The sequence below is a fragment of the Canis aureus genome, chromosome 27 (assembly GCF_053574225.1).
Source record: "Canis aureus isolate CA01 chromosome 27, VMU_Caureus_v.1.0, whole genome shotgun sequence".
Taxonomy (NCBI): Eukaryota; Metazoa; Chordata; class Mammalia; order Carnivora; family Canidae; genus Canis; species Canis aureus.
Window position 1 is genome coordinate 31,554,213 of NC_135637.1, and position 72,089 is coordinate 31,626,301.

Consider the following 72,089-nt stretch of genomic DNA (forward strand, 5'->3'; position numbering starts at 1 on the left):
CATACCACACACACACAAATGAATGCATGTAAAATATGGTGAAAAGCAGACAAGGTCTGTAGTCTAGTTAACAGTAAATACTATACCAATATCAAGTTCCTGATTTTGATGTTTCATGTATATCAAATGTCACCAGTGTGGGAAGCTGAATAAAAGGTACTTGGACTCCATGCACTGTTTTTGCAACTTGCTACGATTATATGATTATTTTTAAATAATTTTTTAAAATTAGTTTTTCAAGAAAATATAATCCAAAATTTGAAATACAACCAAAATGTAATTGTATAATCCTAGAATGTCACACTAGAGATTTTTTTTTAAATGGTCTCATCTGACCTTAAAAAAAATGTTTAATTTTATTTGTCTAAGAATTGATTAGGGACCAGATATTTTATAACTGGTTAAGTTTACATTAGCATATAGAAAACAGATTAGAAATAGGAAAGACAATCCCAAGGGTTATAGTCTTAGAATTTTTAACCAGCTTTGTATTTAATTTAGAACATTGACTTTAGCTATCTTATTTCAACACTTTCCCCACTGACTATATAAATCCTACTTCTGTATGTCCTAATTGAATCAACTTTGCCATTCTGTTTGCTCCTTCATTCATATTTAAATCAGGCATGTGCTCACTGTTTATATGATATGTTTTCAGTAATATGAAAAGTATGCTTTCACAGTACTTGAAGTTACCACTGAAATGTGTTTACCTCATGAAAAATCACTGGGATAGGGCCTATATCAAGAAACAAGACAAGCATGCTTTCAAGATCCTTTATGTTTCCCTGAACTTCGCAATTCATGAAGTTTTAAATGATACATAGAAAATAATATGCATTTTCAGAGCTTGTACATGCCAAAGCCTGATGCACTAACATGTCAACTGTACATACAGACATATACACACCCTCTCCCAGAAAGTGGAGCTTCTGCTGTTATATTTAAATGGCTTATTATTACATAAAAAGTAAAATATGTGTTACTGGAAACTTCTTTTTTTTTTAAGATTTTATTTATTTATTCATGAGAAGACACAGAAAGAGAGAGACAGAGACACGGGCAGAGGGAGAAGCAGGCTCCATGCAAGAAGCCCAATGTGAGACTCAATCCCAGGTCTCCAGGATCACACCCTGAGCCAAAGGCAGATGCTCAACTGCTGAGCCACCCAGACATACCTAGAAACTTCCTTTTTAAAAATCCATTAAAATGTTACCAATGAAAGTCTGTGAGACATTTTTATGGAAAGGGCCAATTTCTCCTAATGTTCCTCATCGAGGTGAATCTTGAATTAAGTCAGAGATTTAATTTTGTTTCCAAAAGAAAAAAGGGGGGGAGGACCTAAAAATTGGAAAGGAAGAAGTAAAAACTGTCTCAATATTTTAAAGATAATAAATATCTCCAAGTTGGAATAGACATTCAAACCAATTCCAAAATTCCAGTGGGTTGGCAGAAATTATTAAATGATTTTTTTTAAATGATTTTAAAGTAACATAGAAATCTAAAGGATCTAGGATAGCCCTAGTAATCTTGAAACTTTCTATAAAGGTATAATAATGAAAACTGTGTGATATGAGTGTTTCAAAAATAAACCAACACTTTATACTGTATTGTATACTTTAAATTTGCTAAGATATATCTTAAGTGTCCTCACCACATACACACAAAAAGATAATTATGTGAGATGATAGATGAACTAATGAACTTAATTGTGGACATCTTTTCACAATGTATACCTATATCAAATCATCATACCATACACCTTAAATATATACAATTTTATTTGTCAGTTATACATTAATAAAGTTGGAAAAATAAATAAACACACACATTTACAAGTGTTACAAGTGTGGTTACTTGATTTTTCAACAAAGCTACCCATGAAAATCAAGCAAAAGTGCTTTTAATAAATGATACTAGGGCACCCTGGGTGGCTCTGGTTTAGCGCCTGCCTTCGGCCTGGGGTGTGGTCCTGGAGAATAGGGATTGAGTATCGCATCGGGTTCCCAATAAATAAATCAAATTTTTAAATAAATAAATAAATAAAACTAGAACAACTAGATATTTGTATTAGAAAAGGAAAATGGAAAAGGAAAAAAGGAACTTTGACTCCCTACCTCACACCACACGCAAAATTAACTCAATATGGATCTTTTAAAAAAGATTTTATTTATTTATTAATGAGAGACACAGAAAGAGAGACAGAGACAATGGCAGAGGGAGAAGCAGGCTCCATGCAGGAAGCCCGATGTGGGATCAATCCTGGGACTCCAGGATCACACCCTGAGCCAAAGGCAGATGCTGAGCCACCCAGGGATCCCAATTCAGTATGGATTATGGACCCAAATGTGAAAACCAAAACAATAAAGACTTTAGAGGAAAAAAAGAGAGAATATTTTTATAAGTTTGTCATAGAAAAGGCACACAGATACCAAGGATACAAAAAAAGATTATAAAATGATAAATGATAAAAAGCTTGTGGGGCACCTGGCTGGCTTACTCAGTAGAACATGTAACTCTTGATCTCAGGGTCATGATTTGAGCCCCACACTGGGCATAAAGCTTACTTTAAAAATGCAGTAAAAGCTTCTGCTCCTCCAAAGATACCAGGAAGAAAGTGAACGGCAAGCTACAAGTTTTAAGAAGAAAAAAAAATCAAAGAAATTAAAACAATATTTGTTAGTTGAATAAATGAACAGATGACCTTTCATTCTCCCTATTTTCCATCACCTCACTGTTCACATTCTCCTGATGAAGCCCTCACATGACACTATATATTCCCCCAGAAGTAAGCACAGTCTGAAATAAACTCAGAGCTCCAAATTGAAAGGGTTCTGGACTCAATGGCCCACATAAAATGTTGCTTCATTAGGTAAATTTGTCTCTTGCAAGGGAGCTGCTTTTTGAGCTGAGGACAGTTGAGGAACTAGTAAAGGAAACAGATTGGCACCATGCACCACACATATCCTTCACCTAGGGCATTCAGGAAGGAATAAAAGACCCAACAGAGAGCTCAGCATCAGCTAAGAAGCCAGCAGATCCTTGGGATGTCTGCACCATGGCCTGGGCCCCTCTACTTGCCCTCCCTCTACTCATTCACTGTCCAAGTTCATGGTGATTTTAGAGACTGGTCTTTGGAGCCGATCCCTCTGCTCTTGTTCCTCATTCCTATTCCGTGTCTGTTTCCAGTTTGAGAGACTAGTTCTCAGGCTGTGGTGACTCCAGAGCCCTTCTGACCATCCCCAGGAGTGACAGTCACTTTTACCTGTGACTCCAGCACTGGAGAGTCATTAATAGTGACTATCCACGTTAGTTCCAGCAGAAGCCTAGACAAACTCGCACCACACACACAACAAACACTCACGGACTCCCACCCAGTTCTCAGGCTCCCTCCAGGGTCAAAACTGCCCTCACCTTTTTGGGGTCCCAGCCTGAGAAAGAAGGTGAGTACTACCATATGCTGGTCTATCTTGGTGCTTGGAACAATGAAAGACCCAGATGAAGAATGGTGGCATGAACCTGCCACTTGGCTGAGCCTGGATCTACATATTATCAACCTGACTTGACTATCAAATTGATAGACATTTAAGCTCTCCAGGAAACCTAAATGTTGGCCATTTATAGGAGAAAAAAGTCAAGGGAAGGGGGCCAAAATGATTCAATGTTTTGGGACATGGTAGGTCTAGGAAAACCAGAGCCCAATTATTTTGACAACCTATAGGGCACAATAGAAGCTATATTAGTTGAAGAATTTATGATCAAGTCCCACCCCACACCCTGCCTCCAAAAAAGCATGTAAGATACACTTCCAACTGCTAGTAGGAGCAAAGAAAATAAGTTCCTCGTTTTATATAAGTAAAATTCTCAAAACAATGCAAGTTCACTTCATAAAATCTGGAAATATTAAGGAGTGCTTTTTCCTACCCTGTAAAGACCAAATAGTTCAGAAGATGGATTACTATGAAAGTTACTCTTTTAGTCTTTTTCCCTTTATGTATTTTCTCCATAGTTCAAATCACAATGTATACACAATTTTGTATCTTCTAGGTTTACTTCATACTACTGCAATCTCTTTAATAAATATGTGTATATATGGGTCCCTGGGTGGCTCAGTGGTTTAGCAACTGTCTTCGGCCCACGGTGTGATCCTGGAGACCCGGGATCATGTCCTCTGTCGGGCTCCCTGCATAGACCCCGCTTCTCCTTCTGCCTGTGTCTCTGCCTCTCTCTCGCTCTGTGTCTCGAAAAGATAAATAAAAACTTTTTAAAAAATATGTGTATATGTGTGTATACACAGCTATAACAGAAATACCAAAGCATCCCATTTTTGAGCAATTATTCTACCTCCTATAAGTATAAACTAAAATCTTGAAGCCTCTGCTACACTACATTTTTTATATATAAACATTATTCTGTGAATTTTTACTGAATTTGTAAAAGCTATCTATGAAAGAATATGACATTATTGCTTTCTATTCACATTTTAAAATAACTTCCAGAATGGTTTATGCCAATTGACACTCTTTTCATCATATTCTCATTGGCAATAGAAATTATAATTTCTAGAATATTTGTCAATAAGATACCATTGTTTAATTTCCATTTCTATGTTTACTATTGAGTATTTTGCATTTATTTATTAACTAGCTATATTTTTTCTTTGTGAAATAGCCATGTTTTCTTCTTTATAGTAATTTCGTATTAATGCACTAGAGATTTCTCTTAATAATCTTTAGAAACACTTTTTAAAAAGGGGCACGGTGGCTCAGCTGGTTGAGTGGCTGATTCTTGATTTCTGCTCAGGTCATGATGGCAGGGTTATGAGATCAAGCCCCACATGGAGCCCCACATGAAGCCCCGCACTGAGCCCTGCTTCAGGCTCTGCACTCAGTGCAGAGTCTGCTTGTCCCTCTGTCTCTGCTCCACCCCTACTCAGGCTCTCTGTCTTTCTAATAAATAAAATCTTTTAAAAAAAGAAATACTTTAGAAAAAAGTTTTTAATTAGTTCTTTCATAATTTTAGGCATGATTTTGCCAATTTATATGCCATAAGACATTGTAAAAATGTTACATTTTCAAAAACAAAAAAGCAAGGTGAGGAAAAATATACAATATAAATCACTTATCTTTAAAAAGGAGAAAAAATAGGAAATTATCTAGAAGACTAAAAAAGAATCTGAGAAGAATTGTTATACTTTTTGATGTTTGAACAATATGAATGTATTATATATTCAAAGTTTTTAAACTAATGTACTTACTCCTACAAGAATCTCCTCTCAGGCTGACCAGTGTCAGCCATGACAGCAAACTGGAGAGTGGGAAGGTAACACCAGGGCCATTAACTTGGTTTTATCTACATTCCCTGTGGAATGTCACAAAAAAGTCTAACGTTTCCTTTTCCCTGAGGTAATTCCAAGACTACCCCCAAGGATTCCCTGTGCCCTGGTATTCTTGCCCATATGTGGTCAACTTCCATATTATATCAAGATTGGTCTGTGTGATGAATAGTATACAAGACTCCAGCTAGGCTGCAGCTTCTTCCTTGTTTTCTTGGATCACTTCTCCTGCCAGAAGCCAACTGACATGACAGGAGGAGCATGTAACAAGGAACTGAGGCCTCCTGCTAACAGCCATGTAAGGTTTAGAGGTTGACTGTCTTAGTCTATTGAATGAAACAAAATACACAGACTGGGTAGCTTATAAACAAGAGAAATTTGTGGAGGGGGTTGGGGGATGGGGTAACTGGGTGATGAATGTTAATCACTGGGTCAGTGATGAATCACTGACCTCTATCTCTGAAACCAATAATACATTAAATGAATTAATTAATTGAATTTATTCAATTAATTGAACTTAAATAAAAATTAAAAATAAAATAAAATTTATTTTTATTTATTTATTAAAGATTTTATTTATTTATTCATGAGCGACACAGAGAGAGAGGCAAAGACATAGGCAGAGGGAGAAGTGGGCTCCCTGCGGGGAGCCCGATGTGGGACTTGATCTCAGGACTCGGGGATCACGCCCTGAGCCAAAGGCAGATGCTCAACCACTGAGCCACTCAGGCGTCCCAGATGAAATTTTTTTAAAAAGAGAAATTTACTGCTCACAGTTCTGGAGGCTGGAAGTTCAAGAACAGAGTGTCAACACAGAAAGGCGAGGGACCTCTTCCAGGTCACAGATTCTTGTATCTTCACATGGTGGAAAGGGCTAGGGAGCTTTGTGGGATCTTTTTTATAAAAACACTAATCTCACTCAAAAAGGTTGTACCCTCATGACCTAATTACTTCCCAAAGGCCCCATCTACTAATACCAACACTTTGGGGGCTTAGGATTTCAACAGGAATTTGGAGGGACCAAAATATTCAGACCTAGCTCCAGTTAAGCCTTCAGATGCTGGAGCTCCAGCCAACATCTTAACTGCAACGTAAGAAAAGAAGCTGAGCCAGAGCCACTCTGCTAAGCAGATTTCAAATTCTTGACTCTTGAAAAAATATTTTAAACTGGTAAGTTTGCACTGATATTTTATGTAATATAACCATAGATAATTAATGGAGATTTTGGCACCTGGAAGGGGAATGCTGCCATAACAAATATATGAAATATGGCTTTGAAACTGGGCAGTGCGCAGAAGCTGGAAGGACTTTGAGGAGAGTATTAGTACAAGACTTAGTGTAAAAAACAAAACAAAACTGAACCTTGAGAACACTCTAGCATGGTTTAAAAGTGAAGAACATGCTATTAAAAAATTGAGAAAGAGGTTGTGTAGTGGCAGAAAGTTGGTAACACCATCACTGTCACTTATATGAAATGTGGAAAATGTACCTAACTGTGTCACCTAGCTAAGGACATTTCCAGCCAGAGAGCTTAATGTACGGCTTGGTGCCTTCTTGTTGTATATAGTACAATATGAAGGGAAATTAAAAAGTTAAGGGAAGGGCTACTAAAACAGGAGCCAGAATTTGCAGGTTTTGTCAATTTTCAGTCTCTTAGATGGCAAAAGATACTGAAATTAATGGCTACCAAGCAAGTAGCATACCCAGGGCACTGAATAAATGAGGTCTAAAGATGAGAGTATGACTGTAAAATTCTCTAAGGCCCAGAAAGCTAAAAGGTGATGCATCCGGTGAGGCCAGGGCATCTAAAGATCATGTCAATCACACAATAAGGCTTCTATTAACCTTAAGGGTGTTGTCCCTCAGCTATCTCAGCATGAAACCAACCAAGATGGAGTAGGTCTTACCTTGAACACTGTGTGGTTGTAGCTTCAGAGTGGACTCCTTTGGCTTGAACACCAATAAGATGAACAGGAGACACACGAAGTTTTTAAGAGAATATATTTGAAGAAATGTCTCTAGCTTGCACTGGAAGGGCCAGAGAGTGAAAAGAGAACTTTGGACTTCTACCTGCTATGAGCAGGAAGGGGGCTGAGCAAACGATTCAGTTAAACCAAGTACTGCCTTTCATATAAAGAGAAGTATGTCACTGTGGGGAATCAAGAGTACTGAGATCAAAGCCGAGACCAAGGCCTTGAGTCCTAATCAATGAACTGCCAACATGTACCTAGTGGGATTTCAGAATTGCTACTGGCAAGTGATTCCCCTCTCCCCTTCCCCTTTTTGAACATGGCTGTGTCTATGAAGGTTGTCCTATGCCTGTCCCACCGGTGTTGGGTGGGGATGTAGGTGGGCAAATAACACATCTCTTTTGTTCACAGGTCTTAAGATCTAGAAGAACTGTACTTGAGATACTGCACATAAGGAATACCATTCTAGGACCCAATCCACATCTAGACCTGATTTAGATGATGAGATTCAGGAGGTGAATGTATTTTGCATATAGGAGGTATGTAATAAATAATGTGGCCCAAGTTTAAAACCTGGTAATTTAAATTTATGCCCATAAATTTTTCCCTTCAAAGGTGGAACCTAATTACCCACCCCTTGGTATTTGGGTTGGAGTTGTGGCTCACTTCTAATGAATAGAATATTGTAGAAAAAATGAGTAAAGTAAAGCATCTGAGGTTAGGTCATAAATGACAGTGCAGCCTCCTTGCTTACTCCCTGGAATACTTGTTGCCTAGAAGCCCGCTAGGCATGTCCTGAGAACACTTAGGTAACCAAGTAGAGAAGCTCATATGGAGGAACTGAGGCTTTCTCCCAACAGAGAGCAAGGAACCAGAGTTTCCTGTCAATAGCCATGTGAGTGAGCCTTCCTGGAAGCAAATCCTCCAGCCTGTCAGGCTTTCAGATGACTGTACCACATGGAACTCAGACACAACAGTGCAACACAACTGGATTCCCAATTGTGGAATTGTGATAATTCCAGGAGAGAATTATCCCCAATGGGAGATAATATTTTTTTTAAGCTGTTAAATTTTGCAGTAATTTGTTATACAGCAAAAGATAACATACTCCCACCTTGGGCTCTGCCTTTAGTACAGTGGCTCTGCCTATTTAGTCCAGTTTCAACAAGAATCCTGCTGGGTCAGTTTAGAGAAAACTCCCCACCCTTGATATCTAACCACCCTTGATATCTGATCAAATTCCTTATTCTCTACCTTTGATGTCATGAATAATTTTTAACATTTTGTTGTTATTAGGAATTTCTTTCAAATGAGTATTCTCATACTTTTACCTTTTATACTGTTCCCATGTTGGGGGGTCATATTTCTAGAATTAAAAGTTTATATTTTTTATCAGAGAATTTTCTAATAACCCATGCAGTAATTTGAAAAGGACGTGTGTATATAAAGACACCATTTGGATATACCCACACACAGTGTATACCCTCAAGGCTCCAAGGAAAATTTAATCACAATAAAGTCAGACTAAAACATTCAGCCTGCAAATTTTCCTTCCTTTGGGATTAACTTACCAAAAAAGTATGTAGAATGAAAACTTCAATGAAAATGAAAATATGCATCAAAACATTTTGGATTCAAAGCTGTAAACAAGGGTAGGCAACGTTTAAATCCTTTATCAAGAAAAAAAGTAAAGCCTTTAAAATAAAAGGTCTTTATGAAAAAAAACAATCCTAAAGAAAGTAGAGGCATAAAATGAATCAAGGCAAAAATAGAGAAAACAAAATTAGTTGGGACAATAAATCAAAGGTTGCTCCCTGAAAAAAGGAAATCAGGAAAATTGATAAACCTGGCAAATCCAATGAAAGGAAAAAGAAATACATTTCAAAATTAGAAATGAGAAAAGGAATGAGATTCTGAGTAGAGGATAATATTCAACCCCAACTGGAAATATTATTTCAGGAAAGGAAGGTTTCTAATAGAAAAGTTATGAATCAGGCTGAGCATAACCTTAGAAACCTAAAGAAAATATAAATGATTGTCTCAACAGATGTTGTAAATTATCCAATAAAACTAAGCAATTTTTTTTAAAAAAATCCTAAAGGCAGAAATCATTAAGCAATATGAGCATTACCTTTAACGGTAAAGCATTTCCCACTAAAACCAAGAACAGCAAAACTCATTTACATCTCACTGTTTTGAAGTTCTGGCCAATGCAATATGATTAAAAATAAACACAACTGGCAGGAAGGCAAGGAGTCTGCACAGTGGTACCAAATAAAAATTAACTTAAACTTTACTGGTTAAAAGATAATAAAATGAAAACATTTTTTTCCAAAAAACATTTTATTACTACAATTGCTATTTTACTTACACTTTTTGGCAACATTAACAAAATAATAAATTTTATCTGAAAACAAGCAAAATAGACATGGAAATTCACAAAGGGCAATAACAAAATAGTAATCTTGACAGATATTCAATATATTTGTAAACAAAACAAAGTGACATTGCCTTAAAAAAATATAGAGGTATCAATAGAAAAACAGAGAAAGCTCCTGAAAGAACTCAACTCACTATACTGTTTCTTTTGGTTACAGGCACAGAAATTGACTCAAGCTAGCCCAATTCTAAGAGAAGCAAAGCTTTTAATGATTATCTCTTCCTAGCTTTTTGTGAAAACCTAGGAAATTTAACCGGATTGGAGAGGAAAAAAGGAGTGGGGAGGCTTAAAGTGCCTTTAAAAGGGGGAGGAGTAAAAAAGTGGGGGAGATTCATTGTCAGTATCTTTTAAGAACATTGGTGAAGCTCAATAAACCAAAGGAAGTGTCAAACAATTAAGCGAGGTAGCAAGCCATGCAGGCCTAGGAGAAAAGCATTCTAAGAGAAGAGCAGTTACAGAGTCTTTGGAACAGGAAATGTGATTTGCTTAAAGAAAAGCAAGGCCAATGTGTCAAAAATAGTGCACCAGTTGGGAAAATGGTAGAGTAGCATGGCAGAGAATGGAAAAGCGAGAGGAGGTAGATAGGGACCTTATCACCAGAATCTGTAGTTGGCAATAAATAATTTGTATTCCTTAGGGTCATACTATAGTTAAATAGCAAATAACAGTTAACAGTGTTGATAATAGCAAGCAACCACAAAAAGAACTAAAATACTTCATATTTTTACTGTTTTGTAAAACAGAATTTTTGTTATAGGAACAAAGTAAGGGAGATAAGTATGCAAAAGTCTGCACATCTATCTATACACAAATTTCCACCTGAGACTAAAACAAGTGTGCACATACACATACACACACACAAACACACACACTGATTCACACAAATGCACACACACACTCTCTCTCCACCTAAAGAAATAGGTTCAGGCTAAAATATTAAAATATTAACAAAGTGCCTTGGCCCAAGCAAATTAAATAAAAAAGCCTAGTAAAATGTTCAAAGTGCAAATCAGTCAAGCATTGAGCAAATAAATACAACAGAATCTACACTCAAGAAATTCTTTAAAGTATGAACAATACACTCACAACTACTTTGTTATCTGTCCTTCCCAATTCTAGAAGGGATGCTAAGCTGCTGATGACTATCACTTCCCAGTTTTCTGTGAAAGCTCAGGGAATTTAACAAAATTGAAGACGGAAGAAAGAAGTGGGGAGACAGAAGACGCCTTTAAAGAGGAGGAGAAAGCGAGGGAAAATAGTAGACATCTCTCCTTGCTCAGGTCTATAGGTAGCATCCCAGGTTCCTTATGTACAGAGGCTTCTAGATACTTGAATCAAGGTGGAGAAAGAAGGGATGGCACTAGAAAATACCCAGGGAGACTCAATCCTGGGAATCCACAGAGGCAGCCAAGGGTGATGTTCAGGAACCAATACTCAGAGGGCACTCTAGTAATGTGAGTCCTTGGAAATAGCAAGGGGAAAAGATGCCCCCACGTATAGCTAAGAATTAGACAGCTGGATAAATTAGATAACTCTAAGACCTAATACCTAATGAAATAAATGGGGCGTTTCTTTCACATCAGAGTGTGTCAAGGAAAACCTAAACTCAACTAGTTTGATGAGGGAAACTATACACACAACAGAGAGTTAACATAACTGTTAACTGTAATACTTTCATGTCCAAAGCAAGATATGAAATTGAAAATTTCACATGTTCAACTGCGCTAACTGTACACGGAAAAATATAAGGAAAAGCCCTATAATGGGCTTAATTTTACTCAGTCACCATGGGCTGCTTTTATACACTGTACCTACTATTTTTGGACAACCCCCATTCCAGCTTAGCAATAAGAGAGCTAAATTTAGCCCAGTCCTTGAACTGGATAGATACCATTTGTTTGGCCCTTTTCAGTTTAAACTATGGGTCTAGTGCAGTTCAAAGTATGGATGTCAAAGCTTCTTTCTCTTGAGAAATTTTACTTGCCTTACTACTGTGGCTGAGAGGTATATGGCTAGTTCATTCTGACCAAAAGCCAGCCAGAAGGGAGAGGGAAGTGAACAAGCTGAATTCCTCTTTGGATCACTCAACAGGAGGTCCACTGGCACTAAGCCCCATTCTAGTCATTACCCCTGCCTTTCCAGCTGAAGCCAATGATACAGTGATTGTTTCATGTCTGCAAGGGTCCCTTGCCAAATACAGGCATTTTATTTTAATGGTTTTGCTTCTTTGGATGTTCTTGTGCTAGGAAAAGACACTTTGAGACACTGTTCCCTCTGCCTTGGCTCCGAGACTAGAGTGAACGTGTGTATGTGTGTGTATTTGTGCGTGTGCACCTTAAACCAAGATAAGAAGCCACTGCTCTCTACTGATTAACCTCCCAGTTTCTGGTGCCCATTCATGCCACACTTTGTCCCTCAACTTCTCCACACTCAGGCTCTCAGAGTCAGATTACTTTAGACCATCACAAGACACTTCTGAGTTCAGCAGCTCAGCTCAAATGGGATGGTGATGTAACAAAGCCATTCCAGTCTGACTGTAGTTAATATTGAAATCTTCAAGGCATGGACAAAGTTGAAGAGCATATTAAGTACTTAAAAAACTCTACAGATTCTATATACAGAACTTAAGAGCTTTCAAACATACAAGAAACATGAACTATCAAAATAAATAGGTTTCCACTTTTTTCTCTCTTACATACATATATACACAAAACACCTTTGATGTATTAAGCCAGATACAATTACATGAAAAACAGGTAACAAATTTTTAAATAACATCAAAATTCAGATCAGACAATACTGTATTTCATAAATTTAAAAAGAAACTCATAAATGACTCATTGGTTTCACTATTTTTGATGATACTGAATAATGTATGGGTTGTATTTTTTTGTTTCCTATGGAGTTTTTGACTTTTGACCTGCTTTAGAATTACTGAAACTAGAATTAACGAGGTTTTTTTGGAATTCTACTTTTAGACCTGGGGGGTGATGGTTCAGAATCAGACGTGCTCACAGTAACAGATGCTAATTCCACTGATCCTGGTTGAAGAGGTCCCAGTGACACTTGAATAACAACCTTTGTTTCGGGGGGCAATCCCTCTAGTTGCTTAGGTTTCTTAAACATTTGATGACACTGGGTCTTATGCTCCATTTTCTCCTTGAAAGTTAAAAACTGTAGCCGGCATTTGGAACACTGGTGAACACTCTTTTCCCAGTGTCCCCTATAATGACACATGTATGGTGTTGCAGTTTTGAAAATCTTAAGACAGAATGGACAGAGCAAATTCTTAGTGTTTTCATGACATGTTCTAAAATGCATTTCCACATCAGCAAAGGCTGACGATCTGTAATTGCAAACCTGGCACACATAGGGCATTTCACCAGGCTTATGATTGTCCTTCATGTGCTGTAAGAGAACCTGGTCTGTTTTGAATGACAATTCACAAATTTTACAGACAGCAGAGGGCTCCTGGGTAGTGTGTACACTTTCAATGTGACATTGAAGCTGGAAGGGAGTGGGAAACTGTCGGTGGCAGTGCTGGCAGGTGGTGTGGTTTTCCCAGCTGTCAGCCCTCTGCTTCTCAAGTTCCAAATGGTGCTTCATGTGATTCATAAACTTGACGTTTTTTAGAACTTTCAAGCAGCTGAGGCATTTAAAGGTTGTGTGAGTCTTCTGTTCTGGCTGACTGTCTCCTTTATACTGCCCATAATAAAAGTCATGAAGTAATATGACCAGACTTCCTTTCTTGGAATCAACAATTTGGTTTTGACTTGCTAGACTCAAAAGGTCTGTTTCTGTCAGTTTGTTTTCCTTAACGGGGCTTATAGGCTTGAAATGGACACTGTCCTTTGGAAAAGCTGTTGGAAAAGGTGCTCCATTCTGAACATGGCTTAATGAGGTATGAACATTGTTTGAGAGTGTGCTTTGCTGTGTAGTCATTGTATGAAAGTTACCTGAAGGGGACAAAGCTGAAGCATGTCCCCCTATGATTCCATCACTGAGCTTAGGCCTTTTGGGATTTATATCATTTACTTCAGCAGTGGAAAGTCGCTTTGATATGCAAGTACTTTGATTCATACCTCCTACAGAAAGTGCTGCTCCTCCTGGATGCTGTAATGAACTTGTGAATGTAATCAAAGGAGAACATAACTCTGAAGAGCTATCAGGCACGACTTGTGGTGAATTATTTTTATAATCAGGTTTAGACAAAGGCTCAATAATAATAGGACTATCTGTTGATCTTGATTCAGATTCAGAAACTGGCAAGTCGGTCACTGCTTCTGATACAGGGGTCACATAACTTACTGGCTGCAATTTGTGAGTAGTACCTTTTCTGAGGTGACCATACTTTTTTCTCCTTGAACATGAACCTGGGGTAACTCTGTTCAAAATGTTTGAAACAACTGGTTTTGAATTTGAAGTCACTCCAACAAAGATCAGCTCAGCATCGTCATTTACATGTTCCACTCCAACAAAGATCAGCTCAGCATCTTCATCTACTTGTTTGGTATCTTCTACATTCTGCTGTGGTTCTGGCACCTGTTCTTCCTCACATAACATACATGGTTGTTCCATTTTCTAATTTTTTTTTTTATTCTTGAAGGTGTGGCCACAGTCCCAGTGCTTTCTTTATGTAAACTGCCACCTAAGTACAAACACAATACACATCAGTAAGTACAGAAAAATGCATTGTCTTATTTCTCTTCAAAACTAATATCCTTATTTTATAAGATAAGGACAATAAAACTCACAGGATAAATGATAGTTTAAAGCCTACTATTATTATAAGTCTGTGCAACTCTGGCATCATAGCTTTGCCCTATGCTGATCGTGGTTTCTTCTATTAAAAAAAAAAAAAAAGGAAAAAACCTAGTAACTAATCACTAGGTGAAATCATACGTAAAGAGTATGCTATTTTACAAAGGCACCATTGTGCATGGTTTAGAAATATGGGCTTTGGAGTCAGAGAAGATTAAGCTGGAATTCTAAGTCAGCCACACACCAGCTGCATTTCCCTTGGCAAGTTCAAAACTTTTAAATGTGGTTCTGTATCTTAAAGGCAAAAGTTCTTATTTCTTAGACTTAAGGTAACAGCTCTTTTTAAAAAGCACCAACAATTCAAGGGTACCTTATTTTGTAGTAGAATTGAAGAAAATTTTACAGTAAATATACATATCTCAATTGATTCAAACATACTAATTTCATAAATATTAACATAAAAAAAGAAGTTTCAAATTCAAAGAACAGAGTAACAATACCTACCCACAGTCAACAGCATAATTCAATGTCAAGTGCTTAGCACATGCCCAGCAGATTGAAACTCTTGATAATCTCATCCCAATTCAAGGCCTTAATTATAGTCCATTCACTGATGTCTCCTAAATTTCTCCCTCCAATCCTGACTTTCCCACTGAACTTCAATCCCAGAACTTCCTCCCTCCACCCACTTCAGTCTCTTCTCCACATGGCAGAAAAAGCGATTGTCACATCACATTATATTACTGCTCAGCTCAAAACCCTCCAATAGCTTTTTGCTTCACTCAGTAAAAAGTCAAGTGCTTCCAATATTTCCAATGCCTGTAAGACCATGCTTCCAAGCCTACATACTACCCCACAGTTATGTCCTACTCTTCTTCCCTATCCAACTCACTGTAACCACAGTACCCGCCTTGCTATTTCTTGAACACATTAAACACTTTACCTTGCTTAGGGCCCTGTATTTTCTGTCCTTCTAATATGAATGCTCATCATCCAGTTACCTGTATGGCTGACTCCTTACCATCTTCAGACCTCTGTTCCAAGTCTCCTCAAAGAGGTTCTCAAATACTCCAACCAACTGCTAATTCACATTCCCAATCTCTTCCCTTCCCCTCATCTTCAAGTCCTTATCACCACCTAACACATTATAAACTTTATGTATCTTAATTCTTTTTCTACTGTCTATCCCGTAAAATGTAAACTCCAAAGCACACAGATTACTTTTTTGTTGACTGTTTTATATCCAGAGCAAAGAACAGTGCTTGGCACAACATGGGAGCTCAACAAATACAGAATTTGTTAAATGCATTAATAGTAACTTTCATTAATAAGAACATCTATTTGTAGAATAGACTGTTTTCTTTTTTTAAGATTTTATTTATTCATGAGGCAGAGAGAGACAGAGAGAGAGAGGCAGAGACACAGGCAGAAGGGGAAGCAGGCTCCATGCGGGGAACCCATGCAGGACAATCCCAGATCCCGGGAGATGCTCAACCACTGAGCTACCCAGGCATCTGTAATGCCACATTTTCTATGATTTACTCTTAGAATCTTGTCCATCCAGATATTCTGTAGGCCTATGAAGGATTGAAAGCTTCTAGTTTTTTACAAACATTTTTTATCACAACCTATAGTAAAACAAACAAAAAAACAATGTATATGGAGTCTCACTACCCAAACACATAAATAACAATTGCTTTACTACATCGGATGCTTATTCTAATATTTTCTATTTCATTTTTCTTAAATTGACCATGATGTAGGTACTTTAAACTATGGTTCATAACTCACCAGTTTTTGCAAACCTAATGTCACAGTTCATTGTAGCCCAATTAGACAGACCCTTCAAATCCCATCTATAAAAATTAAACTGGCATCTAATATGTGCTATGTACCTCCCATTAATTTAATTAGCACATCAGCATATAATTTTGGAACCCATATTTAACCCTGAGATTTGTGTACCAATTTCAAAGTAAGTTAAAAAAATAAATAGAATATTAAGCAGAAAACTTACTCTTTTCGTCACTTGTTCCACAACTGTATCTTGCTTGCCCAACACTGGTTTGACACTACCAAATACTAAGTAGAAAGTGGTGAGCATGAAGCTTATAATCTAGTGTTATGAATAGCGATTTACAGCCTTCTTAAAATTAAGATTAAGTACATAATTAGGTGATATGTAATGCAAGAAAACATTTAAGGCACATCTGAAAACACTGCACCAACAATTGGTTTTGTCTGTCTATATACAATTTCAATCATCTAATTCCATGCTAATGCCACCTAGTCTACTGTTTCCCAACATAAGCACCGTAACACTTCTGAGCCAGAAAATTCTGTTGTGGGGGTTGTTGGGTACATTTAGGATGTTTAGCAATATCCCTGACCTCTACTTACTAGATGCTAGCAGCAATCCCCTACATATGCAATCAAAAATGTTCTATGGGAGAACTTATGCCCTCATCTAACCTTCTCCTGAGAATCACTTCCACACTTCTAGTAACTGTCTGCTAGGTAATTCTACAAGATACTCTAATATCCTCTGTCAAGAAATAATTCTAAATTGAAATTATTATTCTCCTCGATATCATAAAAATCAGAATAAAATTTACACTTAAAAATAAAAATTTTAAATAAAAAATAGAATAAAAATCTAATTTGACAATTAAAATAACCATCAGAATTATCTGAGGATAGACTTTTTTAAGATTTTATTTATTTATTCATGAGAGACACAGAGAGAGAGAGAGAGAGGGAGAGAGAGAGAGAGAGAGGCAGAGACACAGGTAGAGGGAGAAGCAGGCTCCAAGCAGGGAGCCCAACATGGGACTGGATTCCAGGTCTCCAGGATCATGTCCTGGACTGAAGGCGGCACTAAACCACTGAGCCACCGGGGATGCCCTGAGTATATACTTTTAAAACCCAGAAAAAGTTATGATTCACCTAAAGTTACATATAAAGTCTGCAGAGAGCTAGCACTAAAATTCATGATTCCTCAATTCTAGTTCCTCATTCTTCCCACTAGAACTCTAACTTAATGCATGTCTAAATTTCTGGTGATGATGCTGTTAATTGCTTAGTTTCTAAGGATCAAAGAGTCTCACTGGATTCATTTTCACTCTCCCTATATTTTATAAAAACTGTTCAAACCTTCCCCAACTTCCATCAAATTACTCACAGAAACTTGTAAGTGTAGTTCTAAATAACTTTTTGAAGCATTAGTCACTCTAAATGCCTTTCATTTCCATTCCTATTAAAGCTCCTCCCCTCAAAATCTAGCTTTAAGTCCACTGGTTACTTCATGTTTGTACATCTATACTAGGCTCCAAATTCTCTTGTCTCTCTGTCCTTCCAATTATCACCAACTGCATACCACCACTAGATGAATCTTAAAACACTTCTGTAATTATATCACTCCACTATTCCTCCATTTAAACGACTCCTGCAATTTTAGAGAATAGACTTTCAGTTATGCTATGGACTGAAATATGTACCTCCAAAACTCATATGTTGAAGCCCTAACTCCCAGGGTGATGGTATTTGGAGATGGGAACTTTGGGTTCCCATCTAATTAGGTGTAGATAAGGTCATGGGGTGAGGCCTCCTGATGGGAATAGTGCCAACAAGAGATATCAGAAAGCTTGCTTCTTTCTTTGTCTTCCATCTATGATGTGAAGACACAGTGACAAGGTAGCTGTCTACAAGCCAGAAGAAAGGAAGCAAATCAGCTAGCACCTTGATCTAGAATTTTCCAGCCTCCAAATCTATGAGAAATCAAATTCTGTTGTTTAAAAAAAATAAATAAACATAAACTGCGTTCCAGGGACATTGCTGGACTTTTCACTCAATTGATCTTGGTAGGATTTTTAGCTGTTGACCATACTGATTAACTTTCCATCCAACCAATCATTCAAGATGAAAAGAGTAGGGAAAAAAATCAAACCTAAAGTGAGTAAGTTAGTGAATGAGTTCATTTAGAACAAGAATAACCTTAGACTATGGGAATTTCCTTGTCACTTCTCCTCTGGTATCTTTATTTTCTACAATTTACCAGAATCTTAAGATACCGGGAGTCAGGAGGTTGGACATGCCAAAGATCTACTAGATCTAAGGAACTAATCCTCAAAATCACTTTATATCCCCTATCAACAAAGCTGCCAAGGGCTGTGGAAGGAGTTAATGAGAAGATTTCACGCCAAAGATACCTGAGAGAACAGTAGTAAAACTCATCTCCCAGGTTATTCCTGTGTATTTAAACAATGGCCCTCTTCATGGGTCTTTGTTATAGCCACACAACAGTTTTTTTTCAGGCATTAGTCCTTCTTGAATAGCTTCCTAAGATTAGGCTAATAGGACTCCTCTGATACCTATCCTCACCAACCTCCCTTGTCCCTCTTTTCACCCCATTACCGCTCCACCAGATCCCTATCCCTACCCTTTCACTCTTTTCCCATCCATAGCACTCATGTCTCTTCCCCACTACTCTTCTTCACTTTTCTTCCATTAACCCCAACCATCTGCTGCCTTAGAATGTAATGCCCATTAAACATATCCTTGGTGGAAAGGAGAGCCTCACAGGATCCTTAAAACTATAGTAAACATTTATATTCCACTTTAGGGCAACTAAGGAAAACAAAAATAATGTTTTCATAAGTATTTTTATTTTTATTTATTTTATTTTTATTTTATTTTTTATTTATGATAGTCACACAGAGAGAGAGAGGCAGAGACACAGGCAGAGGGAGAAGCAGGCTCCATGCACCGGGAGCCTGACGTGGGATTTGATATTGGGTCTCCAGGATCGTGCCCTGGGCCAAAGGCAGGCGCCAAACCGATGCGCCACCCAGGGATCCTCTTCATAAGTATTTTTAAATAAATATTGGTTTATAAATAAGCTTAGGGCAGTAGCTATGAAAAAAAATGGGGTCTACTCTGACCTGGGAGTCTAAAAAGGGAAACTATTAAACCAAGTTGTTCTTTGTCAAAAAGACATGATTATTTCTGTAGATTGGACTAAAAAGAAATCAACAATTCATAGACCCTCACTACCAATTTTCACTCTTGCTACCTCTCTGACCTCTTTTTCCATTATTCTAACACTCATTCACTACAGTCCAATCACAGTGGCTTCCCTGCTACTCCCTTTAGTATCCGCCTGAAACTCCTGTATCCCAAAAATCCCATGGCTAATATTTCCAGTCCCTATCCAAACTCACCTTTACTGTAAGACTTGCTCTGATCACCCAATCTAATATTACAACACTCCTACCTACCCAACATTTGATCCTATGACCCTGCTCTATTATTTTCTTCCTAATTTTATAACCTCACCTTTTGTAACACCAAGAATGTATTGTTGCATTATATATATATATATATATATATATATATATATATTTATTTATTTATTTATTTATTTATTTCTTCACTAGACTATCAGTTCTCCACTGGAGAAGTTCTGTTTCTTTAGCTTGTTTTGTTTTTGTCTGTTTTGCTCATTGATTTCTCCCAAATTCCTAGAGCAGTCCCGGCACATAAGTCTTCAATATTTGTTAAAGAAAAACGATTACCTGGGAGTTAGAAATAAATTCAAAAAAGGAAGGTGGATTGAGGGAACAAGTAGGAAATTAAACCTAAAGAATAACCAATTTTCTTCAAGTCTGGGAGCCACTGAAGTGTACTGTTACAACAAATGTGAGAACCTGTAATCCTCAGACTCAGGAGGATGACTATGGTCAGCCACTCTTAGCCATTTTTCCCTTTTCTTTCCTTTCCTCCCAAGAGCAGCATCTTAGAAGAATCTACAAAGTAAAAATGAGCAGTTCAACCTAAAAGTGGCCTATTAGTTCAGAAGCAAGTTCTTTTTCTAAGACTGCATGTTTAGAAAGGTTTGGAAGTATCAGATGAATGGTAAATGATTTAAAAGAGAGGTTGAAAAGAACCACAAAAAAAGATGACTAAAAAAAAAAAAAAAATGACCATGTTAATTTGTTAAATGCGAGCAACAAGGTAAAGGTCATAAGGAATGGTGAAATAAGAAAAAAACAAATATTCCCTCCTTCATAAAAGCAAAGAGAACAGTCAAAATGGTCAAAATCAAGTTTTTTGCCAGACACTTGCACCCCGATGTTTATAACAGCAATGTCCACAATAGCCAAACTGTGGAAGGAGCCTCGGTGTCCATCGAAAGATGAAAGGATAAAGAAGATGTGGTCTATGTATACAATGGAATATTACTCAGCCATTAGAAACGACAAATACCTACCATTTGCTTCAAAATGGATGGAACTGGGGGGTATTATGCTGAGTGAAATAAGTTAATCGGAGAAGGACAAACATTATATGGTCTCATTCATTTGGGGAATATAAAAAATATGAAAGGGAATAAAGTGAAAGGGAATAAAGGGGAAAGGAGAAAAAATGAGTGGGGAAATATCAGAAAGGAAGACAGAACATGAGAGACTCCTAACTCTGGGAAACGAACAAGGTGGTAGAAAGGGAGGTGGGCAGGGGGTAGGTGTGACTGGGTGACGGGCACTGAGGAGGGCACTTGATGGGATGAACACTGGGTGTTATTCTATATGTTGATAAATTGAACACCAATAAAAAATAAATTTATAAAAATAATCAAGATTTTTGATCCCGGAAATTAACCAAAGGTTTGCAAAAAACAGGATTTCTGTGGGAAATAGTTTGGCAGTTCCTCAAAAAGTTAAACACTGAAGTTATCATATGACCCCACAAGTTCACTTCTAGGTATATGCCCAAGAATTGAAAACCAGTACTCAAATTACATGTAAAGTACATCATGATTATAGTAGCCTAATTCACTATAGTAGCCTAAGAACTTAATGGTGAAAATACTACAAATATCCATCAATGGATGAATGGACAAATTGTGGTATATAAAACACTGAAATATTATTCAACCATAAAGAGAATAAAGGCACTTTCATGTTCATTGCTGTATAATTTACAACAGCCAAGATATAGAAATAACTGAAGTATCAACTGATAGATAAAGAAAATGTGGTATATACAAATAATGAAATAATATTCAGCCATAAAAAAAATGAAATATTGCCATTTGTGATACAATGGACCTGAAGGCATTATGCTAAGTGAAATAAGGCAAATAAAGACAATTACTGTATGATCTCACTAATATGTGGAATCTTTTTTTTTTTTTTTTTTTTTTTTTAAGATTTTATCTATCCATTTGTGAGAGACACAGAGAGAGAGGCAGAGACATAGGCAGAGGGAAAAGCAGGCTCCCTGCAGGGAGCCCAATGTGGGACTCAATCCCAGGACCCCAGGATCACGACCTGAGCTGAAGGCAGAGCTCAACCACTGAGCCACTCAGGCATCCCAATATGTGGAATCTTTAAGAATAATAAACTCATAGAAACAGAGAATAGACTGGTGACTGCCAGAGGCAAGGGAGGGGGATAAAGGGGATCAAAAGGTACAAACTTCCAATTATAAGTAAGTCATGGAGATGTAATTAATGTACAACATAGTTCCTATACTTAATAATATTGTATTGCATATTTGAAAGTTGCTAGGAGAGTAGATCTTAAATGTTCTCATCACAAGATAAAAAAAAATTACATATGGTGACAAATGTTAAGTACTTATTGTGGGCATCATATCACAATTTATACAAATACCAAATCATGCTATACACCTGAAATTAATATAATGTTATATGTTAATTATACCAATAAAAATAATTAATTTTTAAAAAATGGAATGAAGTATTGATACTACAACCTGAATAAAACCTAAAAACATGCAAAGTGAAAGAAGTCAGACAGAAAAGTTCATATATTATATGATTTTATCTATAGGAAATATCCAGAATAGATAAAGCCATAGAATCTAAACAATGGTAGTTGCCAGGGGATGGGAGAGGAGAAATGGAGAGAAACTGCTTAATGGTAAAGTTTTACTTTGGAATGTTTGAGATGTTATGGAACTAGATAAGGGCAGCAGATGTACAACACTGTGAGTGCTCTAAATACCACGGAATCTTTCACTTTAAAATGACTGATTTTATGTTATGTGAATTTCACCCTCAATATATTATTTTTTAAATAAAGAGGGGATATTACTACCAACCATACGGAAATTTAAAAAAAAATTTTTTCAAGATTTTACTTCTTTATCTGAGAGAGAGAGAGAGAGAGAGAGAGTAAGCACAAACGGGGGGAGCAGGAGGTGTAAGGGAGAGACAGGGGGAGGGGCAGAAGGAGAAGCCAGCTCCCAGCTGAGCAGGAAGCCCAATGGGGCTTGATCCCAGGACCCCAAGATCATGATCTGAGCCAACTGAGGTCATGACCTGAGCCAATTGAGCCAACTAGGCTCCCCTGAAATTTAAAAAATATATTAAGGGGACGCTATAAACAATTTTACTCCAAGGAATAAGATAACCTTGATGAAACGGATAAATTCTAGAAAGACACAAACTACCAAACTGACTCCAAAAACAAACCTAGAAAATAAAAATATATCCAAAATAAGAGATTAAGTTAGTAATAAAAAAAAATTACCCAAAGAAAAATCAAAGATCAAATGACTATCCTTATAAATTCTACTAAAACAATTCAAGAAGAATTAGCACTAATCCTCCATCAACTCGTCCAAAAATTAGGAGAGAAAACTTTCCAGCTCATTCTGAGGCCAGTACTATTTATACCAAAATTAAAGACCTCACACATCAAAAACAAAAACAAAAAAAGCCTCCTAAATACTAATATCTCTTATGAATGGAGGTAAAAAATCCTTAACAAAATACTAACAAATTTAATAACATATAAAAGGACTATACACCATGACCAAGTGAGATTTACGTAAGAAATGCAAAGTTGGTTCATTATATAAAAATCAATCAATATTATACAATTTCAATAGAATAAAAGACCAAAAACCCACATCTGCCAGCAAATAAAAGCATTAAACAAAATTTAGCACCCTTTTGTGAGTTGAAAAAAAAACCCCACTCAACAATTGGGAGAAGGGAACTTTTTCAATCAGACAAAGGGCATTTGTAAAAGACCCACAGCTAGCATTATACTTCATGGTAAAAAGACTGAAAGCTTCTCTTCTAAGATCAGGAACAAGACAAAGATGTCCACTTCTAACATTCTGATTCAACATTATACTGGAGGTTGTTTAACCAGGATAATCAGGCAAGGAAAAAAAAGTAAAAAAGTATTCAGACTGGAAAAAAAGAAGTAAAACTACATGCAGAAGACATGATTTCTGTACATAGAAAATTTTGAGAACTTAGTATTAGACCTAGTAAACAATGTAAGATCAATATAAAACATCAATTATATTTCTATACATTAGCAATAAACACTGAAAATGAAGTAAGCAGTTCTGTGTACACAAGCATTACAAAAAATAAAATAGTTAAGAACAAATTTACCCCCCAAAAAAATGTAAGAAATTCATACTGAAAACACTCAATTATACTGAATACACTGCTGAGGCAATTAAAAAGAACGAAGTAAATGCATACATCTCATATTAATGGATAAAATCTAATATTGTTCAGACAACAAGACTCCAGATACTGATTTATCAAAATCCCAGCTTGCTTTTTCACAGAAATTAAAATTCATGTGGAAATGCAAAAGACTTAGAACAGCCAAAATAATCTTAAAAAAGAAATGAAAATTTCACATTGATTTCAAAACTTATTACAAAGTTACAGTAATGAAAAGTGTGGTAGCATAAAGATAGAAACATAGATCAATAGGATACAATTCAGAGTCCAGAAATAAACCCATACACTAATGGCCAATTGATTTTCAGCAAGAATACCAAAATAATTAAGTGGGGAACAGATTAAGATTTTTCAACAAATGTTCGAACAACTGAACCTCCATCCACATCAAAAGAATGAGGTTGGACCCCTGCTAACACCATATACTAAAACAACAAAACAAAACCCCTCAAAATAGACTGTAGAACTAAATATAAGAGCTAACTGTAAGTTTTTTTAAAAAAAATAGAGGTAAATGGTTTTTTTTCAACAAGATAACAAAAGAATAATAACAAAAGAAAAATAAACAGGATTTCATCAAGGGGAACCTTCTCATACTGTTGTGGGAATGCAAGCTGGTACAGTCACTCTGAAAACAGAGTCCTCAAGAAGCTAAAAATAGAGCTACCCTACAACTCAGCAATTGCACTCCTAAGTATTTACCCCAAAGATACAAAAGTAGTAATGATCTGAAGGGGCACCCGTACCACAATGTTTATAGCAGCAATGTCCACAACAGCCAAACTATAAAAAGAACCCAGATGTCCATCCACAGATGAATGGATAAAAAAGATGCAGTAATATATGTACACAATGGAATATTAATCAGTCATCAAAAAAATGAAATCTTGCCATTTGTAATTACATGGATGGAATTGGAGGATATTATGCTAAGTGAAATAAGTCAGATAAAGAAAATTACCGTGATTTCACTCATATGTGGAATTTAAATAACAAAACAGAGGATCATAGGCAAAGAGAGCAAAAAATAAAATAAGACAAAATCAGAGGGAGAAAAACCATAAGAGACTCTTAACCACAGAAAACAAACTGAGGGTTACTGGAGGGGAGGATGTGGGGGGATGGAGTAGCTGGTTAGTTCATTATGGAGGGCTATAATGAGAGACATAATGAGCACTGGGTGTTATATAAGACTGATGAATCACTGAACTCTACATCTGAAACTAATAGTACACTATTTGCTAATTAATTTAATTTAAATAAATTTTAAAAAACAGCATTTCATAAAATTATTATTTTTTATTATTTTTATTTACTTATTCATGGGAAACACCGAGAGAGAGGCAGAGACATAGGCAGAGGGAGAAGCAGCCTCCCTGAGGGGAGACTGATGTGGAACTCAATTCCAGGACCCCAGGATGAGCCAAAGGCAGATGCTCAGACGCTGAGGCATCCGGGTGCTCTGGATTTCATCAAATTAAAAACTTTTGTCCTTTAAAGGATACCATGATGAAAGTAAAAAAGACAACCCAAAGAATGGGAGAAAATATCTATAAATCATATATGTGATAAGGGATTTATATCCACAATATATAAAGACCTCTTACATCAGAAGACAACTCAATTTAAAAATGGGCAAGGGTGGTGCCTGACTGGCTCAGTCTGAAGAAAATGACTTTTGATCTCAGGGTCATGAGTTCGAGCCATATGTTGGCTGGAGAGATTACTTAAATAAAAACTTTTAAAAAAGGAGGCAATGAAATAGAAATTTCTCCAAAAATGATATACAAATGGCCAAGTATAAAGATGTTCAACATGCTAATCAGAGGAATGTGAATCAAAATCACAATGATATATTACCTTATACCCCTTAGGATAGCTACTATCAAAAAATATAAAAATAAATAAACACACTAGAAAATAACAACTGTTGCAAGGGATGTGAAGAAATTAGAATCCTCATATGCTGTGGTTGGAAAGTAAAATGGTGCAATTGCTATGGAAAGCAAAAGAGGTTCCTCAAAACATTAAAAATTGAACTACCATATGATCCAGCAATCCCACTTCTGGATATACATACATCCAAAAGAAATGAAAGCAGGATTTCAAAGAGATATTTGCACACTTATATTCATGATAACAGCAGCACTGTTCATGATAATTAAGAGGTGGAAGCAGCCCAAATGTTCATTAACTGATGAATGAATTCTTAAAATGTGGTATATACATACAATCAGGTATTATCCAGCCATAAGAAGGAAGTCCCGCCACATACAGCAACACCTATGAACCTTGAGGACACTTATGCCAAATTTAAAAGCCAATCACAAAGAAACAAATACTATGTTAATTCCACTTATATGAAGTATCTAAAGTAGTCAAAGCAACAGAAAAGAAACAAAAAGTAGAAAGGTGGATACCTCACTCTAGGGAGAGAGAGAAAAAGGGAGTCTGTTGTTTAATGGGATGGATACAAAGTTTCAATTTTGCAAGATGAAAAGTTCTAGAGATGTGTTTTAAAACAACTTGAATAGGGGCACCTGGGTGACTCAGTGGTTGAGCATCTGCCATTGGCTCACTTGTGATCCCGGGGTCCTGGGATTGAGTCCCACATCAAGCTCCCTGCAGGCAGCCTGCTTCTCCCTCTCCTATGTCTCTGCCTCTCTGTGTCGCTCACAAATAAAAATCTTAAAAACAACAACAATGTGAATATATTTAACAATTAAATGGTTAAGATGGTAAAATTTATGTTATGTTTTTACCAAAATAAAAAATGAGCAAAAAATTTGAATAAACATTTTCCCAAGGAAGTACACAAATAATACAATACAATAAGCACAAAAAATGCTCCTCAATACAATTAGTTATTAAGGGAAATGTGAATCAAAATCGCAATTAGATACCACTTTATATCCACTGGATTGACTATAATCAAAAAATAAGAACAGTAAAAATGTTACAAAGAATGTGGAAAAATCAGAATCCTTATATTGCTAGTACAATTGCCACTTCGGAAAGCAATTTGGTAGCATCTCAAAAATTAAATATAGAGGTATATGATCCAGCAATTTCCCTCCCAGGTATATATCCCAAAGAGTTGAAAATATAAGTCCACACAAAAATTTGCTCAACAATGTTCAGAGCAGCATTATTCACAATAGCTGCAAAGTGCAAACAACCCAAATGTCCATTAACTGATGAATGGATACATTGTGGCATAGCTATACAATGGAATGTTATTCAGCCAGGAAAACAGAGTACTACTATACATGTATAACATGGATGAACCTTGGAAACATGCTAAGTAAATAAAGCCAGACACAAAAAGGCCAAATATTGTATGATTCCTCTAATATAAAATGCCTATATTAGGCAAATCCATGACACAGAAATAGACTAGTGGTTGCCATGGGCTGGGGTAGGGGGAAGAATAAGGAATATAGTAGTTTTAATAATGGCCTTGAAAAATACTAGATCCTAATCCCTGAAAAGTATTATCTGATTTGAGAAAAGGGTCTATGCAGATGTAATTAAGAATCTTGAGATGGGAAAATTATGCTGAATTATACATACAAATGGACCCAAAATATCACCACAAGTATCCTCCGTAAGAGAGACAGAAGATTTCACACATACAATAGGAGAAAGCATTGTAACAATATTGGAGTAATACGGACACAGCCAAAGAATGCCGGCTGGAAGAGGCAAGGAATGGATTCTCCCCTAGAGTATCCAGGGTAGCATGGCCCTGCCAACACACTTAGGTCCAGGGATAGTGATTTCTAATTTACCTCGAGAACACAGAGATAATAAACTTTTGTTGTTTTAATCCACCAAGAGTGTGGTAATTTGTTATAGTAGCCACAGGAAACTAATACAGGGTTTTAGGATTGATGAAATGTTTGGGAATTAAGATAGTAGCAAAGACTGCACAATTTGTGAATATACTAAAAATCATTCAATTTTGCATTCTACAGAGTGAATGTATAATATGTGAATTATATCTCAATTAAAGAAAACAATGCCTAGCAATAGGCTGGTGTGACCCCCACATCCCAACAACTGATACTAAATTTTCAAAGTCCCTAAACAGACTCCATTCATGTAACAAAAATTAAGTAATTAGGATTATGGTAACAATGCAAACTAATCCAGCCAACAGAGAGTTAAACTTATATCATATGGTCAATCTACAAATTTGTAGTGGGAGGCATACATCCCCAGGGATAGATAGACATCATCTGGTAGAGTGGACACTACTCTGATACCAAGGACTTGAAACACCAACTTAATTAACATTAGGATTGCTAAATATCTTGATTTGACCAGGACAATCCAGTTTGACCTGCTGTCCCTATGTATTTTTTAATAGTGCCATTTTTCAGTCTTAAAAATATCTTGATTTCAGGCTGCCTGAGTGGCTCAATCATTTAAGTATCTGACTGTGGATTTCAGCTTAGGTCATGATCTCAGGGTCATGAGATCAAGACCTGTGTTGGGCTCTGTGCTTGGTGGGGAGTCTGCTTATTTTCTCTCTCTTCTTCACCTTCCTCCAAAAAACAAAACAAAACAAAACAAAAAACAAAACAAAAAAACTGATTTCGGTGATAAATTAGTCTACCTAATTATAAGGAATCTGGAAGTTAGGAAAGTGGTGAGAGCATATTCTATACAGGCCATATGGGCCCTGTCATGCATCTCTATATAACATATATCTCCTTGCTACTGGAAAGCTCCCAAGGAAAAAATTCCTGATAGGACTCCCACAGAGCATCCATATTTTGTTTTAAAATGTATACAATACTAATGATTAAGCAGAACTCTCGGAACTCTATTATTTGGTGTTACTCAAATGACTAATTTATACATTTAAAGGAAAGTATAAGTAATACTTGTAGTTGACAAGTATAAGAAACTTACAAAGGATGGCTTAAAATAACCTGTATCCAAATTTTTCTAACTGTTATGAAACCAAAAGATGAAAGTCACTATTATTTTTTTCATATCAAATTGACCCTAACATAATAATGCTATGTTAGAATTCCTGGGTGCAAAAAAAGGAGGAGGGGGGAATTTTTTTCTTTCTTTCTTTCTTTCTCATTTTTTAAAAGAAATTATTACTCCATGGAAAGATCATAAGTTCTATGGGTGGTCATACATATAAGGTAGGTAATGTTCTGATGTTCACTATTTTGGATGAAGTACAACTATAAAACAAATTAAACCAGTAGAATTAGAACATATCCCTATGCACAAAAGGCTGAGAAACAAAGAAATGACACAGGAGCAGAATGATAAAGAACTGCATGGGATCCCTGGGTGGCGCAGCGGTTTGGCGCCTGCCTTTGGCCCAGGGCACGATCCTGGAGACCCAGGATCGAATCCCACATCGGGCTCCCGGTGCATGGAGCCTGCTTCTCCCTCTGCCTGTGTCTCTGCCTCTCTCTCTCTGTGTGTGTGTGTGACTATCATAAATAAAAAAAAAAAAAAAAAAAAAAAAAAGGAACTGCTTAGTTCTGACAGTCTCCTACTCCTAACCCTAACTCCTAACAGAGAAAAGAGGAGGGAAGAGGATCAAGATGGTGTTTGTGAGGAATCTGAGTATCAGGAAGTATCTAGTGAGCCTACCAAGTGCCAGGTACTTGTCTAGGTACTGGTGATACAGTAGTGATTGAAACAAAGACTCTTTCTTCAGGGACTTGACACTGCAATAGAGATAACTAGAAAATACATTTTAAAAAATAGACACATATGAAGTTGCTGTATGCAATGTTATAATAGCACAGGATACATATTTCAATTCCTAATGTAATGTAAAACATACAAAATATATTATTATATATGTGTATACATATAAATAAAATTTCAAATGGTTATAAATGCTACAGAGGAAATAAAGGAGGAAATGAGCCAGGTAGCATGGAGGCAGGTTGATATTTGTATGGCATGGTTATGGGGATCTGGGGAAGAATTCGCCAGCAGAAGGAAGGGTAAACACAAAGGCTCTGCGAGGAGCCTGCTTACCAAATTTAAGGACTGCTCAAGAGGCTAACATAGGCAAGCCAATGGAAAGGGAGAGAAACTGGAGATGAGATCAAAGAATGAGTTCATTGTAGTATGTTAATGTAGGCCATTCTAAGTTCTTTGGTTTTTACTCTGAGTGTAATGGGTCACTGGGAGGTTTTGAGTGAGGAGTGATTCGATCTTTCATTTCAAAAGGATCACTCTGGCTTGCTATATGAAGAAATTAGACTTTAGAGGGTAATACTTGGGAGCAGGAAGGCAAGTTAAGAGAACACTGAAATAATACAGACAGGAGATGATAGTAGTACAAGACAGGGATACTGAGAAAGGGTCAAATTCCTGATCAAACCTTTAAGGTTAAATGTTCACAAGATTTGTTGATAGATTGGATCTGGGATATGAAGAGGATGACACCTACAAGAGGTAATACTGAGCAGGTAAATATGAGACCAGAGCTCAGAGAAAGACCTAGGCTAAGTACACAAATTTTGGAGTCTTTGGCATGTAATGTTACATAAAACACAAGACTAGATGAGGTCATCTAGGGAAAGAGGGTTGATATCCAAGCCCTGGGGCATTCCATCAGTTAGAGGTCAGGGACATAAGAAGAAACCAGGAAAGGATATGAAAAGGGAACACTTACTTAGAGCCAACTGGGGTGGAGGTAGGGGTGGGGGGTGGGGGTGGGGGCAGTAAAAGGAAATTGAGAAAAAGAAACATGTTGTAATCCAAATGAAAAATTATTTTCAGGGAAGAGGAAATGAATGACTCTGATAAATGCTGCCAATAGATCACATAATTAATAACTAACAATTGATTACTGGATTAAGCACTGTAGAATTCATTGATGATCTTGACAAGAGTGGACTTAAAGGAGCATGGGAGAACTGGAGGAAGCAAATAAGCACAACTCTGGAGTTTTCCTATAATGAAAAGCAAATATGAAATAAAATAAGCAGAAGGTGGATATGCAATTAAAAGATGGATTTTTTTAATGAGAGGTGACATTACAGTCTGTTTGCTGATGATAATCATCCAGAGAAACCAAAAACTTAATCCAGGACAAAGAAGAGACTTGCTGGAAGAGTATTCCTAAATAAACAAAAACTGCTTGGATTTAGTACATAAGGGGAGGTTTTTCCCCTTAGCCTGGAGCCAAATAATTCATTCATAATAACAGAACAATCTGGAGAAGAGTTGGAATGGTGTGTAACGGGTGTGGTAGCCAGCCTCCAAGATGGCCCCAAATAAATCTTACCTCCTGGTATTCACACTCTTGTGTTAGTCCTCTCCCACACTATCACAGGGTTAGCCTATGTGACTAAGCAAATACAGATGGGATGGTATCGAACTTCTGAAAAAGACTGCACTTCATCTTGGGGGCAAACTCGCTCTTGAATCTCCTGAATCACTCTATCTAAGGGAAGCCAGTTGCCATGACAGGCGCAGCCCCATGGAGAGGCCCACAGAGTGAAGAACTGACAGTCAAGTGAGCAAGCTTGGACACTGGTCATCCAACAAAAAAGTCCTCCGAGACTGCCAACCCAGTCAAGACCTTCAGTATGACCTCCTAAGACACCCTGAGCCAGAATCACCAGCTAAGCCAGTCCTAGATCCTAGAGCATGACAAATGTTGAGACAAACATTCCTTAGGTCATTAAGTTTGAGACGTGTCCCACAGCAATAGATAACTATATAATGGGTCTCACTGAGCTATATACACAAGTTACTGGGCATACAACTTACTTATTGTTTGCCAACTGGCATGAAATGATTTCATGTGGCCTCGTCCACCCATATTCAATCACTTCACCAAGTAAAGCCCTTAAGGAAAGGGTTATACAAATGTGCAAACTAACCTCGTGTAATCACTCTTAATCAACACACATTTACCCTGATTTAACCACTTTAACACATGAGCTGAAACCTCTGGTATGTGTATCAGCCCATCTTGGCCTCACACCATTGTACAAGAAGTCAGTTTCATGCAGCTTAAAACGTATGACCCTCTTACTTTCTTTTTCCTTTCGAGAGAACAGGTGAAAGAATGCTGCCCTCCTTGTTTTTAAGGGAGCAATAAACAGAGCTCCAGAATTGGCTTGCATTTACCAGACATACTCAGGTCAGACACACTCAGGAAACACTGTCTAAACAGTAGTCTTTTTTTTTTTTTAAAGATTTTATTTATTTATTCATGAGAGACACACACAGAGAGCAAGAAAGGCAGAGACACAGGCAGAGGGAGAAGCAGGCTCCACGCAGGAAGCTCAGTGTGGGACTCGATCCCAAGACTCCAGGATCACGCCCTGGGCCAAAGGCAGGCACTAAACTGCTGAGCCACCCAGGCTGCCCAGTAGTCTTTTAACACAGGAGAAAATAAGGGAAAAAAAGATACAATCTTCGTCCTTATAAAGATCTCTCCCGGGCACCTGGGTGGCCCAGTGGTTGAGTGTCTGCCTTCAGCTCAGGTAGAGATCCTGGAGACCTGGGATCCAGTCCCACGTCAGGCTCCCTGCGTGGACCCTGCTTGTGCCTCTCTCGCGCGCTCTGTGTGTCTCTCATGAATAAATAAAATCTTCCAAAAAAAACAAAAAAAAGATAAATAAATAAAGATCTCTCATCTTACCTCAGGTGTGCACTGAAACTTCTAAGAGTTTGAGCTGCTCCAGGCAGGAGAAGATCACATCCTTGAGGCAAGCAGAGAGGAGGATGTGGGTCACTTGCACGTTGCAGGCATGTTTTCTATTCCACTGCCCACCTGAGATCGCCTTCTGGATGTTGATCAAGCACCTCGCGCGAGGAACCAGGGAAGAGAACCGGATCCTCTCCCGGGCACCTGTTCCTCCCCCACTCCCCTCCCCCACATCTTAGCAAAGAAAACACTACGCCTGCCAACGGCCCCCAATCCAAAGCCTTGGAAACCACCCTGGTGTCCTGGCCGTCGGGGGGCGGGGGGGGGGGTTGCGGGGGACCTCCTTAGGGCGGGAGGGTCTCAAACAGTGTCCCGGCAGAAATACAGCGAACAAGGAAGAGGTGCGGGGCGCTTCGGGAGGCAGGAGAGGGAGCAATAATGAATTTACAGATACTTGAACGTCCTTAAAGGGTCTGGGCCCGCCGGCGTCGGGAGCGCGTCCAGAACGGCCAGGATGAAACGACGTGAATCCCACCGGAGACCCCGCAGGCCGGGGGCGGGCAGAGCGGGAGGGGCCCGGGCAGGCCTCTCCTGCGGGAGGCGCCGGCCGGGCCCGGGCCTGGGGGAGGGGGCGGCCCGCCGCCGGTGGGGGAGGGGAGGCTGCCCGAAAGGCCCCCGCCGAGGCGGACGCAGGGGTGAGCGTGGAGGGGCCCTTCGGAGGCCGCGGCAACAGGCACAGGCCGCTCCCGCGCGGCCAGACCCGGAGCGCGGCGGCCGGCTGGGCTGCGGCCGCGGCCGCCCTCCCCCTCCCCCCTCCCCCTCCCCGCCGGGATCCCCGGGGCCGCGCCACGCCCCCCCTTACCAGCCCGGGTCCGCCGCGTCCCCGAAGCGGTCCCGGAGCTGCCGGCGGCGCACCGCCCCGACGCGCTCCCCAGGCGAAGCCTGAGGGGACGACGCCTCCTCAGGCCCCAGGCACCGCTGACGCCGCCGCCTCCGCACGCGCGCCCGCTGCGACCGGTGATTGGCTGCCAGGTGCGGGCCGAGGCCGGCGCGGCTCAGGGCGCCGCGATCTGATTGGCGGAGAGGCCGGGCGGCGCCTGCGCGCGCTCTGGCGCCCCTGGTGGCGATCGCTGGGGGCGGGGTCAGGCTGAGGGCGTGAGGGCAGGGGCAGCACCAAGTCCCGGGGAAGGAGAGTCTTGGGAGGTCAAGGTCGCAGAGCTGACCGGGCTCCAAGGACAAGGGAGGGCCCCCAATCCATCCGTCGTGGGGTGCTTCTGCCCACCTAGCGTTTAGCTCTCATAATCCTCAGGTGTCATCCGTTTGTCATAAAAGCGCTCCTCGTGTTTGAGGTAACTTGACCATGCAACTGGGTCTTGACGCCCATGCTCTTGACGTTGCATCTGGTCAAGCTATACAAAAATAGCCTGGCACCTATTTTTGTATGGCTTGCAGCGACCTAAGAAGGAACTTTATATCTGTTCCTGTCTGGGAAAACAAAACACAAGGGGAATATGATTTTGCAACACCTGAAAAATAGATAAAATTCAAATTTCAGTGTCCATAAAGTTTTATTGGAACACAGATATACCCATTCCTTTAGATATTTATCTATGGTTGCTTTCCCGTTAAAACAGCAGTTGATTCGTTGTCAGAAATCATATTCAAAAGCCTAAAATATTTACTATCTGGCCTTTTACAGATTTTTTTTAAATTGCCATTTCTGATAGAAGTCTGTCTAGTTTAGTAATGTGTTGAAATTAAAAAGAAAGAAAGAAAGAAAGAAAAGACTTGGGATCCCTAGGATGCTTAGCAGTTAAGCGTCTGCCTTTGGCCCAGAGCGTGATCCTGGAGACCCGAGATCAAGTCCCACATTGGGCTCCCTGTATGGAGCCTGCTTCTCCCTCTGCCTGTGTCTCTGCCTCACTCTCTGTGCCTCTCATGAAAAAATAAATTAAGTTTAAAAAAAAAACAAAGGCAGATTTTGGGTTTTTTAATATATAACACTATTTTCGTCACTAGATCTACTTTCTTGTTATCTCTGTAGGTTCTATTGTTCCTCTTTACAATATTTTTAAGTCTTTTTAAATTGTAATGTAGTTGGGATACAAGGTTATATTAGTTCAGTTGTACATTGTAGCAATTTGACATTCTATACATAGCTATCACCATAAGTCTACTTACCATCTGTCACCATACAAAGATATCCTCTTTACAATTTTTTGAGACAAATGCCTAGGTATTCTGTTTGTAAGCTCTGTTATTTCATTTGTATGTAATGCTATAAAGTTACCTTCATTTACTTAAGTACCAGTTTGCTTCATTAATATGTTCATTGTCATTTAATTCCAAGTATGTCTTTTTTTATCCTTTTAAAAAATGTTTTTATCTGTTTATTTGAGAGAGAGAGAAAGCATGAGTAAGGGAGAGGGTCAGAGGGAGAGGGGGACTGTCTCCCTCTGAGGACTCCCTGCTGCAGGGTGCCTGATGCAGGGATTGATTCCAGGACCCCGAGATCACAACCTGAGCAGAAGGCAGACGCCTAACTAACTGAGCCACTGAGATGCCCCTCCAAGGATGTCTTAAATTCCCTAGTGATTCTCTTTTTAATACAAGAGTTATGTGGTATTTATTTACAAATCTATAGGATCTTAAAAAGCTGTTCCTTTATGAATTTCTTGTCTTGTTGCATTATGGTCAGATCACACAGTCTAAATAGTATTGATCCTTTGCATTTGAGGATTTCTGTTCAGTCAAGTATACCATAGTCAAAATTAAGAGGATGTTGATACAGAGAAAGTATTTTCAATGTCTAAAATGTGTATTTGGGAAATCCTCTCCTTTAGGCCTCAAAATTACTCCATCATCCTTCATTAAGTTACTATTAACTATGCTCCAAACTTTATTCAAATTTCACTAGTTTTTCTACTAATGTCCTTTTTCTATTCCAGATTCACATGCAGGATACTGCATGGACCTTAGTCATAGTGTCTCCTTAGTCTACTCATCATGACCTTGACAATTTTAAGGAGTCCTTAAGGGTCAGATATTTTGCAGAATATTTCTCAATATGGGTTGGATGTTTTCCTCATGGTTACACTGGGGATGTAGGGTTTTAAATTATACCACAGAGGTGATATGTCCTCATCACTTCCAGCGGGGGATACATGTTATCACTATGATTTACCACTAACCTCTCTACTGTAAAGTTACTTTTCTCTCCTTTCCATAGTCTACTCTTTGGAAGCAAGTCACTAAATCCAGCCTACCCTCAGGAAAACACATCTAGTCTCATTGAGAGGAGAATGCCTATGAAATACACAAATTATTGAGAGAACTGAAATTATCTGGACTTCATTTGTAAGGAAGATTTGTTTATCTTACCTTTAAATTTAATTTTAAATTAATCAAAATTAAATAAAATTAAAAATTCAGCACCTAAGTCATACTAGCTACATTTCAATGGCTCAGTAGTCACATGTAGCATATTGTACACAACAGATATAGAACATTTCAATCACTGCAGAAACTTCTATCAACAGCACTGATTTAGATCATTATTTTTCCAACCTTTTTTCTTTTCCCTCCTCTTCTTCGTTGAGGTACAATTGACATACAACATTATATTAGTTTCAGGAGTACAACATAGTGATCCAATATTTGTTTATATTGTGAAATGATCACAATAAGCCTAGTGAAAATCTATCCATCACCAAACATGGATACAAATTCCTTTTCTTGTGATGAGAACTTTTAAGATTTACTCTCTGAGCAACATTTTTTTAATAAATTTATTTTTTATTGGTGTTCAATTTGCCAACATATAGAATAACACCCAGTGTTCATCCCATCAAGTGCCCCCCTCAGTGCCCATCACCCAGTCACCTCCACCCCCCACCCACCTCCCCTTCCACCACCCCCAGTTCATTTCCCAGAGTTAGGAGTCTCTCATGTTCTGTCTCCCTCTGAGCAACATTTCGAACAATATGGAATTATTAACTATAGTCACCACGCTGTACATTACCTCCTTATGACTTATTTTATAACTAGAAGTTTGAACCTCTGGATCCCCTTCACCCACTGCCCACCCTACCCCTTCTTCTTTTCAAATATATGCAGTTTAAATATTAATTTCTTCTAACAACTGCTTTACCTCCATCTTATAAATTTTGCTGTTTCAATATAATTCAGTTGCAATTATTTTCCTTTTCCACATCATCTTCTTACAGGAACTCTGAGTTGTTTTTTTTTTTATTTTTTATTTTTTACTCTGAGTTATTTAGAAGCAGAACCAGAACTAGGGTGAGCATAGAGCACACATTCAAGAGGTTTGTAGAAGTGCAGGAATGGCACTTTGTACTTTAGGCTCCTGGCTTCCTCTGCTCTGGTCCTAGCCCTGTTTAAATATATTGCTTAATTTCTGAGCTTTGGGGTTTTTTTTCTCAATTATCTTTCTGGTTTTGATTTCTAGCTCAATTCCCCCAAAGTCAGTGGGCAGTTACAAAAAACCCTAGAGCTAACACCATAATTAATGATGAGCTATTGCATGAGTCTGAGAACAAGACAAGGATGTCCATTATAACCACTTCAATTCAACAAAGCACTTGAACAGCCAAGACAGCTTTGAACAACAACACTGGAGAACTTAAACTCCCAGATATCTGTATTAGTCATCATTCTCCAGAAAGACAGAACCAGTAGGATAAAGACAGAAAGAAAAGGGGTTTATGCAATTATGGAGACCCAGAAGTCTGATCATTATGCTGTCTGCAAGCTAGAGAATCAGGAATGCTAGTGGTATAATTCAGTCTGAGTCTGAAGGCCTTAGAACCAGGAGTTAAGATGTCCAAAGGCAGGAGAGATGGGATGTCTCATATCCCCTTTTTCCCCAAAAAGGGGAAAATTTCTCTCCCTTCACTTTTGTTCTCTTAGGGCTCTTAATGGATTGAATTAGATAATGCTCACCCACGTTGCTGAGGGTTTATCTTGCTTACTCAGTCTGTTGATTTAAATACTAATCTCTTCCAAAAACACCCTCACAGACACCCCCAGAAATAATGTTTTACTAGCTACCTGGGCATCCCTTATCTCAGTAAAGTTGACACATAAAATTAATCATCACATAAGCTTAGGCAGAAGTACAATGTTTAAGACAGTGTGGTGTTATCATAAGGATAGAGAATTGAAAAAATGGAACGGAATGGAGTCCAGAAATACATTACAGTCTCCTGCTAGACTTACACAAAGGTTCCTCTGAAATACAGTGGGAAAAGAGTGGTCTTTTTAGTAAATGGTGCTGGTTGATTTGAATATGCATATGAAAAAACAAACCTGGATACTCGGACTTGTCACACAATAAACAACAAAAAATAAATAGATTTGAGATGGATCTTGGACCTAAATGCAACAAAACTAAACAATAAAGCTTCTAGAAGAAAACAAAGGAGGAATATATTTATGTCCTTGGTAGATAATAATTTCTTAAATATGATGCACTGTGAAGTACCAACCCTAATTCATATATATACACCTAGGAAACCACCATCCAGATAAAGCCATGGGATATTTCCAGAACCCTAGCAGTTCCCTCATACCTTCCTAATTGACAGTCTAGTTTAAATATATATTTGGGACACTGGGGTGGCACAGCTGGTTGGGCATCTGACTCTTGGTTTTGGTTCAGGTCATGATCTCAGGGTCCTGGGATCGAGCCCTGAGTCAGGCTCCATGCTCATTGCTGTCTGCTTGAGATTCTCTCTCCTTCTCTCTCCTGCTCTCTCTCCCTCTCTCTAAAATAATAAATAAATAAATAAATAAATAAATAAATAAATAAATAAAGCTGCAAGACTTGAATAGGCACTTAATAAAACAAGATGGTAAAATAAAAAAAAAGAAGAAGATGGTATTCAAGTGACCAAAAAACATATTAAAAAATTCTCCAGATCATTAATCATCAGGGAAATGAAGATGAAAACAATGTGGTACCACCTCAACTTCAGGGGAACAGCACTAATAGAAAGGACTGACAGTACCAAGCATTGTATCTGTAGCATTGGAATTCTCAGTGTTGTTGGTGCCAGTGTAAAGTATTTCAATCACTGTGATAAAGTGTTTAGGAGAATCTGCACTAAAACGTTAAATCAGTGTAGCTCCGGAACTTCTCATAAGTACACATATATCCTAGGGAAATGACTACATATGTCTTACCAAAAGACATGCACAGACTTGTGTCAGCTTTATTCCAAATAGCAAAAGAATCAGCCTCAAGGTCTATTGGGAGCAAAATGGGCATATAAAACTCTACCATACTCATTCAGTGGGATTCTACTCAGCAATGAAAAAGAACACATTCTTTCTCATTGCATCCCACTTCTTTAAAGAAAAACAAAGACAAAATCTATTGTGTGATCTCAGTTACTTAAAGCTTAAAAACTGAAAAAAAAAAAAAAACCCAAAAAAAACAAAACCTGAATCTCTCGTAGTAGAGGTCAGAATAGTGGTTACTTTGGGGAGAGAGTTTGGGAAGAAGCATAAAGAAGGCTTCTATGCTACCTCTTGATAGTACGGACCTGAAGAATTGTCACCATAAAATCTATCAGTGACTATTATCCACAGCCATGATGTATAGATGGCCTAGCCTCAATTCTATCTGAAAGAGTTCCTGGAGGTGAGTAGAACATAATTTTCACTATAATGCTAGCTGTGGTAACATCTGGAATAACTAGAGCTCATGGCAATCCTCTTTTTAGATATTACTAGTGAGAACTACAGGTGGACGTTGCTGAGAATAATGGATGCTGCACTTCTTGATCCTGGTTGAACTGAAGTTTGAATCACAACCTCTGTTTCAAGAGGAAACCCTTCCAATTGCTCTGGCTTTTCCAAAAGTTTGATGCTTCTTAGTTTGATGCTCTGTTTTCTCCTTTGAAGTCAAAAACTGTAGCTGGCATTTGGAACCCTAAAAGACTCTTGTTCCAGTGCCTCCAACAATGATTCACATAGAATATGACAGCTCTGAAAATATTGAAACAGGATGGACAGAGCAAATTCTTAGTGTTTTCATGGCATGTTCTGAAATGCATTTCCACATCAGCAAAGGCTGACGATCTGTAATTGCAAACCTGGCACACATAGGGCATTTCACCAGGCTTATGATTGTCCTTCATGTGCTGTAAGAGAACCTGGTCTGTTTTGAATGACAATTCGCAAATTTTAAAGACAGCGGAGGGCTCCTGGGTAGTGTGTACACTTTCAATGTGACATTGAAGCTGGAAGGGAGTGGGAAACTGTCGATGGCAGTGCTGGCAGGTGGTGTGGTTTTCCCAGCTGTCACCCCTCTGCTTCTCAAGTTCCAAATGGCTCCTCACATGGCTCAGAAACTTGACATTCTTCAGAACTTTCAAGCAGCTGAGGCATTTAAAGGTTGTATGAGTCTTCTGTTTTGGCTGACTGTCTCCTTCATGTTGCCCATAGTAAAAGTCACGAAGTAACATGATCAGATTTTCTTTCTTGGGATCCAGCCTGGTTTTGACTTGCCAGACTCGAAAAGTCTGGTTTTTCCAGGATTTCCAAGCTATTTTGTGTCTAGATCCATAAGATTGAAATGTGTCCTGTCAGTTGCATAAGCCCAAGAAAATAATGCTCCATTCTGAACATGGTTTAATGAAGATGGGACACCTTTTGAGGTTGTGCTCATGCTCACTGTAGAAGAAAAATCTGAAAGGGCCACAGTGAGGAATGTCCTCCTGGGATTCCATCACTGAATTTAGGTCTTTTGGGATTTCCACTGTTTATACTGGAAACGGTATAATTGCTTTGAATTGTGAGGACTTCCACCCTTGCCTCCTACAAAAGTAGAACTCCAAGTAGACACAAAGATATGGAGAGAGCAAATCTGAGGGATTGTGAGGCGTGATTTGTGGTGAGCTCGTTTTATAATCAGGATGAAACAAAAGCTCAAAAATCATAGGACTATTAACTCTCCATTCAGATTGAGGTGGCCACTGTGAGTGCCACATGGATTACATGGTTTGCACGCTGCAATGAACAAGCGGGATCTTGACTCAAGTAGCCTTTCTTTCTCCTGGAAGATCATTCCAGGGTCACTCTTCAAAATGTCCAAAATGACTGGTTTTGAATTTGAAATCACTCCGATAAAGAGAATTTTTGCATCTTCATTTACATGTTTCACTCTTACTAAGATGAGCTCAGCATCTTCATTATCCTTATTCCCATGTTTCGATTCTCCTCTGTCCTTCTTTGGTGGTTCTGGCACTTATTTTTTCTCACATGACAAAAAAAGACCTACCATTTTACAACTGCTTTTTGCTTGAAGAGGTCCCTTCAACTTCTTCTTCCCTTCTTTCTTTTCGTAAATTACCGTATAAGTAAAACCACGTTTTTAGTATTTATTTCAAAAACCAAAATCATTGCCTTACTTAATCCTCCTCTGAAATGCTGAGATAACTATGAGCATTCTTATCTTATACCTGAGGAAGCAGGCTCCAACTATGTAGGTGACAAGATAGTCCTAGAGTTACCTCTCCAGCCTCCCAGGTCTCTAGCAATTGCAAGCTCAGCATGCCCTCTTGCAGGGCCATGACTAGGGTAAGGCAAGTGAGGGATTAGGGCACAAGATTTAAGGGCAAGAGTTACAGAGGCAAAGGTTCAGCATCTCAGAGCACCTGCCTCCCGCATTTTAGCACCCTAGGCATCTCACTAGCCTCCTCTTACTCTCAGGTTTACCCACTAGGATATCTAAGATTTCTAGCCAATCTTACCAAAACTGAGCTTTTTTCAGTCCCCTAAAAACAAATAAACAAACAAACAAAAACAAAAAACCTTTGCTCCTCCTTCAGTGTTGCTTTTCTGAGTAAGCACTCCTAGTCACTCAGTTCACAAACTTTGGGGACATCTTTTGCCAGTCTTTCCCCCATACCTCACAGCCAATCAATTAGCAAACCCTGCCTGCTGTTTTCTAAAAATATCCAGAACCTGACCACTCTCTTCTACCTCTGCTGCCCTCTCCCTGATCCAAGACACCATGTTCTCTCCTTGGATCACCACAGAAGTTTCCAACCTCATACCTCTTTTGTCATATCTCTGATCCATGTTGTGCCCAGTGCTCCTGTTAAAATATGTAAAAGAGCTCGCAGGCAGTACTTTGCTTATGGAACTCGAAAGGCTTCCCAACTCACTCAGAAAAAAAGGCCAATGAACATAAAATATTTAAAAAACTCCAGGCCTTTGGCGCATACTCAACAGTCCTTATCTTTTTTTGCCTCTCCTTCCCTCCACTGCAGCTATACCGTGAGTCTGGAAGGCACCAGACCTTGCACTTCCTCAGGACTTTTGTTGCTCCCCCTGCCTTGAATGCTTTTCTTCAGATTATCTCCATCTTGGCTCCTGGCCTGCTTCAGGCCCACAGCTTCTCAGCAAGGCTTCACTAACCATGCTATCAAAAATCACCACCTCCCCCAACTTACATGCCCTACTCACCCCCAATACTATTTTCAACTTAGTATTTATCACCTGCCTAATAACCGATATGGTTGACCCTGAACAACATGGGTTTGAACTGCTGAGGTCTACTTCGATGAGAATTTTTTTCAGTAAATATGGTACAGCGCTATAAATGTATTTTCTTTCACAATTTTCTTTCTTTCTTTTTTTTTTTAAATTATTTTTAAGTAATCTACACACCCAAAATGTGGCTTGAACTCACAACCCCGAGATCAAGAGTCGCATGCTCTATGGACTCAAGTTAGCCAGGTGCCCCTCCTTATGATTTTCTTAATAATGTTTTCTTTTTTCTAGCTTATGGTATTATAAGAGTACTATATACAATACATGAAACATACAAAATATGTGTGAGTTGACAGTTTATATTATCAGAAAGGCATCCAGTCAACAGTAGGCTAATAGTAGTTAGGTTTTGGGGGAGTCAAAAGATTATACAGATTTTCTACCTCACAGGGGGTCAGTGCTCCTAACCCCTGTTATGCTTGAGGGTTAACTCTGTATAAACATATCTTGCTTTTTTCTATCTCCACCCACGAGATTGTAAAATGAGGGAGGAAAAGGACTTGTGTTTCCTTTACTGCTGTATCCTAGGTTCCTAGAGCAATGTCTAGCATATTGTCAATGTTAAATCTTTGCTACACAAATAGTGGCTATTGATCATCAGTGTGATCATTTATGTGAATGGCAGACCCAAACCCAGGAATTCCAGGATCTCCAAGCATTTAATGAAATCCAAATGATTTAACATTATCATACAAGGGAGACATTCCAGTCAGTGTGTAGGGGTGAGTATGTGTAATTGAAACAAAAGTTTCCTGAAAGAACACCCTCCCTACAATGAATAGGCAATCTTCTATCCTGTTAACAAATTTTATCTATGCTAAGTAACAGTATTAAAAGCAAAGAAAAGGTTAGTGTTTACATGTTTCCATTTCTGAAATAAGACTGCATCACATCAGTAACATTTCATTGTTTGGCAGCATATATTCTTTGTGTTGTATTGTGATAGCAAAAATAATATGTCTTATAGTCGATGGTATCTTAGATTCAATGAAAAAATTCTTGGTTTTTTCCCATAAGCTGATTGCAGCCCATTAAATTTATTTTGTGATTCACTAATGGGATGCTAGCTGCATTTTCTCAAATGGTTTAAGACAGGGATTGGCCCGCTCCTATTTTTGCACAGCTAGTGAGTTAAAATGCTTGTTACATTTTTAAGTTTTGTTTTCACATAAAAAATTTTTTTACACTTATTATGTATATATTATATTTTTTAAAAAAAAAATGGGCTGGGAAGAGCCAAAAGAATATTTTGAGACATGTGAAAATTATGACTTTCAAATTTCAGCGTCCACAAATAAAGTTTTATTGGGATACAACAATGATCACTGGTTTAAGGCTACAGTCAGTGGCTGCTTTGACCCTACTATGGCAGAGTCGAGCCCTGAAACAGAGGCTGCATGTCTCCTAAAGCCTAAAATATTTACTATTTTACAGAAAATGTTTGTTCACCCACGGTTTAAGAGAAGCAAAAATGGAAGATACCAAATTTATTAGCTTACCAGTTTCTGGAGTGTTCCAGATGATTCAGTGGGTCTCAATATTTCCCATTCTGGCTGTAAGGAAGGGCAAGGCTGGAGCATCCTTGTTTCTGCTTTCCACAGAAATGTCTCTCATGTTCAGCTGTGGCATGTCCTGCTCCGATGGAGTGCATACCTTACTCTCCAAATGCCTTTCTGAGTGAGGTCTCATCATGGGATCCCATCCCTTTTATAAGACCATTATAACCTGATCTATTATACCCAAATGGAACTCTGGTTGGGTTTCCCCAAGAGTTTATCCTGACTGGATTTTGGGCTGTTGACCAGAGTGAAGGTCCGAAACCTGCCATGCAAATCACCCCCACCAAGAAAAGAATGTGGGTGGGGCTTCAGGCCCTGGCTCTGGGGTGGCCTGCCAGGTTGGGACCAATGCTGGGAGTGCCCCTTCCTCTTTCTGTCCTCCAGAGCCCCACCACCCTATCTCCAATTCTTTTTTTTTTTTTGTATTTTTTTTTTTTATTGGAGTTTGATTTGCCAACATAGTATAACACACAGTATCTCCAATTCTGCTGCATCTTGAGCTGTCAGAGATCAGCAGGGGTAAGAGAAGGAGGTCCACACAGATGTTCCAACAGAGCTCAAGCTAAAGTAAGGGACCTAAAAGGGCACAGATCTTCTTTCAGGTGCTAGGACTTTCTCACCCCAGCTGCAGAGGACAAAAACCTGTCCTCTCCCTGTCCTCACAGACAGCAATGGGGCTGGTCTCACTTCCCACTTGTCAAGGTGGTGTGAACTGGAAAAGTCCGCTCCCAGGGGATTCCCAGGGGATCACACTCTAATACCAAGAGCTCTTTCTACACATCAGCCTACTCCTTTCTGAATCCATTTTCAAGGGTCAAAGTCATGTATTAGTTAGCTGAGTCAGCTTTAACCCTCTCCCTTTCCCCTCCTTCACTCTCCCATCCCTCAGCACCTTCTAAACTGAATCTCAGGGGATCCCTGGGTGGCGCAGTGGTTTGGCGCCTGCCTTTGGCCCAGGGTGCGATCCTGGAGACCCAGGATCGAGTCCCACGTCGGGCTCCCGGTGCATGGAGCCTTCTTCTCCCTCTGCCTGTGTCTCTGCCTCTCTCTCTCTCTCTCTGTGACTATCATAAAAAAATTTAAAAAAGAAAAAAAAAATAAACTGAATCTCAGGGTATCTCTCTCTCTGACCTTACAGCTCTCTTTATTTATGGATTCTTGGGAGAAGGGAGGGCTTCAAGTACCCCTAACAGGCAAAAAATATCTGTATTTCCACTATTTCCATTGCATCCAAGTCACAGTATGAGAACAGAAATCCAGTTTGCTAATTAAAATGTTCTAAAGTGCCATAACCCATGGGACACCTGGGTGGCTCAGTGGTTGGGTGTCTGCCTTCGGCTCAGAGTATGATCCTGGAGTTCCAGGGTCGAGTGCCACGTCTGGCTCCCCACATGGAGCCTGCTTCTCCCTCTGCCTGTGTCTCTGCCTCTCTCTCTCTCTCTCTCTCTCTCTCTCTCTCAAATAAGTTAAAAAAAAATAATAAACATAAAAAAATAAAATAAAGTGCCATAACCTGATATGACTCTAAAAATACCTCTCTTAAAAAAAAAAATACCTCTCTAACCAAGCCAACATATTGGACACCTTAAACGTACACAGAATTATATGTCAATAGGGGCACCTGGGTGGCTCAGTGTTTGAGCATCTGCCTTTGGCTCAGGTCGTGATCCCAGGGTCCTGGGATTGAGTTCTACTCTCCTAGGGTAGCCCTTTTCCTATGTCTATGTCTCTGTCTCTCTCTCTCTGTCTCTCTGTCTCTCTGAATAAATAAATAAAACCTTTGGGGGAAAAAAAAGAATTATATGTCAATAAAGCTGGATAAATAAATAAGTAAATAAATAAAATGTCGTTCTGTGTAAATATGACAAATGAAACTCCAGGTGATATGTAACAAAGGATCCTTAATCTTGCCTATGGAATAACTGCCTTTGGGCCCTTCCTGTAGGAAAGCAGGGCTAAATGAAGTAATAGGTTTCCGCAGTAGAAAGTCCTAATGGTGAGAAAGTCCTCCTGGTCCCCCGTGGGTTCCTAGTACTTTGTGCTGTGCCACTCTGTTCCAGCCCTTCTTGTACTAGGACCTCTGCACTTATTCCTTACTTCTGGAATTATTTTTAAAGATTTTATTTATTCATGAGAGACAGAGAGAGAGAGGCAGAGACATAGGCAGAGGGAGAAGCAAGCTCCCTGCAGGAGCCTGATGCAAGACTCCATCCCAGGCCCCCGGGATCATGCCCTGAGCAGAAGGCAGATGCTCAACCACTGAGCCACCCAGGCGTCCCTGGAATATTTTTCATACAGACATCCTCTTGGCTCCTGTCCCATATCCAACGGTTTGTGGCAGAGCTGTTTATCAATGGAGCCCACCCTGACCACTGTATTTAAAATGCCCACTTCCCCCCACCTAGAATCCCCTGATCCCTTGCCTTGCTATATGTCCTATGCATTTTTCCATGGCTTTCACCCTCTTCTAATAGACTATGTGATTACTAATTTGTAATGCTTATTGCCTGCCTCCCTTGCTGTAATTTTTTTATTATTTATTTTATTTTATTTTATTTTTCTTGCTGGAATTTCATTCCCATATAGAGAGTGACTTTTTGTCTGTTTTCTTCACTGACATATATCAAAGACCTGGACTACAGGGATCCCTGGGTGGTGCAGTGGTTTAGCGCCTGCCTTTGGCCCAGGGGGTGATCCTGGAGACCCGGGATCAAATCCCACATTGGGCTCCTGGTGCATGGAGCCTGCTTCTCCCTCTGCCTATGTCTCTGCCTCTCTCTCTGTGTGTGTGTGTGTGATTATCATAAATAAATAAAAATTAAAAAAAAAAGACCTGGACTACAGCAGACATTCAAGAATATTTGTTGAATAAATGTACGTGGATGGATTGAGAAACAGATTCAGCCATTCTAAAGAATTAGAAGGTATTCAGTTTTATATGATTTCTGCCTGGTGGCAATGCTAGTGGTTGCCAATCTGTTTTCCAAGCATAGCATTGAAATTTTAAAGTTTTATGTTGTGTCCTTATTTCTAAAACGTGGGAAAGTCATTTTTAAAGTTGTAAAATTTGATGAAGCCAAAGAAAGCACATCTGTGTGGTTATTTGGCCTGTGAATTATCAGTTAGGAACTGCAAATTTAAAGATACGTTAATTTAATTTAATTTTATTTTATTTAATTTTTTTTAAAGATTTTATTTTTTACTAATCTCTACACCCAACGTGGGGCTCAAAGCTACAAGCCTGAAATCAAGAGTCATGTTCCCCCGCAACTGAACCAGCCTGGTGCTCCATGACATGTTAACTTTATAATTCACTGGTTTGTAATACAGTCAGTGGTACCATATAAGGTGGAATGATGGAATAATAGAATCCTGAACTCTTCCATAGAGATCCTTCCAGTGATTTTAGCAGTAGCTCAAGCTCAGAATCAGTCCAAATCCCATCTCCCATCTCAACCCCTAAAAGTGATATTTTAATATATTTCTGGAATTTAATATATTTATTTAATATTAAATAATTTAATATTTAATATATTTTCTGGAATTTATTTTAATATATTTCTGGAATTTAATTTAATCTATTTCTGGAGGTTTAAGCCTGTGATTTTCATCCTGTTACACTTTAGAATTGCCCGGGGAACTTTTAGAAACACACTTGCCCAATCCCGCTGCTGGCTAATTAGATTAAAATTTAAGAAAGTCCCTTTACAAATTCTCAACCGCCATGTGCCCTCCACCTGAGAAAGCACCAGTGGCTTTGGGAGTTCTGTTTCCCACTTCCTTCTAACAGGAGAAAGGCTTTCCCTTCACTTTTTCAGAATCATTTTCGCGTGCATGGGCCAGGGTGTAAAAACCTACCTCCATGGGTGCGAATCAGTGTGATAATTTGAAATAGAGGTAACAACAGGAATGCCACCACTAATGACTACACAATAATCCTTTTGATTTAGGGCATAAAACCCAGAAGATATTCAAAGGAGTAAGTGAAGCTGCTATAAGAAAACCCCTTCTGAAAAAAACAAACAAACAAAAAAAAAAACCTTCTGTTCTCATGGACTTATTTATTATATATTTTTCAACATTTCCATCCAGAAAAACTAAAGGTAGAATCCCTGTCGAAGCCTATCTCATTCTAGAGTTGTGATTCTCAGCAAGGGGAATTTTGCTTCTTAAGGGGCATTTGATAGTATCTGGAGATGTTTTGTTTTGTTTTTAAGCTTTTATTTATTTATTCATAAGATACAGAGAAAGGCAGAGACACAGGCAGAGGGAGAAGCAGGCTCCTAGCAGGGAGCCTGACGCGAAACTTGATCCTAGGATTTTAGGATCATGACTTGAGCTGAAGGCAGACACAACCACAGCTCTCCAGGTGCCCCTTGTTTTTAAGATTTTATTTATTTAAGAAAGAGAGCATGCACTTGGGGGGAAGGGCAGGGGGAAAGGAGAGAGAATCTTTTTTTTATATATATAAATTTATTTTTTATTGGTGTTCAATTTGCCAACATATAGAATAACACCCAGTGCTCATCCCCTCAAGTGCCCCCCTCAGTGCCCATCACCCAGTCACCCCCACCTCCCACCCACCTCCCCTTCCACCACCCCTAGTTCGTTTCCCAGAGTTAGGAGTTTTTCATGTTCTGTCTCCCTTTCTGATATTTCCCACTTATTTTTTCAAGGAGAGAGAATCTTAAGCAGACTCTCCACTACTCACAGAGCCCAACATGGGACTCGATCTCATGATCCTGAAATCATGACCTGAGCTGAAATCCACAGTCAGATGACTGCCTGGCTGAGCCACCCAGGCACCCCTGGAAATATTTTTTGACTGTCATGGTATTTTGATTGTCACTATTGGTATCTAGTGGATAGAAATCAAGGATATTGTTAAAACATCCTACAATACACAGAATGAGAGGCTTGCCACCACTACCCCCACCACAAAGAATTATCTAGCTCAAAATGTCAGTAGTGCCTAGATTGAGAACTCCTGGTCCCCAGCGAAAGAAATTGCCCCACTTCTTCTCTGCATAATGTCCTTGACAACCTCCTGGGAAGAAGTGAGCATTCCTGACCAAATGCTTGGGCAGTTATCTGATAAACTTTAATAGGACCAAAATTTAGTTTTGAAAATTAGTCATCCTTTCCCTGAGATGACTGCCAGCGAAGTTATTGACATCTAACTTTTTCCTTTTAGATTTGGTGTTAACGATCGTGATGACTAACTATTCTATTTTCCTACAAAATGTTCCTAACAAGAGTGAATCTTTGATTTGGCTTGCTTGAAACCTTTCCCTCTGCTGCAAAACTGTAATGAAATTTAAGTGGTTATAACTAAACTATCTTGAGATTTTTCTCTTTTTTTTTCTTAAAGATTTTATTTATTTTTTCATGAGACACAGAGTGAGAGAGAGGCAGAGACACAGGCAGAGGGAGAAGCAGGCTCCATGCAGGGAGCCCGATGTGGGACCTGATCCCCGGCCTCCGGGATCCCGCCCTGGGCTGAAGGCAGACACTTAACCACTGAGTCACCCAGGCTGCCCATTTTCTTTTCTTTTAACAGTAGAAATAAGAGCTATTTTTTCCGGTAAGATTTTATTATGTCGGAAAGTTACCTGGAAAAACTTATATTTACCTGGTTTTGTCAATATTATATTATTAATCATTATGATGATAAATCAATCAAAAAATTTGGATCTTAAAACATTTTTTTGGGTCTTAGGCCTTTGGGAAATTATATCTTAAATTTCAGTATCAATTTATAAATATGAGAAATAGGAGAGCCTATAGAATATGAGAGGGCAAACAATAAAAGACTTCCAAGCATAAAATAGATCATGTTCTATAAAATCCTGTGGGGGAAGTAGACTAGAAGGGAAGATCAAATGAGGGAAAAAATAAAAATAAAAAAAAGCAGTGTAAATGTTTTATCCATTACTGAGAGCTCATTCTCATATTTTTAGAATGGATGATGGCGCATATTGAAACCCTATATTATTTACATTCTTTTTAGAATTTATTTATTTATGAGAGATAGAGAGAGAGGCAGAGGCATAGGCAAAGGGAGAAGCAGGCTCCCCACTGAGCAGGGAGCCTAACTGGGACTCAATCCCAGGACTCCAGGATCACAACCTGAGCCAAAGGCAGATGCTCAATCACTGAGCCATCCAGGTGCCCCTGTTATTTACATTCTTTTGGATGCATTGAAAAGAGTGATATTAACAGTTTTACTTACTTAAAATGTCCATTTTTATTTTAGGCTAGAAATCTCATCCTTATGATGAAAAAATTTTAGATGTCTACTTAAAAATGTATGGTGATGAATATAGATTTGTGAAAATAGTTTAGAGGAAAAGAAAAAAAAATTGATACTTACAGGTTTAGATCCATGTCTCTAAGAGATGTCCCAGACCTCAGAATTACCTGGGTCACTGTCAAACAGATCTCAGGGCTGCCTCCCACACCAGGGAGACTCAGATGGCCAGGGGAGGAGTCTGAGAATCTGCATGTTCAAGGTTTGCCTCTTTTGATTCTTTTTTTTTTTTTTTTTTTTTTTGCCTTTTTTGATTCTTAAGTGAGAATACATTGGGCAGCCTTGATCTCTCCAGCATAATTAAAATATTTATATACCCACTCCTTCAAGGGAAGCCCAAGAGTGTGTTGAGGGTCAGGAATCTCTTTTTTCTTTATTGATCCAACACACTGAGCATCTATTTCAGGACAAACATGTTTTTGGGTGGACCCGATAGATAATCTGAAGTTGGAGCTTGATCTGGGGCTCCTCCTCTCCCCTTCAGAGTCTCCAGGAAGGACTGTCATCTCCTTTTCAGGGTCTTCTGGATGTCCTGCAATATTCAGGAATGTTGGGATATGTAAGCAAAGCCCAGAGATCTGTATCCAAACCTCTCAGTTTTAGAAGCACTTTTGAATCCCCTGGGCTGTGCTTCTTACATGACAGTGAATCTAAGGAATCACCTACAGGTCCTGTGAAAGTGTAGATTCTTGTACAGTAGTTCTGGGTGCAGCCTGAGAATATGAATTTCTAACAAGCTTTCAGATGATGCCCATGCCTCTCAGCTGCAGACCAAACAGACCAAATACTGAAAAGCAAGGATGAGGAAGTTTTATTTCTCTTTTTAAAGATTTTTCTAAGATTTTATTTTTATTTATTCATGAAAGACACACAGAAAGAGGCAGAGACATAGGCAGAGGGAGAAGCAGGCTCCCTGCAAGGAGCCCAATGGAGGACCTCATCCCAGGACTCTGGGATCATAACCTGAACCAAAGACAGATGCTCAATCACTGTGCCACCAAGATGCTCAGATGAAAGAGCATTTAAAATGTACTGATGCCCTAGTTGATTCTGTTGATCCTACTCCACGATATAAGGGTATATATCTGTGTTCTAGCCATCTACTGTAGCAAAGAAAAGGAAGAAAAACAAACTATAAGCCATATAGCAGAATGATCTGAAATCTAGTCACCTGACATACAAAAGGAATTTAAAATGTTAAGTTATGAATAAGGAAAGAGCTTAAATCCAACCTTCTCTGTGTACACTAGGAGAGTCTGCCGAAGGAAGTGATAACTTATCCAAAGCAGTTTCCATGGAGAAAGACAGGATGACTTCTGCAGACTCGGTTGACAGAAGACCAACTTATCAGAAGGAATGCGGGCCTGTAGCCAATAAAGGAATGTGAGTAGAGACAGGGCCAGACAGAGGGAGTATGCTATTCCTCAGTTCTCTCCACCTCCAGGAGCCTCCATGAAATGAGCCTTGGGCACAAAGATTCCCTGGAGTCAGGAAAAGGAATGTCTGGTTTTGATTTCATCAAAGCCTGTGACCATAGGGGCTGCCTATCACCAGCCAACATCAGGCTACTTCTGGGGAGCATGCAGGACTCAGGAAATTGCCTGTTCCCACCTTTCCTTCCATAAGTAGTTCCGTGGTCAAAGGAGCCCAGCTTATGATCAAAGGAGGCAGATTTTTTTTTAAGATTTTATTTATTTATTCATGAGAGACACACAGAGAGAGGCAGAGACATAGGCAGAGGGAGGAGAAGCAGGATCCATGTAAAGAGCCCGATGTGGGACTCCATCCTGGGACTAGGGGTCACACTCTGAGCCAAAGGCAGACGCCCAACCACTGAGCCATCCAGACAACCCAGAAGGCAGATCTTTGACCTCAATGTTGTCTGTGGGTGGGACCCAAGGTCATGATAGTGAGGGTGATACATAGTCATTTTGATTATTCACCACCAGGGAGGGCTGGGCCTCTCAGACAGTCTATGGACTTTGTACCTAGAAGGCAAAGTCCACAGGAATGAGGGGCTTCCTTACATTCAGACCAAAGCTATGTAGAAAGTGGTCTCCTGGACATGGCCCAGGGAGGCACCACTGTTCACAAGAGCCAAACAGCATGGTCAGCTTCTGTTATCTTTCTCCATCTCCAGGGGAGGACTTGACTCTCCCAATGTTCGCAAAAGCTTTTTCCTCTCCCCTTTTCCTTGGAAAGCTTTATGTGAAGAGACTTGGCTTTTGTAATCAATAGCAGTGCTTTTGGCTTCCTGCTGCTTTTGCTCTCAGTTCATTTTGTCTTATCCCTGGAGTAAGAAATCACAGAGGGATGGTTTCCCAGCATATATGCAACGATAAGGCACAGGGGATCAAAATGCACAGAAATGGGACACACTAAAAAATTTAATAAATCATGGCTTATATCACCTGCTTACAAAAACAGTAGGGAGATATTAATTTCCAGAGCATTCCTAGATGATAAATCACAGTGGCCCCTGTCAGCCCCCGCTCCTTCAGTCACAGGAAAGAGGGAGGTAGAGGGAGCCCCCAACTCTAATGGGTACCCCCAAGGAAGAGAGCCTATAACTGGTCCTAGTAATGTGCTCTGAATTCATTAGAATTCAAGTGAATTCGTTAAAAGTCTTAGCACTGCAAGGTTTACAGAGAAGCAGCTGTCTTTACCAGGTGGATTAAGGCAAAAACTCCAACTTACAGATAAATCATGCCAAGGAGAAAATCTCCAAGTTAAAGCAAAGGCTGAAATCCTGAAATTGGATGTGACTCTTTGGTGGATTTCAGTCAGCCTTTGAACAAATAACTTTGTGTTGTACACATTTTTATTAATTTAAAAACAAAACAAAACATATGGGGGGATATTAGTGGCATAAAAGCATGTTTATAACAATGTCTTCAGGGATAATGTGCCTTAAGAATTACTTTTCTTATAACTTTCTTTTCTTATAACTTTCTTTTCTTATAACTTTTCTTATAACAATGTCTTCAGGGATAATGTGCCTTAAGAATTACTTTTCAATTACAAGTCCAAAATAAACTGCTGTTAAGAATTTCTCATGTGTCGGGGCACCTGGGTGACTCAGCAGTTGAACATCTGCCTCAGCCTCAGGTGGTGATCCTGGAGTTTCCAGATCAAGTTCCACATCAGGCTCCCTGCATGGAGCCTGCTTCTACCTCTGCCTGTGTCTCTGCCTCTCTCTGTGTCTCACATGAATAAATAAATAAAATCTTAAAAAAAAAAAATTTCTCATGTGTGTTTCAAAGCATATTCTCTGCCTCTAGAAGCATACATCCCTGCTTCCCCTGATGTTCTATATTAATAAATTTGCATACCTTGCATTGAAATTGTGTCTTATTAATATAACTTTACCAAATGATTTCAACTTGGATAGGGAGAAATCCATCAGGGAGCTTGATGATTATTGTCATTTAATTTCAAATATTCAGAAGCAAATAGGAGTGCACCTTCTCTTCTGAGGAGTTTGTGGTATTTATTTGATGTTACAAAAGGAGGCATGAGGTGCTTTGTTAAAACAAAGGCTTGAGTGCCTCAAACTCAAAAGTCAAAGCAACTTACATATAAATATTAGAGGATGCTATTTGGACATATCTGTATTTGCTGTTTGTATGTTTCTATTAGAACAGTTTCTGTTCCAAGGCTCTTCCAAAGATGGCTCTTAATGCCATAAGTTCCCACATATAACCCTCAAAAATGACTGACTTACTAAAAACCTCACCAGGAGCAGGAGACATCATTGGGGATGATAATATCAATAATAGCAATTAGTATTTATTTAGCACTGGCTATGAGCTAGACATTGTTATTGGAGCTCTATGCGTTTTATTTCATTTAATCCAAATCCCAAGAAAGTATTATTATCATACCCATATAGAGACTTTTTAAAATGGAAATGTTAATAAATTTGCTCATGATCACACTAGAAATAGTACCCAAGCTTTAAAGCTAGGCATTCCTCCAGTACATCTTTCTTTCAACAAATTCTTGGGGGCACTTGACGGGATGAGCACTGGGTGATATGCTATATGTTGGCAAATTGAACTCCAATAAAAAAAATTAAAAAACAAAAAACAAATTCTCAAGTGCCTGTGATCTGTCAGACATGATGTCAAGTTTTGGGGCACAGAGGGTTGGGGTTTTGTTTTTTTGTAATTTTTTTCATAATTTTAATTTTTCCCAATTTTATTAAGATGTAACTGACAAATAACATTGTATAAATTTCAGGTGCCCAACATAATGATTTGATACATGTCTATTTTGACAAATGATTATCACAATTAGTTAAACATTCATCACCTCAGTAGAAGATTTTGTGCTATTATGAGAGCCAACTTTCAAGACGACCTTCAAGGAGCCCTGTCCCAATATTCACACCCTTGTAGAGTGACACTATGAGCTGGGCACCAACAGGGTATCGTGGAATGATGGTGTGTGATTTCTGAGACTAGGTAATAAGAGACATTCTGTTTTGCTTTCTCGCATCACCTGCTTTGGTAGAAGCCAGGCAGCTATCATGTCATGAGGGCACTCAAGCAGAACCTTTGGAGAGGTCTACTAGGTGAGGAATTGAAGTCTCCTGCCAACAACCAGGGAAAAGAGCCATCTTGGAAGAAAATTCTCCAGCCCTCAAGTCTTCAGATGAATAAGTCAATATTTTGAGTTTACCCTCATGAGAGACTCTAAGACAGAAACAGCTAGCTAAGCCACAGCAACTGTGAAATAAGAAATATTTATTGTTGTTTTAAGCTACTTAAGTTCTGGGATACTTTATTTTGTAGCAATAGACTACTAATACAGCTATGTTTGCTATGTTTGGTACTCAATTATTATTATCACTACTATATTATTACTATTATTATTCACCACCTACCTCATCAGTGCTTTGTTATAGAAAACAAATTCTATTCAATGAACTGTTTTTTTGCCCTGCTAAATTAAGCTGGTGGTCAAGGGGAAAAGTGCCCACTAGAGTTTTTGAAATGATTGGAATCATTTCAGCAAACATCATGTCTTAGTTTGCCAGGGCTGATATAACAAAGTATCACAGACTGGATGAACTAAACAACAGGAAATTCTTTTTGTGCAGTTCTGAATTCCAGAAGTCCAAGATCAAGCTGTCAGCAGAGTTGGTCTCTCCTGAGGACGCTCTCCTCGGCTTGCAGATGGTTGTGTCCAAATGTGGTCTTTCATCTGAGGGTGTCTGGGTCCTATTCTCTTCTTCTTTTTCTTTAAAATATTATTTTACTTATTTATTCAGAGAGAGAGGCAGAGACACAGGCAGAGGGAGAAGCAGGCTCCATGCTGGGAGCCTGACATGGGACTCAATCCCCCCGTCTCCAGGATCACACCCCAGGCTGCAGGCGGTGCTAACCTGCTGCGCCACTGGGGCTGCCCTATTCTCTTCTTCTTATAAAAGCACCAGTTATATTGGATTAGGCCCACATATATGACATCATTTTACATTAATTTCCTCTTTAAAGGCCCTATCTCCAAAAATAGGTACATTCAGAGGTAGGGTTAGAGCTCTGAACCACAAATTTTGAGGGGACACAATTCAGCACGTTACATATTCCATGTAGAATATTCGACTTGGAAAAACTCAGCAATGTAATTTTTATTATAGACTGGCCTAATTTTTCACTTACATGACCAATCACTTCTTTTATCATGATAAACCGAGTTCTGTCAAGAAGCATCCAGCTTCGTTAACAGAATTCAGCAGTTTCCAATACTTGATTTTCCTCATTCTCAGAGAATGAAATCAATGGTGAATTATTGAATATATTCTATACCTAATCTCCATGCAGCAATGAATAAGGAAAAAATACTTTATGGTGCTGAATGCAGCTGAAGAATGAACTGGAAAGTTATCTTCCAGTTGAGATCATTGTCATCCAAGGTGAATACTCAGTTTTTGAGCTCCTGAGACACACTATACTCATTGACTTGGTATCTGAGAGAACATTTAATATTATGATCATCCAGAGGGGGCATATTGAACTTGGATAGCAAAATTATCTAATGGAGCCTTGTCCTTGGAGTCTCATTCTTCATCAGTATAGTGGAAATACTCAGATTCTGGACTTCAAATACAATGGTACTTTTGGGGTTTTTTTCTTCCCACCAAGCATTTCTGTGAAGCTAGCTAGGTGTCCTGTAATTCAACTCAATTCTGAAGCTATCTCTGAAGATAGAATCAGATCCTACAGGTTAAGGGCCTGGTCCCACAAGGCTGCCATTTCAGATGTCAATCTCAAGTCCAGGTTGTCACGTGTGCTTCTGACTGGCTAACTATGAATCAGAGGTTCCCAAGACCCCCTCCTTGAGTTTGCTTTATTTGCAAGAGGCCCAGAGAACTCAGGAAGCTAGTTTACTCACTAGCTTACTGGTTTATTATAAAAGGCTATAACTTAGGAACAGCCAGATGGAAGAACTGTATAAGGTAGGGTATGGGGGAAGGACACAGAGCTTCCAAGCCCTTAAGGAGCACACCAATCCTCAAATCTCCACATGTTCACCAACCAGGAAGCTTTCTGAATTCTCCCTTTTTGAGTTTTTATGGAAGTTTCATACAGATGCATGAATGATTAAATCATTGGTTATTTGTAAATGAATCAATCTCTAGTCCCATTCTCTTCCCTAGAGGTCAGGGATGAAATTGAAAGTTCTAACCTTCTAACCACATGGTTGACTTTACTGGCAACCAGGCTTCATCTTTAGGTGTTTTCCAGAAGTCAGTCACCTCATTAACATAACAAAAGGCACTCCCCACCCCCCTTTCATCACTTGAGATATATCAAGTTTCAGGAGCTCTGTACCAGAGAGAACAACAAGGATATTTCTTTTTTTTCTTTTCTTTTTTCTTTTTTCTCTTTCTTCTTTCTTTTAGATTTTATTTATTCATGACAGAGAGAGAGAGAGATAGAGAGGCAGAGACATAGGCAGAAGGAGAAGCAGACTCCCTGCAAGAAGCCTGATTCAGAACTTGATCCCAGACCCCAGGATCATGTCCTGAGCTGAAGGCAGACATTCAACCACTGAGCCACCCAGGCATCCCGTATATTTATTTCTGGGATATTTATTTCTGGATATCTATTTATTTATTATAAATCACATCACGTATACTCAAAAGGAATGATCTTATGATTAAATGAAGTTATGCTCAATAAGCCATAGCTCTTACCCCACATTAGAAGTTCTGGAATAGGGGAGATAATATCCCAGACTCTCTTTTAATCCACTGGGCCTGCTGTGTAGGTTGTGTTTCTAGGAGTTGCCATAGCACACTCTCAGGAAATGGAAATGCTTGAGGGGTAACTTCAAGTGGGGGGGCCAGCCTATGGTGGCTCAGAGTCACATCCCATGTTTCAGCCTCATTAATTCATTCCTGAGGCACTTATGATCTTCCAAGGACCAGAGAGGAGGCAACCATATTACTTTATATCCTAGGTACCCCTGGTACCTAGCACAGAACCTAGTATATTAAAAATTGTTAATAAGCTTCTGTTTATTTGGCTAGGGTTGATAAGCCTTCTAGTATTTGTTGTTATATAAATGAGCAAACCAGCACACATTTCATCCCTGACCCAACTTTCTACTTCCTATGGGTTCACACCCACCAACTAAAACAGGCACCCTGCTGTGGATTATGGGCTCTTTGCTCAGTGAGTTGGAAGGTTTGTTAAGCAATACCAGTTATCCCTTAATCAGATTTCATCTCTGTCCTGCTCCATTTTGTCCCTTTTAAGGGATTGTCTAGAAGCATTTCTCTATCCCTCAGCTAAAATTTTGGCCAAGTTGACCTACAAGGAAGGAAGAAGCAAGTGGAGCATCTGATTCTTCACCTAGGAGTAAAATGAAGAAAATATGGATCCATCTCAACAAAGCATGACTGGATATTGTTAACCTTGAAATAAAAATGTCAGTTATTGGAGGATGAAGGGATGGAGAAAGTGGATAAAGGGGAATGGCAAGTAAGGCCTCTAGTTAAAGAAGGAATAAGTCAGGGGATGAAAGGTATAACATAGGGAGTATAGTCACTGGTATTGTAATAGCAGCATATGGTGACAGATGGTAACTACACTTGTGATGAGCACAGCATAACAGAATTGTTGAATCACTATGTTGTACACTTGAAACTAATATAACATGCATCAACATGTTTCAATAAAAAAATGAAAAGCAGAAAAATGTTAAAAAGAAAGAAAGAAAAAACCCTCAATTATTGTACCAGTGAAATGGGTTTATTCAGGAATAGCACAGAACTGCTATTCAGGACAAAGAGGTTGTGGCAAAACCATAGGTGAGTCTGGAGAACAAAGCTGAGGACCTAGAGGAGAGCTGGGGTGGGGGCTGGGAAAGGGTTATTATAAACACAAAGTCCATTGGAGTAAACTAGGAGTTAAAAGAATCATGGCTTTTCATTGGCTGAGTTGGGACTGTCACTCATTGGCTGGGTTGTTGGAGGGTGAGGGGTAGAGAGCATCTTCCTTTCTCCTGCTGGGGCAGTAAAGCATAGTAAGGTACCCTCTTTTTCCTGTTGGGAAGGGAAGGTAGGTCTCTTCCTGTTGGATCTGCAAAAGGTTCCAAGGAGCAGTAGGCACAAGAGTTCCCCTTTCTGATTTCCAGACTCCATTTTAGTAAGATTTCTCTTTATTAATTTTCAAAATTATCAAATAGCCTATGGACTAGAATAAAGCTGTGCAGGTGCTCACCAGGCCTTGAGTGACTGGAGCCTGCAGAGGTCTGACACATGTGCGATCCACCAAGCACCTGTGCATCCCATGTGAAACCCACTCTGGCATGTTTGTAATTCGCACAGTGCTGATGGCCTGCATTTCCACAGACTGCAGTTGCCCGTGACACAGATTCAGGGATCTGTGGCCCTGCTCTTTCTCGAGATTGGAAGATATATCGAAGAAAACATTGAAAAATTCTGTGGGCAATGGCTCTGTGCTCTGGCCCTCTGAGGTCCTGCTTTGCCATATTATATTAAATTCTGCTCATCCAAATGTCACCTTTCCCTCTTGTTCTTCATCTCTTTCTAAATTAATCTCAACAGCTCTTAGATGTCTGGACCAACAGCCTCCTGTGAGAACCCCAGGTTTGTCTCCTGTCGATGCTCAAGTTCTCTCTCTGGAGCAGCAAATGAATCCCATACCAGAATTCAGCTCAGCCCAAAGGGCCACCCATTGCTCAGCTCGTTTTGTCTTTTTAAGTTTCACAGCCCAAGATCACCAGTAAGATACAAGATTGATCAGGCGATGACAATATGCTTCTCACAATGATTTCATGTCAGAGGCAGAGTCTGGGATATTTCTCCCTTTTTCTGGTTGTACAGGCACCACACCGCTGCCCTTAGTAGTAGCAGTAGCAGTTATCTGGGTTCCTAATACCGATCCAGGGGTGGGCCCTGCGTAGTTCGTTCAGTTAAGCATTAGGCTTTTGATCTCAGCTCAGGTCCTGATCTCCTGATCCCAGAGTCTTGAGTTTAAGCCCTGTGTTGGGCTCCACGTTGGGTGGAGCCTATTTTGAAAAAAATAAAAGGTAAAACTAATACTGATCTGGATTTTGGGTCAAGTCAGCAGCTCTTGCTGGCATTAAGGAATAGTTCAGTTCTCCCCAACTCCCTCTCCTAGAAATATTTGACATCCTTCATTCTGTCCAGGCCTCAGGTCTCCTTTCAATGCCTTTTCAGGCCAGGCTTGTTCCATGAGATTGTGTTCTGATTCTTTTTTATCCATATTCTTACCTCTCACATCCTTATCCCCCAGCAGCCCTAAATCCATTCTGTCTCCCTTGCAGATCAGGCTCCAAGGTGAATCACTAATGAACAATCTACTGTGTGTGCCATACACCTCCTGCCTGTTTTCTAATGACCTGGAGACACCCATCTCCCCAATAGGGCCTTCATTTAGGTGGTTCCCCTGCCACCAGCTGTCATTATCTCCCCACACCCTTTGTACGGCCACGTTACTGATAAGGACTCTCCCCAACCAAGCCCAACTTGTAAAACTCTCATTGCTAGGGCACCTGGGTGGCTCAGTTGATTAAGGTGGTTAGGCATCTGCCTTTAGCTCAGGTCATGATTGCAGGGTCCTGGAATCTGCCTACAGCGGGGAACCTATTTCTCCTTCTCTGCTGCTCTACCTGCTTGTGCGTGCTCTGTCAAACAAATAAATAAAATCTTAAAAAAAAAACCAAAAACCTCATTGCCTTGATACTATGCCTCTTTGAACATTTTAATGGCAAACTCTAAATTCCGAGTGAAGAATCTTGCCAGATTCCTCTCTCAAATGAGGTCTCCAGGTCAAATAGAGTCCTGACTGCAGTACACTCTGCTTTAAAAGCAATATGCAGTATTGACTTTTGCTTTTTCTTTCCTTGCATCAGGCAGCTATAATCGTCACTTTCCTGCATGGGGTTATCCAGGCGCAGGGCACTCTGATGGCTGCTTGTCATGTTAGCCCCACACATAAACCTCACCATGTCATTATGGAGTGTTGTCTCTTATTTTGTGATTGTGGAACCCAGTGCTGAGATCATGTGATGCTTTGTCTTTTGCTCCTTCCTCCCAGAGAACCTGTCCATTTTGTACGCTTTTCCTCAAATCTTAGAGCTGCTGGTTCCCATTTTGGACATTAGTCCCTGTAACTTGGGTCTGTGTTGGGGATGCTGGGACAAGGTGCACATCAAGAAGAAATGAGATATTTCCCTGACCCCCTTTCTAGGGGCATTGCATCACTTACACAGGTTTCTGCATTTTCTCTTGTCAGAATGGTAAAGTGTGTCCCACAACCTGAAGGGCCCATTTCTGGTTCTTTCTCACTGGGCTTAGGACAGAAGGCTGAAGGCAGAAGAGGATAACACCCCTGTGGGAAGAGAAGGGAGAAGGGCCAGTTGCTGTGACACCCAGCAAGGACATGTGCGCGTGCGCACAAACACAATGGCTAGCACTAAACGAGAGCCAGTGGAAGGAGAGCAAGCAGGGCTGACTTGCTTCTACTCAGGAAATGGGACGTGTGTGGGCCTCGGTGTGTGGCCTTCTCTCTAGGTTTTTCTCTGGGAGACCATGCAATGAGAGAGGTGAGACAGCCTAGGGCCAGGAGGCAGTGTTGTGGGGACAGGGAGCCCTCTTGTTCACCGGACAGCCAACTGCCCATTGACCATGGGGTTAGACCCCCACAGTGTAACATCTTCTTCTCATTTGGATGCTTTGTCTCATAGGGTGGCTCCTCCACAGCCCCAGCTCCCCAGTCTGACATTTACTTGCTTCCACCCAAGTGGTCCCCAGGACATCATAAAGGTTTATTCATTCTTAGGTCCCCAATCCTCAGCATCTTCCTTGCTCAGTCGGCCTACCACCTTTGACAGGGAGGAAGGCAGATTTTCTGGAGAGAAAGGCAATCTCACATTGACATGACCTAGTTCCCACAAAAAGAGGTACTATTTCTAATGTAGGAAACAAACACTAAACCAATGTCATAGGTCTACATGATCTTAGTATCTTGCTAAAAGGAATGTAGATAATTTTACTGACCACAACTAGTTGAAGTCAAGAAAGGGCTGGAACTGGTGGGAAGACAGGCACAGGCTGGTAAGGCCTACAGGCTCCAGATCATCTGCAGGGCAGACATCCCATCCAGTACTGGGGACCTGACTTATGCACAGGAAAGCCCTACCTTGGTACAGCCAGAGGTCAGGGATGGAGACTGGATCCATGGGGGAGGAGCACTCAAGTCCAGAGTATTGGTAGAGTTAGCAGCCAAGGCCCCTCCAAAGTACTTTTCCTCCAGTGGTGCTATTGGTCCCTTAGTATGTTCCAGGCCTGAGGATGCACTTTGTGTGTGCTGTTTTTTTTTTTTTATTTTTTTAATAAATAAATTTTTTATTGGTGTTCAATTTACCAACATACAGAATAACACCCAGTGCTCATCCCATCAAGTGTTCCCCTCAGTGCCTATCACCCATTCACCCCCACCCCCCACTCTCCTCCCCTTCCACCACCCCTAGTTCGTTTCCCAGAGTTAGGAGTCTTTTAAACAGCCAGAGATTAAGTGAGGAGGTAACAGGTGCACCAGAGGGCAACCCCAGTGGCGCAGAGGTTTAGCGCTGCCTGCAGCCCAGGGCGTGATCCTGGAGACCCTGGATTGAGTCCCATGTCAGGCTCTGTATGACGCCTGCTTCTCCCTCTGCCTGTGTCTCTGCCTCTCTCTCTCTCTGTCTCTATGAATAAATAAATAAAATCTTTAAAAAAAAAAACTTAAAAAAAAAATAGGTGCACCAGAGACTAGAGCCAAAGGAAGGAATGATAAACAGTGCCATGAACTCCTGGAGCTGAACCTCACCCAGCTTAGTGTCTGAGCATCACGAATGCTGTAATTTCTTGTTTAATCAGAAACTGCAGGTTCCTGAGGTTTAAACTGGAGAATACACTTCATGTAGCAGAGAGGATACCAGACAGTTGACACTGAGGTTCTCTTTATTTCTGACCATGTTTTTACAACCATCTATGCAGGGATAACTCCTACATCTACCTCCCAAACTTGAATCTCCCTCTAGAAATTCAGATTCATAATTCTAACACTGTAAGATGCATCTCCCCAAAGATCCTATGAACTCCCAAGTCAACATCCCCCCCCTCTGAATCACCTTTCCTTTTTCTGCTCACATCAGGAAGAATTTCTCAAACTGTGGCTTCTGTGCTCTTGTAACATAGACGTATGCCTAGGCTTCAGTGTCCAAGTCCTCAGAGTAAAGCCAATGATACATGTATTCAGCTAGGCAGGCATATAACAGGGGCACAGAATGGGCTCTGGGTCATAGAAGGTCCTGTCACCACAGCGAGGGCAGGGGTTGGCACTGAACCAGACCATGCCAGGCCGCCCCAACTCCTGCAGCATCTGCTTCAGCCTGGCATGCAGGTGGGCCAGTCTGCCCAGGTGGAGGGTGCCACGGACATCCTCATAACTCTCCAGGGGGGCCGGATACAACACATGACTCAGCTTGCGCAGCCCGATGGTGTGGCGCAGCAGGTTCTCCAGGACATCCATGGAGATGGGGTTTCCACAGAAGCTGAAGGTTGTGAGCTGGGAGCAGTGGCCCAGGGCAGGCAGGATGACGGTGAACTGGGAGTCCATGATCCCACACTCGTCCAAGTCCAGGTCCTGGAGGGTGGCAGAGGCTCTCTCTATCAGAACTTGGAGAGGCTCAGGACTCATATTGGTCAGGCTGACCCCACTGAGACCCAGGTCCTTCAGCTGACTGACGTTCAGGTGCTGAGACAGATGTGTCAAGTCAGATTCCGAAAGCAGACAATTAGTTATTGACAGGGTCTCCAAGGGGGTCATGAGGCACCTGGGGAGAGACAGAGTAGTTAGTTCTGGGGGTTGGAGATGGTAGACAGAGGGATGTGGGGATGACCTGGGCCTCGAAGAAAGAGAGACCCAGGGTATTACCGATGACAGTCAAGCTCAGGATGCCGTGTGGGGAGAAAAGACACTCAAACCTAAGTTTCAAAGGAGTCCTTTCTCCAGCACTCATTTGCTAGGTGACTTGGCCAAGTAAACAGAACCTCAAACACCTCCCTGCTGTCAAGTGGAGCACGGCATGCCCTTGGAGGTGCTGTGAGCATGAATCAATCTAACAATGTGAGGCACTCAGTGGGAAGCCTGGCCCGATGATGTCTCTAACAGGGAAGGGAACTGGTGACCTTTAGTACTGGGAGACAAGACTAGAAATGCTTTCGGCTCCGCTTCCTTCTGGCCACTTCTATGACCCCTGTCACTGTTACTGGTTTCTGAAGAGGCTGATATTTGCTGTGCATGAAGGGCTAACCTGGGTAAGGTCTGGCAACATGCAGCCAGCAGGGCCTACCCTGGATCACTGCATCCTCCACATACCAGCTGTCACTTCCCACAATTCTTCACTCCTGCTCCCCTCATCCTCAGAATTAGGCATTCCTTCCCTCCCTACTGCCTTACGTGGAACCCAGAGCAACCCTTTACAGACAGGGAATCAGAAGCAGGTTCGGAGGGAGAGGCTCAGGTTGACAAAGCTGCCGAGTGAAGAGCTTGTGACCCAAAACCTCACATCAGATATGCTTTCCCTTCATCAATGCTCTCAAGTTTAGTTATTTTTGGTCATCAGGACATAGGTATTATTTTCTCAGGAAGAATTCCCAAAGCCACCCTCATTTGCCCAAGCTCCCCTTATACAGATTCCTAGCTAGGAGCTCCTTTGAATAATATCTATCCCAGTTCATATCTCCAATCTTTATCTGGGATTTTACATGACAGCGTGCATAGGGACAGAGCAGGGACAGTGTGTGGACCTTCTGGAGACTCATGCACTCTGGCACTGCTGATGGCAGGTACACAGCAGATGCCCACCACCTTTTACTGAAATAAAAAAGGGCTTATGCTTATCCACTGAGAAACCTCACCATCCCTCACCTGAGTACCTGGTCCAGGCGGTTTTCAAGGAAGGAGATAGAGTCCAAATAGAGTTCCTCGAGGTGGTGCAGCCTGAGGAACTGAGCGGTGAACTGGCTGATGCACTGCTCTTCCTTGGCCAGGGTGGTATGGGAGGACATGTGGATGTGGGAGAGGAGGAGCCTGCGCAGATTGCCCATCTGACCCAGGTGAGGAGCAAACTTCCCCAGGGTGGACAGTTTCCAGGTGCAATTCACTTCCAAATCCTGGATAGAGTCCAGCTGTATGATTCTCAGGATCTTCTTGATGTTCTGCATGGGCATTGCGAAAATCTTCAGCTTCTTACAGCACAAGTGCATCATACCCTTCCTCTGCTGGGCTATCTGGATGAGGTAGGCGAGGGACTCGTCAGGGGTTCTTTCCTTGAGGCAAAGGTCTATCAGCACCTCCACTGGAGCCAAGGGTGGCTTGGGCCCTGGCCTGCAACCCTCCACTTTTCGCCTCTTCTTCATGGGCTGAGGCACCTCTGGGTCCAACAGGGAGTACATACTGGCCCTGGTCCCAGACCATACAGTCCAGAAGTCCTGATGAGCATTCTTGCGTAAATCCAGCACCTGCAGTTTCCACCTCCTGTGGGGAAGATGGGGTACAGACTGAGATGCTTTCAGATCAACAGGAATAAGACTGTGAGTCTCAGAATCTAGGCAAGGCCCAGATACCTGGCCTTCACTTTTTTACTCCATACCCTGGACGTCAGTGGCTCCTTGGGCTAATGTGATCCTTCCTGGTCCCCACTTGCAGTACCTTTAAGTGCCACTGCGAGGCACTCCTTTGGTCACCTCTGCAGGTCAATCGGCTATACATGTCCACAGCCTGTTCTCTTAGAGGAGCCCAGCCATGGCCCCAAGGCTGCTCTGAGCTTTCTCACCGATGTCTCTGGCCTTTCCTGTGGCCCTGCACTTTTCCCTGACCCCAGCTGTACTTGCTTGGACCCCGAGGGCCCTCCCAGTCTATGGGATCACCCTCACCTGGGGCGAACCTCCTGGGCAAGCAGCACATCAAGTCCAGCAAGTGCAGCTTGGAAGGTCTCCTGGTGAGGCTGCTGCTCCTTCATCAGGGCCCCCAGAGGGAGGCAGGCAAAGGGCCAGGCCTGCACCATTGCCTTCAGGGTTTCACTGTGCCTCCCAGTGAAGGCCGCTGTGAACAGCGGTGGGAAGAGCTCCATGGGCAGCCGCTCCAGAGCAGCGATGGCTGAGGCCTGATCCCTCAGCAGGCTCTGACCTGCCAGGTCCAGGAGTCTGGGTGGGGCTGGCATGCTCATCCTGATGAATCTGCTCCGGAAGGAATCCTGGCAAAACATTCAGGGAACAAGGCTGAGTATGAGCAAGCCCATTAGCATTCCACCTTTGAGAGGAACCAACTCAAGGCCAAAGTCACTGTTCTGGCAATAGTTGGGGAGACCTCTGTTTACCCCATTCCATTTTCTGCGAAGCCACAGCTTTGCCCCTACGATATGAGATATCATATCTGATATCTGATATATGTATCAGAACACATATCTCACCAGGCCTCAGTGGGGGAGCAAGATGATCACCAGCCCCATCCCATATCCGGCTACTGCTGCAATTAATTCCAGCCCCACTGCACAGTTAGTACTGAAGTGCCTGAAAACTGACCCCATCCCTTTCAGGGAAAAGTTGCTGATTATCACACGAGGGTTGAACATATAGAGCAATAGGGAATGTCACAGGACCCCCTTTCTCAGCTCTAACAAATCATCCAGATGGGAAAGCTTAAGGGACACCTGGACAATGACTGCCACTGCATCATTCAAAACATATTGAAGCATAAAAGTGGCATATTTAATAGTATGTGGAAGTTGGGGACAAAAAAAATAAATGCACTATTTCCAAGATGATTTTATTATATGTCTCTCCTACAGATATGAGAATTACTGTTTTATTTATGGGAACCCAGAACTCACATTCAGAACACAGCCGCCACTTTAAAAAATATTCCATAGAATATTTTTTTTCCTATGAAACATTTTTTAAGCTTTTAGCTTATTATTTTTCTAAAAAAGCTTTAACTAGTAAAATCACAAAATGATAAATTATATGAACTATAATTACCAAGCACAAACTAAATATTTAAAATGTCATAAAAAAATTACAACTAATTAGAGGTCTTTCATTTCCAAAAAATCTGGTTAAGAAAATACTGTAGATGTATAAAACAGCGTATTATCAGAGTAGAGACCAAAATGTTTGAGATTAAGGCAAAACTGCATTTGGAGGCAAAAGCAAAGGCTGCTCATTTATTTATACTGTATGGTTGAGGGCAGTATGATAGCAGTGTCCCAAGCTTAGAGCTTCTGCCTCACCAGAATGGGGCATGGTTCCAGGAGCAATCTGCTCAGACCTCAGGCAGGGTCTAATACTCCAGCTTCTGGGTCTCTCCTCTGGCTCCACAGAAACAATATGGTAGGCCTTTTTAGCCACACCTTCCTTTTCAAATCCTAGCTGAAATTTCCAACTGAAAGCACAATGCTATTATCTCAGGATTTCCATCCAGTTAATCTAGATTGGGTTTTTTACTTTCTCCATACAACTGACTGAATCATAAGCCCCATTCATAAATGAAACAGAAAACAGAAAAGAAAACCAACCTGGAAGTATACTTGGGGAAGTTTTGGCCACATCAGAATAACCCAAATGTTCGTGTTAAGACAGCTTTATGCAGACAGTGGTGTTATCCCAAAAGAAAAAAAGAAATAAACAAAATAAATTCCATAATATCAAATATTCACTTATACTTTATGGTACCTTAAAACTGCAAACCATGTGTGCATTCATAGACAGACTATGAGAGATGCTTGGTGCTCTAGATTTTTTTTTAACGGCTTTTTTTTTTTTAAGATTTTATTGATTTATTCATGAGACACACACACACAGAGAGACAGAGAGACAGAGAGGCAGAGACACAGGCAGGGAGAGAAGCAGGCTCCATGCAGGGAGCCCGACGTGGGACTCCATCCTGGGTCTCCAGGATCAGGCCCTGGGCTGAAGGTGGCGCTAAACCACTGAGCCAATCGGGCTGCCCCGGTGTTCCAGATTTTGAGGGTCAAGGCTTCCCTGAAAGAGGTCAGGTCAAAATCACAAGTAGGAGTTAGCCAGGAGAAGGGAGGAGCGGGGTGTTTGTAATGGGACCAAAGGAAATACCCAAGACAAGAAAAAATACATTTTGTTTGAGGACTTCAAAGACTATGGATCCTTTATTATTTTTTTTAAGATTTTTAATTTATTTATTCATAGAGACACAGAGAGAGAGGCAGAGACACAGGCTGAGGGAGCAGCAGGCACCATGCAGGGAGCCTGATGTGGGACTTGATCCCGGGTCTCCAGGATCACGCCCCGGGCTGCAGGCGGCGCTAAACCCCTGTGCCACCGGGGCTGCCCTATGGATCCTTTAAATCCAAGGACAGGGAGAAGATCCACCCTCCTTCCCAGGAGGTAAAAGGCATTTCCTCCTAGAAGGTTGGGATCAGCTCAGCAAACTGGCTGGAAAAGATTCAACATAGGAATCTGGGGTAGGTAGAGGTCAGAACCGTATTGGCAACCAAATCCAGGATTCTAGAGCCATGGGCTCTTGGGGGTCTTAGAGGCAGGGAAAGCTAAATGCATATGTCCTTGTCATGAAGAAGCTGCCACCAGAGGACGTCCTCTTTAGGATCAAGTATCCTCTTCCATATCCTGCCCTTTCAAAGGCAGATCAGGTCTAGGCATTTCCCAGGGGTCTAAGCCCCAACTGTGATCTTCAAAGGCACCTTCCCAAGTATATATTAACAACTGTTATTTCCTCAATCCTAAAAAACTAATAAAAACAGCTTTATATATATATTTTTATATATATGAATAATTGTTAAGAAATATATATAAAGAAATACATAACTGATATAAATAGAGCTTCAAAAAACCCCTCTGGCCCTGCCCCTAAGATTTTTAGTTACTCCCATTCTGCTGAGAGAGTGCCATTAGGACTCCCATTCTGCTGAGAGAGTGCCATTAGGAACAGAAATAAAAATTTTTCTCTCTGTATTAAGCTCAGTGCACAAACACCAACACTTTTCCCTCACAAAATGTGAAGCTATATTTGACATTTAAAGATCTGCCAAATTTAGGGATGATTCTCATGTTGGGCTGGATCACATATTGGTGGTTCTGACGTTTTAGAACACACAGGGAGAGAACACATATTGGTAGTTCTGACGTTTTAGAACACACAGGGAGAGAACCTGTCCTCACAAAGAATTCTCCACGCTATTGCATTGTGATGCTCAAACAAATTCTTCTCTACCACTGGCGAGGACACTGGGATTCTTTGAAGGATGTTCTCCACTTTAGTATCTTCACGGAGGCTGCTTTCTCCAAATTTCTACTACCTATACCAGTAGGCTTTGCATCAAATAGGGATGAATTGGAATGTGCTCTATGGGCCTTTTAGCCCCCAGGCAACAACCATCATCAATCAGCTGCAGGAGACCGGGGATTAGTAACAAAGGTAATCTTAAATGTCCCTAATTACTGAGCTAACTCGGCACAGAAATCCTGCTCTGGAACTTTTCATCCAGTACCTCCAATAACCTTTACAGGAAATTTAAAGTTCACTGTTAATTTTATTTTTAGCCTGGTGAATCAGACTGCTCCCCGCAGAGTAACTGTTAGCACCCTCAGGCAAGGGGTTGGGATGGATGTGCCCCACACCAAGTGGTCAGACAATCTCAATGTTAGAGACACCAGACTGACAAGACTCCACCTGGACCTCGGGGAAACAGGAAAACTGCAGAAGTCCAAGCTTGCGAAGGGTCTATGGGATCCCAGTGTCTAGGAAATCCAAGGAGGCAGAAGTGACCACTGTCTTCAGATCTAAAAATGTTTAGTATGAGCCACTCTTCCCTTGTGAAAAATGGCAGACTCCTCTGTGCATTTCCATGTGGAGCCTTTGGACCAAGGGACATGCTGTGGGGTTGGAGGCAGAATCTATAGGAAGTGCTGTCCCTCCTGCCCAGGATCAGGACTGGCTCAGGACAACTCCCTGAGCCCAAGGCATGAATCTGAAGGATGTTTCTGTTGCATCCTGGCCACCTGTTCTCATGGTCTTCATTTGCTACACAGGTCAGAGCGGCCTCTGACCTCATCAGAGTGGGGTGATCTGTGCTCATCCTTTCCATTCACAGAATTCCAACTCAGATCCCAGAGCATCTGCCTTATTGGGGCCTTTAGAACATTTCTGTGCTTCCGCCATGTGCCAACGTGGCAGCCCAATATGTCCCTGGAATGTCAACCCACCTCTCTTGGAGCCTGGGGTGTGGCCATGATACTGGGGAATACCTTTCCATCTTCCATCAGTATCAACAGAAATCAAGGAATTCTCCCCCAGTTCTACTGAGCACTATATTAAAGAATATGACAAGCCATAAAGTGTAGAAAGAAAATAAGCCCATCTATTTTCCTAGATCCAAAAGGCTCCAGGAATGCCAAAGGAAGATCCTTCCTGAGTTCTAGAGAAAGACCCTAACTCTGCTGGTCTTGAGGGCACCAGGCTAAGGAGAAGCCAAGAGCCCAGTCCTGATGCAGCAGCCTCACCTCAGGCTCCCTCAAGGCAGCCCTTGAACACAAGATTCCACGCATAACCAGTATGTCTCTGAAATTTCCCTCTGGTGTCACATTAATTCTTGCCCTGAAATATTTTTCCCTCTGTGCTTTTAAAAATGTAGTCTCTCTTGGCCCTCCCTGCTCCTTCTTGTACTGAGATGTGGCTTCACTTCAGATCCAGTAACATCTATACCTAAACAAGAGATTTTCCCTCTTTCTTCCTCATCAATTAGGACCTTCCTGATGTCCAGGTCACTCTAGATTCAGTTGGTTATTCCTGGGGATGTGCTTCTGGAGGCATGGTGGTGGTGGTTGGGGGGAAGCAGATGACTCGCTCCAAGCTGGTGGCAGGAAGGGAACTAAATGGGGAATGGCCCAGAGCATCCAATGCGAGGCCTAGGATGAAGGAAGAGGAGGAAATGACAGTAGAGCAGGAGGCCAGATCTTCTGGCTCCCACGGAGCTGTGTCCCTTAAATGGTGGAGACCTGTGTCTGAGACCACCTGGGGGCATGTAAGTTGTCAGGGGCTGTGTGTGTGTGTGTGTGTGTGTGTGTGTGTGTGTGTCCCTCTAGCTCAAGGGCACTGAATCAGACCAACGGAATCTGGAGAAAGGGAGAGAAAGTGACAAGCATTAATCCTGGATGCAACAGTGACAGAGATTTTGAGAGAAGGAAAGGGCCTCAGTCTTGGCATTCAGCCCCGGAGAGGGATACTTCCTAGGATTTTGCTCTTTAGCCTCCTTACTTTTCACAGCCTCGTCAGACTGGTTACTGTGCTTAAGAAAGAGAGAATGGGGTCTAGTACTGTGTCCCTGTCATCCAAATGACCCTCAAATCTTTAACTCTAAGCCATAAGGTGGCCGTGGAGGCTCAGAGCAAAACCAGATACATCAGACTATCAGGCATGTTCCATTGGAGCAGGAGCAATGATCCTCAGGATTCCAGGAACAATGGCCTCACACTTGTTGACAAAAATCACCTATGCCCTAAGATGAGGGCTGACGAAGGTCCTGAGGCAGGGTAGACATGTTCATAGGAAAGTCTATAGCCCAGCTGACCCCTTCTCCCCATATCCAGACACACCTCTATTCTCCATCCTTAATTTACTCAAAAACATTTACTGAGTGCCAGAGACCTTGCATTCTATTGAGTAAGCAAATGAAAAGAGGAGCAAGCTGAAAAATAAATGAATCACAGGTTGACTCTGCTTTGCACAGTAGAGCTGGGCCATGCAACATGAAACTATGCAAAGCCATCTTAACAAACCATGCAAAGTTAGAGTTTTTCTGTGGCCATTCAAAAACCGTTTTTGTTGTTGTTGTTTTTATTTTTTTTGCCAACCATGAAGAATTCTATTCCTGTTGGCTATAAACATGTTAAGAAATGAATAAAAGAGTAAAACTAGGGATCCCTGGGTGGCGCAGCGGTTTGGTGCTTGCCTTTGGCCCAGGGCGTGATCCTGGAGACCCGGGATCGAATCCCACGTCGGGCTCCTGGTGCATGGAGCCTGCTTCTCCCTCTGCCTATGTCTCTGCCTCTCTCTCTCTCTCTCTGTGACTATCATAAATAAATAAAACTTAAAAAAAAAGAGTAAAACTACTATTTATTTAGTATGTTGATTTTAAACCACTGAAAATTAAACCATTTCTCTGTAAAAAAAAAAAAAAAGATGTATCAAGAGTAGTTTCACTCTTCTCATATAACTGTTGGTACAGAGTGAGCAGCTTTTCTGCAAACCGTCATGCTTTCTAAGTTTGGACAGGCTTCCAACATTTTATCCTTCATGTTTTCAATGTCATGACATATTTTCGAGAGGGTTCCTTTAGTGTGAAAATGTCTGCCAGAAGTCACTTCC

The 72,089-nt window shown here is 40.5% G+C and overlaps 2 protein-coding genes, 1 long non-coding RNA gene and 1 pseudogene across 10 annotated transcripts in view; 1 reads left to right on the forward strand and 3 right to left on the reverse strand.

Annotated features, from left to right (window-relative positions):
* Positions 1 to 9,580: 9,580 nt before the first annotated feature.
* Positions 9,581 to 33,676, reverse strand: ZNF280B (zinc finger protein 280B). 2 transcript variants are annotated; one of them, XM_077874445.1, is made up of 3 exons: positions 33,542 to 33,665; positions 32,674 to 32,734; positions 9,581 to 14,393 (listed from the first exon to the last, which is right to left on the reverse strand). In XM_077874445.1, exon 3 carries the CDS (start codon positions 14,321 to 14,323, stop codon positions 12,692 to 12,694), a length of 1,632 nt encoding a protein of 543 aa, XP_077730571.1. In that variant the 5' UTR covers positions 14,324 to 14,393; positions 32,674 to 32,734; positions 33,542 to 33,665; the 3' UTR covers positions 9,581 to 12,691. The 2 variants fall into 2 exon arrangements, with proteins under 2 accessions (XP_077730571.1, XP_077730572.1); XM_077874446.1 differs by lacking the exon at positions 32,674 to 32,734 and having other exon boundaries at positions 33,542 to 33,676.
* On the reverse strand, positions 33,538 to 41,787 carry LOC144299437 (zinc finger protein 280A-like; annotated as a pseudogene).
* A 20,824-nt stretch (positions 41,788 to 62,611) lies between these two features.
* The window catches only part of PRAME (PRAME nuclear receptor transcriptional regulator), a 12,900-nt gene continuing 3,422 nt past the window's right edge, over positions 62,612 to 72,089 (reverse strand). For 6 of the 7 annotated variants that reach the window (XM_077874452.1, XM_077874449.1, XM_077874448.1 and 3 more), the window contains 4 exons: positions 67,249 to 67,312; positions 65,609 to 65,928; positions 64,602 to 65,210; positions 62,612 to 63,504 (listed from right to left, as the gene is read on the reverse strand). In XM_077874452.1, coding sequence (XP_077730578.1) covers positions 62,928 to 63,504; positions 64,602 to 65,210; positions 65,609 to 65,928; positions 67,249 to 67,281 — 1,539 coding nt within the window. In that variant the 5' untranslated portion in view covers positions 67,282 to 67,312 and the 3' untranslated portion in view covers positions 62,612 to 62,927. The remainder of the gene's footprint in view (positions 63,505 to 64,601; positions 65,211 to 65,608; positions 65,929 to 67,248; positions 67,313 to 72,089) is intronic. The other variant, XM_077874454.1, reaches the window with a different exon arrangement.
* Positions 68,908 to 70,375, forward strand: LOC144299109 (uncharacterized). The gene is made up of 2 exons (XR_013365889.1): positions 68,908 to 69,140; positions 70,096 to 70,375. It is a non-coding gene; the product is annotated as an uncharacterized LOC144299109 (long non-coding RNA).

Bases quoted from the DNA above. Each gene is read 5' to 3' on its own strand.
- ZNF280B (XM_077874446.1), bottom strand. From the start codon at position 14,323: ATGGAACAACCATGTATGTTATGTGAGGAAGAACAGGTGCCAGAACCA.